Genomic DNA, 72,089 nt, shown 5'->3' on the forward strand with positions numbered 1-72,089 from the left:
TGAAGAAGCAAATACAAACATATTTATCATTGACTCTAATAAGGGCATGATTTTTTTTTGTTGAAACAAATCATTTGAGAGAAGAAGAGTTAATAAGAATATGAAGAGTAAAATTTAGACAGAATTGGAGATAGAGGTGGGATAAAAGTGATCCCATGGAAAGAGAGATAGAGTGGCTTGGGAGATGGCTACCATCCATGAAAGGCTGTTAGGTTAGAAAAAAAAAATTCAACAAGTGGATAGGAAAAATTGGCTCATGGTTGAATAAATAGATGATAATGTGGATAGCATGATAAGTAGAATGGTATGGCAAATGGCATAAGGTAGATCAAGAAAAGGGAGTTCTGTGTTTAAGGACTTGGAGAAATGCCTATCTTCCAGCCTATAGTAAGATTGACTCAATGGAAGAATGAAAACAATCAAGTAGGATCGGCTCATTTATTGGTGGCGCGATGGGGGTCCTCAATTCACTCAACTCTCTAGCATATTGAACCATAGTGCTTCAATCCTTTGATTTTCCTATCCCCTACACACCCACTAGATAACCTAGACATTTGGAAATCAACTCTCATATCATCCAAAATCAAAGTTTGTCCCATCTTTGCATGATCATGATCCGCTATATAAAGCCAAACTTCCCTACACATGTAATTCGAATTCATGGATGAAGAATATCTCCTAAAGGTGGGTTTCATTTATACATGGAATTTATATGACATAAAGAAAAGTAAAGGTTTGCATTATGCAATGTAAACACATGAAATGTTCTCTCCCCCCCACTAAATTATGCAATGTCCTCAATGCATGGGAAAAAAATCAAAATTGAAATTCAGAAGTTCAGAATTGTAAACCTGCTTGGCGTGATCTTTGAAGGACTTACTAATGATGAGTCGACATCTCGTGTTGTTTCTGAATTGTACTTGATCATCTTCTTTATTCTGGAAAAGCTATAAACTGAAAACAAAATCAAAGAAAAATTAGGAGCTAGGGAATTAGGTTAATTCCCCTTTATTTGCAAAATCAAAATTCAATAATAAAAAGAGAAAAGTAGTGAAATCAAAATCCTAGATTTATGCTTCCTGTATGGTGGTTTCGATCGGATTTAGCGTTATTGTTGCCGTAGGTTGCGATATATCTTCTGCTTCCACATATGGCTTAAGTCGCATACCATTAACTGTGAACTCCTTCCCTTTCTTAGGATCAAAAATCAAAACAGCTCCATTATCATATATGTCAGAAATTGTAAATGGCCCATCCCATCTTGATTTTAATTTTCCTGGAAAAATTTTCAACCTTGAATTATAAAGCCAAATCTTTTGTTGTTTCTGAAAATGCTTACGGTTAATATTCTTGTCGTGGAAGTGCTTCATCCTGGCTTTATAGATTCTTGAATTTTCGTAAGCTTCCTTAGCTCCTGGAGTTCATGCATCTGCAATAAACGCTGTTTTCCCGCTGCATCTAAAGAGAGATTAAGTTTCTTAATAGCCCAATAAGCTCTATGTTCTATTTCAACCGGAAGATGACATGCTTTACCAAAAACAACCCTGTAAGGAGACATCCCTAAGGTGTTTTGTAAGCAGTTCTATAAGCCCATAGAGCATCATATAATCTGCTAGACCAATCTTTTCCATCATGCCTAATGATCTTCTTTATAATCTTTTTAATCTCCCTATTTGAATTCTCAATTTGACCATTTGCTTGTGGATGATATGGGGTAGTGATTCTATGTTGAACCCCATATTTTTTAAGCATGGTCCTAAATTGAGAATTATTAAAATGGCTTCCTCCATCACTTATGATTACTCTAGGCCAACCAATCCTGCAAAATATATGTTGTTGAATGAATTTAAGCACTACTTTATGATCATTTGACCTAGTGGGGATTGCCTCAACCCATCTGGAAAGATAATCCACTCCCATTAAGATGTACTCATGCCCATCTGAATTAGGAAATGGTCCCATAAAATCAATCCCCCATAGGTCAAATATTTCTACTTCAATGATAGGCTGTAGTGGCATTCTATCATTCTTTTTGATATTCAGCGCTGCTTGACATTTTAAACAACTAGAGCAAAACTTAAAAGCATCAGAAAATAGAGTTGGCCAGAAAAATCCACAGTTTAAAACTTTAAATGCAATCAATTTAGGAGCATAATGTCCAGCACATAAAGAAGAATGTCAAGCATCTAAAATGCTCCATTGTTCTTCCTCCGGTACACACCTTCTAAACACATGATCAACACCTAATTTAAAAAGCTCAGGTTCATCATAATAATAGTAATTAATATCTTTATAAAATTTCTTTCTATCATTCATATCCCAATCATTAGGTATTAATCCTTTTACTTTGACAAGAAAATTCACAATATGAGCGTACCATGGAAGCCTTTTACTTTGAATTTTTAAAATATATTCGTCGGGAAAACCATCATGAATAGGAATAGATAATTCTGTAGATAATCTAGAAAGATGATCTGCAATAGTATTATCTATCCCTCGTTTATCTTTTATTTCCAAATCAAATTCTTGCAAAAGTAAAATCCACCGAATTAATCTAGGTTTGGTTTCTTTTTTATTCAGTAAAAACTTTAAAGCTGCATGATCTGAAAACACAATTATTTTACTACCTAAAAGATAAGAACGAAATTTTTTTAGGGCAAAAATAATAGCAAGCAATTCTTTTTCAGTAGTTGAGTAATTTACTTGTGCTCCTCCTAGAGTCTTGCTTGCATAGTAGATGGCAACTGGCTTCTTATCCACTCTTTGTCCTAAAATTGCTCCCACTGCATTGTCAGAAGCATCACACATAATTTGAAAAAGCTTACCCCAATCTGGAGCTTGCAAAATAGGTGCTTGAATTAGAGCTTCTTTAATCTGCAAAAAGGATGCTTTAGCATTTTCATCAAAAACAAATAGTGTATCTTTAGAAAGTAAATTAGTTAAGGGTTTAGAAATTTTAGAAAAATCTTTTATAAATCTTCTGTAGAAGCCAGCATGCCCTAGAAATTCCCTAAGTTGCTTTAGGGTTGTGGGCAGGGGGAGGTTCTTGATAACCTCGACTTTGGCCCTGTCCACCCTTAGCCCATCCTTGCTGATATGGTGGCCTAGGACAATTCCCTCCTCCACCATAAAGTGGGATTTCTCCCAACTTAGAACCAGATTGTTCTGTACACATATCTGCAAAACCTTAGTTAAATTAGATAGACAAATATCGAATGAGGAACCAAACACTGAAAAATCATCCATAAAAATTTCCAAGCAATCCCCTACTAATTCAGAAAACATGGCAGTCATACACCTTTGAAAAGTAGCTGGAGCATTACATAACCCAAAAGGCATTCTTTTAAATGCAAAAGTACCTACTGGACATGCAAATGTTGTTTTCTCTTGATCACTTTTGTTAATTTCAATTTGATTATAACCTGAATATCCATCTAAAAAACAATAAAATTTTTGACCTGAAAGTCTTTCAAGAATCCGATCAATAAATGGTAATGGATAATGATCTTTCTTAGTCACAGAATTAAGCTTCCTATAATCAATGCATACTCTCCAACTAGAAGCTACTCGAGTTTGTACCTCATTACCATTTTCATCTTTAGTCACTGTTATTCCTGTTTTCTTAGGTACTATATGAATAGGACTTACCCATGGGCTATCTGAAATGGCATAAATAAAATCAGCTTTTAGCCATTTCATGATTTCCTTTTTAACAACCTCCAACATGTGCGGGTTAAGTCGCCTTTGGGGTTGCCTTGTTGCCCTAGAATTTTCTTCTAGAAAAATTCTGTGCTCACAAATATTTGGACTGATGCCTTTAATGTCATCAATTGTCCATCCTATAGCAGATTTAGAAGTAGATAAGACATTCAAAAGCTCTAATTCTTGTTCAGATGATAACAATGATGATATGATTACAGGAAAAGACTTGCATGGTCCTAAATAAGCATATTTCAGAGATGATGGTAAAGGCTTAAGTTCAATTTCAGAATGCAAAGAAATATTTGTTGGTATGGAAGATTTTTCATTCAAACATTCATTAGATTCACAAGAAAATAAATCATAAGAGCATGGATCAAAATCAAAATCATCTTCTTGTACCAACCCTAGAAAGCAAACATCCTCACTTGTGTCTTTAGGGTATTTCATTAATTTGGAGATAGATAGTTCAATTTTTTCATCTCCTACTTTAAGTTCCATTGTACCCTTATCCCAATCCGTTGTGGCTTTCGCCGTAGCTAGGAATGGTCGACCTAAAATGATAGGGGCATGGCTCAAATTTCCTGTTATTTTCATATCTGCAACTATGAAATCAACAGGAAATTTACAATTCTCCACTTTTACTATGACATCTTCTAATTTTCCATAAGGTTGCCTAATTGAACCATCGGCTAATTGTAATTCAAGAAAAATAGGTTCAAGCTCACCAAATTTAAATTTATCATACAAAGCTTTAGGCATTATGTTTACACTAGCTCCTGAATCAAGAAGTGATTTACTAAAAACCATGCCTCCTATTTCACATTTAATGAGAGGAGCACCCAGATCTCTTCTTTTCCTAGGAATATCATTCAATAAAATTGAACTGATATTTTCAGAAAGTTGTACCCTTTTCTGCTTTCTAGAAGGTGTACATAGTTCCTTCACATATTTTGCATAAGAAGGAATATTTTGTATTGCCTCAGTCAGTGGAATAGTGATGGTTGCATTTTTAAATATTTCAAGCAAATGAGAATTTTCAGGTTTTTGCTTGGATATATTTAAAGCACTAGGAAATGGAATGGGTGGTCTATAATCAAGTGGATTAGGGTCTGCCATTCGTGGATGCCTTTCCTCATCCTGGCCACCCTTATCTTGTTGATTATTTTCCATCTCTCCATTTTCTTTATCTTGATGCTCCGACAATCCTACATTTTTTTTATGAGTATCTAACAAAACCTTCCCACTTCGTAATTTTTAAATCACACTCACATGTTCATCATTAATCATATCTTCTTCAAAGCCATGTAAAAGATTATTTGTAAAATCATGACATGATGCAACATTATTATTTTCACCAATGCAAGATTCATTTAAAATTTCGGAAGACACACAACATGATGATTCTAAATTTCTATCTACACACAACATGATATTTCTAGGATTTATATTAGGTTGGGTAGGGAGTTGACCTGGATGTCCTTCTCTTAGAAGGATTTCTTCTGATTTACCTTTCATCCTGAGAGCAGGTTGTTGTGCTTGAATCCCTTGTCCTCGCTTGAGCATCTCAATTTCCTTCTTGTGCTCTTCTAAAGTTTGCATCAATATCTTCCTTTCCTCATGCATGCTTTTTCTCTCTTCCTGCATTTCCCTGATAAAATCCATTAAAGTAGAGTTAGTGTTGTCATTATTGTTGTGAGGACGAGAGTAAAAGGGCTTAGAAAAATTTTGAAAATTTTGCTGATATGGTTGCGGGGCGAATTGCTTTGAGGGAAAATTGTTGTTTCCTCCTTTGCTCCAATTTTGATTAGGTCGTGCATTCCATTGGTTTTGACCTGCATCTTGTCTCCCAAATGCATTAACCTGTTCAACCATAGGACAAGTCTCATCAGAATGTTCTTCACTAGAACAAAAACAACAAGGGTTGTTAGTGGAATTGTTGCCCTCGTTTGCATTCGCCTTTCCTTTAGACTCCTGCAAAAAAGATTTAATATCATTGCTCATATCTTTAACTGTTTTACCAATATTGCTCATTTCTCTTTCTAGCTTATCAATCCTGATCTCCGGTTCAACTGCCTTGACGTCAATGATTCCTCCACGCTTGGGACCTGCACTTCGGTTAGTGTACGAAAAACTTTGACGGTATGTCCAATCTTCTACTAATTTTTCCATCAATTTCATGGATTCATCTGCATGGGTATCAAGGAACATTCCTCCACTAGATATATCCACTAGATGCCTTTCCTGATCATTCAATCCACCATAAAAAATTTCAACCAATTCATGAGATGGTATGCCATGATGTGGGCACTTCCTAGTGAGTGACGTGAATTTCTCCCATGCTTCTCCTAGAGTGTCAGTTCCTTGACAAAAATCTCTTATATGTTTCTTAATTGAAGATGTCTTTCCATAAGAAAAGAATCTCTTTAAAAAGCAAGCTTGCATTTCACTCCAAGATTGAAATTCTTGACCTACCCCTTTAAACCAATCTTTTGCCCTATCTTTCAAAGCAAACTGAAATAACCTTAGTTTGAGAATTTCCTGAGGAACACCTGCATAACTATAAGCAGAACAAATCTGGTTATACTCTTCCAAAAACTCATAAGGCTCCTCATTAAATCTTCCATAAAATGTAGGCAATTGATTAATCATATTCGGGTCAATTCTAAAATTAACATTTTCTGGTAAAGGAGCAGATATTTTAGTGTAGGTTTCACTCTCTATAGGGTCAGAAAATTCTCTCAACCTCATTCTTCTAACACCCTGTTCAACCCCAAAATTTTGATTATTCTCCATTAAGTCACAAAAATGCTGATTTTCACCTTCGGAGCTTTCAAAAATACAATCAAAACTAGGAGTTCTACTAACTGTTTCAAGATTCACGAGATGAGGTTTTGAAGACCTCCTACCGAACATGCAATGTTAAACACATCAATATAAAAAATAATCAGTTTTGATGAACAAGAAAAATTAATTATGCAATGATGATTTTTTTACAATTTCACTATTTCATCAAAATTCACAAAATAATTGCAAAATTCAGCTCAATCCAAGACTTAATATAAAAAATAAAGAGTAATGAATCCACACAGAATAATTTAAAAATTCAAACCGTGCGTCCCCGGCAACGGCGCCAATTGATAAGCCGAAAAATCACGTAAAATTACGTGGTCGTTGCGCTTTTTAGACTTATGCAATAAATTTATAATTCCCTTAATTACTAAATAAGAATATAGAGCAAGCAAGGGGTCGATCCATGAGGCAACAATTCAGAATTTTCAAACAATTTTTATGAATCAAGTCAAGTAATTTTGAATTTTGCAATATTTAATTCAATTAATATTAAATAATATTCTTAAAATAATCAAAATTAAGTAAAACTTAATTTTGATTTCGGTCAGATAATTCCAGATAAGAATATTATTATTATTTTAAGCTCATAAAAATATAAATTATTAATTTCCCAATTTAATAAAATTTATAATAATTTTCAGAATTAAAATTGGGAAATTAATAATCAAGAAAGTGATTTTTGAATTGGAGTTCAAAATGGATGAATTTTCGGTTCAAATTTTATTTTTGGGTTTTTTATATATTAAATTAAATTCCTAAACAATAAGAACCGAAATCTAGAGAGAGAAACAAATCAAATTAACCTAGAGAGAGAAAGTGAAGAAATTGGGGAAAGCCCCAATTTCGACCCTAAATTAAAAATGTAATCAAGCAGAAATGTCCTTAAATGATTAAGAATTAATTATCAAAAGTCAGATCTCGAATCCAAATCAAAAAGAAGTGCTGATGCATTCAAAACATGAATCTAGGGCATGTACATTTCGCCCATGCCAAGGCGTTTTTGAATCGTTCTAGAAGATGATCAAATACAATTCAGAAACTTACAAATTTGATAAAGAGATCCAGATCTGACGACTTCCAGAATGCCTCCTGTGTCCTTCCTGGCCAATTGCTTGGGGAGAGCCTCCAAAAGTGAATTTCGCCTTTTTTTTCTGACCTCTATTTAAAGATCCAACCGTCCAGATTGTAGAGGAGGAAAAGACGAACCTGCCCTCAAAATTTCAGCCCAATCGGAGTTGTAGATCTCAAGATATCGCAGTTTTAGTGAGATCAAATGTGGGCCGTTGGATCTCTTTTATTTTCTCTAAAAAATCGGAATTTCCTATTGGCTGGGCTTGATTTTCTCGCTTTCCGTGTTTCAGGACACGTGCACCCTCGTTGTCCGCGTCGGCCGCACTTTTTCGCTGCTTTTTAAGAAAACAGTAAAGGACAAAATAGTGCTTTTTTCGCTTGGTTAGAAGAGAGAGAGAAAAAGAAAAAAATCATTGTTTTAAATAAACGCCAATGATCGGCGTCGATTTCCGCTTTTCTCTCTCTCTCTCTTTTAATCACTCTATTTGACTTTTCCTATCTCTCTCCTCTCTTCTCTCCTTTCTTATTTAATTACTATATCCCTTCATTCGCCCGAATTTCGGGCGAATGACGTGGATATTCATTTTAAATGCATTTAAAATGCAAAATAAATAATCAATATATTATCTAATTAAATAAAAATCATTTCTTGCCTAAATAATGGACAGAAAAATTCAGAAAAATTCATAAAAATATGGGAAAAATTCAGAAAAATCAGGAGATGATTTACTGACCTTAAACCAAGCAAATAAAATCATGTAAAAATATTTCTTCACTGAAACAATGTCAAATTCCATGTAAAAAATGATAAAAAATATGAAATAATAGAAAAACGACATGTTAACTGATTTCAATGTATTTTATCATGATAACATGCAAATATGACCATTAAAACACATAAATAGAATGTATAATTCAGTAATTAAGTATATTAATTTGCATGTTATCAACTACCTCTGGCCCTGGGACGATCTCCGGCCTCTCTAGCCTCCAGTCGATCGTCACAGGCCGCCCGACCACGATGCCACCGACCACATACGGCTACCTCGGCCATCTTCGACAGCCTCACCTTCATGTCCTCACATCCACATTACTCCGTGAGTCATCATCAATCGCCCCGTCGAGACCACTCCGGGATGATTCCAGAAGACTTGCAGTTCTTGGAGGTCGTCGTCACCAACATTTCTTCGTCGAGATCATTCCGAGGACTTGTTGACGACCCATCTCCGCTGATGCTCACGATCGTCCGTTCATAGTTAGTTAGAACCCTTATAGTCACAATCCCACTTAGTTAGAACTCTCTAGTTACAACCTTCGTAGTTAGTTACAGCTTTCTTAGTCCTTCGATAGGATGTAGATGCAGCCGCCTTATGCCGCTGCCTTCGTAGATAGTTCGTCGTCGCCACACGACCTCACGTCGAGACTTCACCGTGAGGCACCACTATACATTCTCACGTTGAGACTACTCCGTGAGTCCCACCTCACGACCTCGTCGAGACCACTCCGAGGCCGTTCTTAAAGATTCAAGCTTGGCAACTCTTCGGAATTGTCACCGCCTCCTCGTCGAGACTACTTCGAGGGCGCTTCTTGGAGATCCAAGATTTGCAGCTTGTGGGCGTTGTCGTCATCTCACTTCCTCCTCGAGACTACTCCGAGGACGTGTTGACATCACCACCACCATCAACCATTTCCTACCAGAAGCCGGGCCCACCGAATCACCGAAGCCTTCGCCCCGTGCTGCCGCTCTACTACTCTGCCCTCCACTCCTTGTGGTGTAAACACGAGCCGCTCGATCCCGGCAGGTCGTGTTACATCATCATTCTAAGATCGTAGAAATCATGGATGTGGTCCATGTTGAGGTGATTCATTTCACGATTTTGTTGATGTTGTTACCATTTCATTTTAAGTCTTCAAATGTGAATCATTCTATATGTTTTTCATCCAGATCTAGGCATTAAGAACCCAAAAAATACTACATAGTGTTATCTCTCAAAGGCAAACCTTACTACTTCATAATAGTTCCTCTCTATAGTAGCAAGCATGATTCGCAATTAGGAAGAGTGATCTAAAGCCTGTTCATATTAAAATTAATAATGAATTGGGATAATGAGTTAGTTAATAGCTAGAGGATAAGGTTTGTTTTATTTTAATGGGACTTTAACTTACAACACTACCATACTTTTTGTCCGCTTGATGATCTTTAGTACAATATTTTGTACTATTGATGACTCAATCATGCAAGCTCTAGATAGACTCTTTGGTATATCATATCTCAAAGATTCAACATGATCATCAAAAAGAATCATCACGTGAAGTGCTAGGGTCTTTGGCTTCGATATTCATGTTTCCTCTATAACTAGTTGCATGTTAAAAGCCAACATGTAGCACGAAGTAGTGGATAAATCATCCTTCTTCTATTACTTTAGTATCTCCCCTTCAAATGTATCTGATGTGGTCTCAATGACCATTAGTCTATGAAAAAAATACCATGTGCTTACACTTCAAAAGAATCTTTAAGTTTCTTTAAAAGTCCTTCAGGTTTATGTCTACACAAGTGATCATGTATATGATGTCTCATAATAGATCACTTGAAAATATCTTTACTCTGATGAGGTATTGATGTCGAACGTCGTCAATGGCATCGTCCGACAGATAATTCACTAAAGTAAATGTAACTACGTGATGTGAGTGTCCTAGGTGAAATGTACGTGCAGGGCCGACAAGTGGGTTTCGCCAAGTTTCGAGCTTTGGAGCAAGCGACGGACGACGATGATGGTGACCTTCTGAACCTCGTCCGAGTGGCGATGGTGACTATGGCGCCGAACGGAATGATTCGGTAGGGGCTCGCACGTAATGGATGGTCTCGATCCGTATCTAGAAAGATGCTCAGCTCGAAGTTTTTCTCAATGGTATCTCTCACCTATTCTATCACGAGAGCGGTGGAGCACAGTCGAAAGTACACTGTAAGAAGTAATATAACAGACGAGCAGAGGAATGGTGTACCTTGTTTGTGGCGGCATTCATCGTTGTTATCTTCGATGGAGCACGAGCTGGAGCGGGTAGGTAGGCAGAGGCGTGCTGTCACTGGACATGGCTTGGCTCGTTAGGCAGCGGAGTTGCAACACAGGAGCAAGGTGCTGGAGATGGTTGAAGACGAGGTCGAGATCAGGAGATGTCGGAGCGAGGAGCAGGGTTAGAGTCAGCTCAAGCGTACGACTCGGCTCGATGGGCGCGACCGAATAGGACGGGCGCAGGCAGAGTCAGACAAAATGTTGTGAGCAATATCAAGGCGCAAAGACGGTGCGCGACTCAAGGCTGCAGTTGGCGGTCTGAAAGACGACGCAAGAGGGCAAAGGGGCTGGCATCCAGTCACGCATCAGGTAGACAAAGGGGAATTGCCAGCACGAGTAGTGTGGTTGAGCTGTATGATTATATGGTCAAATCGTCAATCAGGTGGTGAGAATCTGGCACCCATAACAAGTGATCGATCACCGTTACTCAACACAACTGACGGCCGGCAAGTGTGCATTCAATGGTCGCTAGCGGGCACAGTGTTGACGAGCGCTTGATTCAGCATCTAGAAGCAATTGGCCATGGCGTTCTGGTCGACGGTGCAAAAGGCTGACGGGCCATTGCGAGAGATCGACACTGGCGACCAGTCTTTGGGGGAGGTCGACGTCTTGACTGTGCGTCGTGCAGATGCCTGGCCGCGTGACCACGTGGCGTCCTGGCTATTTACGGCGGACAGCGTCTTGAATTTGCGATTGCACAAGGGGTCGGACCGTGCAGTCGCAAATGCGGTTAGGCAGCACATGACCAGTCGAATGTGCAAATGCCGAGGGAGTATTGCGATGGCGTTGGAGCGTCGGCTTATGGCAGATCAGCTAACTGAGCGTCGCAGATGCACAGAGTGGCGTCCTTCACCTTGGCACATTGAACGTGACCGGAGCAGCGCCTTGAACTGGACAGCGTTGGTCAACAACCAGGCTGGGTGGCGTGGTCTAATGAGATTGCTCTGGAGCGCACTAGGAAGAACCAGTACCTGACGGCACCGGTTGGCGACCTAGCGTCATCGACCCACGCGATCAGACTCCGAGTTGCGCTAGCATGGACCGTGGGTTGGCAGTAGCGCGACCGCAGGTTACACCCAGTCGGAGGGCAAGGCGTCGTCTGGTGGATTTCACGTGGCGCAAGGCTTCGGCATCGAGGTTTGAATGCAGAAGGGTCAATCCTGCGAGGACCTCCAAGGGTGGTGGTAGAGGCCCTTCTTCATGTCTCCCTTGTAGCTCTCCTTCTTCCCCTCGCCTCTCTCTTCTTCTCCTCCTCCTCCTAACGTGAGATCTGTGAACACAAGAATAATAACTGCCACAAATGGAAATCCAGATCTAAAGAAAAACGCGGGGCCATCATGGCCTTATATAGGGCCATGATGGGCCCCTTACAAAGGATCCAATAAGGGGAGTCCAATAAGAGATCCCCCCTTTCAAAACACAATTAAAGAACATAGGAAATGAAATGACGTGAAAGACCAAGACGACGACGTAAACAAATACGGACGAAGACGAAAACACAATGATACGAACACACACATGCTCTACCCAGAGTATTTAAACCCGGGCATCTTCACGGACACTTTGGCGTGTCAGTCAGGCTGGACATGGACCGGCGGTGATGTTGATGTTGACGAAGATGGCTATGATGACATGTTGTCGATGACGCTTGGTTGCGCTCCATTAGGTATATAATGAACCCCTAATTCAATAACACTATTCATTATTCAAAAACAATTCCCCTCATTAAATGAATCATTCCATAAGACCCCCAAATGCATAAAATGGTGATATCTGACAAATCATTACTTATCAGGAGATGCCGAAGGCGGGGCTAGTGACTGGAGTGAAGTCGTAACAAGGTAGTCATATTGGAAGGTGCGGCTGGACCATACATCTAATCGAGACCATACTGTAAGGTGCGGCTGGACCTCTCGATTAGATCTGATCAGGCCTTAGGTGACCAGATATGATCTGGTCAACATGATACAGCTGAGTTAATGTAATCAACATGGTCATGTCAATAGAAAATGGGTTTGATCGAATCCACATTGCCCCAATGGACAATCATGAGTTAACTACTTTTTTTTAATGATCAGGGACATGTTGTGGAATGATTAAAGCCATGACTTGATTTCTAACAAAGGTGATGGCAATATCACAAATATGTTACTAGTAACAAAATACTTGATTAATATTTGATAATTGTAATGAGAAAGGAAGGCCATATTTCAACGTGCAATGTGAAATTTATAGTTATCATCTCATTAAATGCTTCCATCAAGCATCATTTGTACAAACACATGGCATTGTATGCTCAGTCAAAAAGTAATTGAAGCATATACCTAGGGACACATTTTGGAGAAAATAAGAATATGTAAATCAACATGAGGTAGTTGGAAATTTTGAGGATTTTGTGCCAATCTGGTGATCAAACGTGTGGAGAAACGAGGAGAGAAGAATCTAACTTCACAAAGTGTCATCCTCATCAATGATAACCGTTAGCTTAATCACTGACAATACTTGTTCTCGATGACAATTGTGGTCCTAACCAATGATAATTATCATCCTCGTCAATGACATAATCCTCATCAACGACAATTATGGCCATCGTGATCAATTATGGCCACCGTAAGTGACAGTCGTCATCCTGATCAATGATGCTCATGCCAATCATGTTTGTATTAGCAAAGCTTTTGTCAATGCTCTATTGATAGTGATATTCATAGTCACCATAAAACATATCTATTGTATACTGCAGAAGTTTGACGAATCAATACATCAAATTCAATAGAGAATATATATTTGACAACATTATTAATCCAATTATTTTATAATTTTTTCCATGCACTTGCATGACCCTAGCGTCATCCGCCATCCTCTGCATCCTAGTGTCACCTCAGGAGTACGACTGATGACCGATGACCGATGACGGAAATGATTCTCTCAGGTTAGCATCCCATCGTCCTGCGACAATGGATGACCAATGCAGATGACGGTATGTCATCCGTCCGACGAGCCTACATTGCAACAAAGAAAAAGAATTTAAAAAACTTGACGAATAAAAATAAAAATTAGGACGGATTACCAGGTTGGCCAGCCCGATCCTCTACGTGGGCCCCGCCGACCTCGACCTGGCGTTCTGGTTGGGTCAGCTGGTTCGGCCCGGCGGGCCCCACCGCCAGCGCTACCGGCGGCCTTCAACGCGTGGCGAAAAACAAAACCATTTTTTTTTTTTTCAGACGGGGTAAATTCCTTATTCCGTTTAAAGATCCATTTTTATTTTTATTTTTAGTTTTTACAGAGAATCAAATCCGCGGCGCTTCACGTGCGCCGACGACGACAGCTGACGGCGGCTTTGCCGGGCTGTCTCGGATATCCGACTCTTAGCGGGCCGGGTGGGGCCCGCTAAGAAAGCCCGGTAAGGACAGTGAGATATCTCCAGAGAAAGCGACGGCGGAGCGGGCCGGGCCGGGCTAATAAATACCTTAACGGGCCGGCGGAGACCGGCCACGTGGGCCCAATTACCGCCCCCCATTTCCCCGGTTTCCCTTCCATTTATCTCTCGATTTTCACCGCCGCGTCGCCGCGCGCGGCGACCGCGGGCGGCGATTTCACCGCCGGGTTGGCCGAAATTTCTCTCTTTCCCTTTGATTGATTACCTGGGCTTTCTCGTTCAGTCGTTGGGAGTTTCTCTTTGCTTGGGGATTTGTCTCTCTCGCGAGCCTTGACCTCCTGGCTCTTTGTTTTTATGTCCTTTCGTGTGGATTGCGGCTCCCCGCAAGCTGTGGCTTTCCTCGCCCGATCGTCGCCAACCCTCGACCCGCCAAGAGTAGATTCATCTGAAGAAAACCCTTCTTCTCGTTCATCATCATCATCATCTTCTTCTTCTTCTTCTTCCGTCGTTGTTTTTAGTGGAATTCGTCGTTGCTGTTCTTGCTGTTCTTCCGGGTGTGAATGGAGCGGAGGTGGCTGGGCCGGCGACGGTGGCGGATGGGGGTGCGCCGGCGGTGAGATCCGACGGCGGGGAGATGGCCGGCGGCGAATCCGACGGTTGCTTCCTCGAGAGGTTCCGCCTCTATGAGACGCGATCGGTAATCGTCGCTGTTCAATCTGTCGATGTAGGAGAGGCGCTGACTTTGTCGATTGCGCAGAACTTCTACTTGATCGGAACGGACAAGAGCGGGACGCTGTGGAAGGTGCTGAAGATCGACAGGCAGGAGCCTTCGGAGCTCAGCATCCGCGAGGACTCGACGACCTACTCCGATCGAGAGTGCAGAGACCTGCTGAAGAGAGTGCACGAAGGGAACAGGTCGACCGGCGGCCTGCGATTCCTCACCAACTGCTACGGCATCGTCGGTAATTTCGACCTCCGTTTGGTTTTTTCTCGATGGGGTTTATCGCCGTTAAATCTCGGCCTGAATTCGGTGAAAATCTCTAGGGTTCGTCAAGTTCTTGGGGCCCTACTACATGCTGATCATCACCAAAAGGAGGAAGATCGGGGCTATCTGCGGGCACACCGTCTACTCCATCGCCAAGAGCAACATGATCGCGCTCCCGGAACCTTCTCCCCCCCTCGACATGGCCACCTCCAAGATGGAAAACAGGCAAGATTTCATCATTTTTTCTCAAAAAAATTGCTTTTTTTCTTCTTCTTCTTATGCTTCTTCTAATGATTACGATTATATGTTTTTGGTGGTGGTGGTGTAGATACAAGAAGCTGCTGTGCAACGTGGACCTCACCAGGGACTTTTTCTTCAGCTACTCTTATCACATCATGCGCAGCCTACAGAAGAATCTATGCGATGAACAGCCCGGGCAGACCGTCTACGACACCATGTTCGTCTGGAACGAGTATCTGACGAGGGGAATTAGGAATCACGTCAAGAACACTCTCTGGACCGTTGCTCTGGTCTACGGCTTCTTCAAACAGGTATTTTCTTCCTCTTCTTCTTGAAGAAATTGTGATTCTTAAATCGTGATTCTTCATATTTTTTAATCATAATTACACCAGGATAAGCTGTCGGTGTCGGGGAAGGAGTTCAAGCTGACTCTCATTGCGCGGCGCTCGCGGCACTACGCTGGCACCAGGTCGGAATCTGTATAACCCGGTTCAATTATTTTACAGTTTTAAAGATTCTAATTTTTCTGGGTTTTGTGTTTTGATCAGGTATTTGAAACGGGGGGTTAATGAGAAGGGAAGAGTGGCCAATGACGTGGAGACTGAGCAGATTGTGTTTGAAGACACGCCGGGAGAGCATCCGAGCCAGATAAGCTCTGTTGTGCAGAACAGGGGCTCCATCCCCCTCTTCTGGTCGCAGGAGACGTCTCGGCTGAATATTAAGCCCGATATTATCCGTAAGTTTCTGGGATTTATGTATCATTGTTTGTTCTTAGCTTGAATTATCTCGAATCTAAAATTTTCTTGTTTTTTGGGCGAAAACTGCAGTGCACAGAAAAGATGAGAATTTTGAGGCCACGAGGCTCCATTTTCTGAACCTTAAGAGGAGATATGGAAACCCGATAATCATTCTGAACTTGATCAAGGTAATTTCAGTTCTCTTCTATGATAATTTTATATATATATCCCGGGCAGTTCTTCCAAAAAAAAAAATCCCGGGCAGTTCTTCAAAAAATATATATATATATCCCGGGCAGTATAATTGAACACTAAGTATGCAATCGATCATAAATCCCAGAAACAAAATAATGAAAAGTGGTTTCATATTTTGAAAACGCAGACGCAAGAGAAGAGACCTCGGGAGTCAATTTTACGCGCCGAATTCGCCAATGCGATTGATCACATCAATGAAGAACTGTCTGAAGAGAATCACTTAAGATTCTTGCACTGGGATCTCAACAAACACTCCAGGAGGTGGTGCCACGATGCCCTAGTAGAATTTTGAATCCTTTAATTACTATGATAGATTGTCGCGGTCTCTGATCATTTGGAATTCCTTTTTCTGTTTCAGCAAAGCATCAAATGTACTGGTGACGCTTGGGAGAGTGGCTTCCTATGCATTGAATCTAACGGGCTTCTTTTTCTGCCAAGTGAAGCCATCCCTGAGAATAGAAGGTGCCATGAGATGGCCGGTTCTTGAGTAAGTAGCTCATGATTTTTCTTAATCCTCATTACCCCTATTTATTAGTTTTTGCTGTCCCAGAAGAAACCTCCCATCTTCTGCCAGAAATCGTTATCATCACACGCTCGTGGGACCATGGCGATGATAGTTTTTTCATCGTCATCCTAACCGCAGAGTAGCGTTGATGACGATTGATCGATCAATCCTATTGTACGACCCACATTTGATCCAATCATCAAACATTTCTGTTGATTTAATCGCCATCTAGGGGATCAGACAAATCCGATCATCATTCTTGCCCTGCATACGATCGGATCAGGCTGGTGGGTCCAACCTTATCTATGGGACTTCAATGTTTGATTGGATCGATTGATCAATTGTCAATCGGCCCTCTTGATCGGATCCCAGGGGCTGGATTTACGAATCGATCGTGTCCGGCGACGATCTATTCTCGGTTAGATCAACGCGGACCCAACAATCTTTCAGCTTCCGGGCTCAATTTCTTACATCTGACAGGGATGAGAAACAGAATGGCCTAATTCTGCGATATATTTTGAATGTGTGCTTCAGAAAGGACGATGGAAGCCACCGTTCATCGGAGAATACAAACTGCAACGGCCGCGCCGAAAACTGCGAGGAAATCGCCGCCCTTGTGAAGGAGCCTTTGTTCCAAAACGGCGTGCTTCGCACCAATTGCATAGACTGCTTGGATCGAACAAACGTGGCCCAATACTCGTTCGGCCTGGCCGCTCTCGGCCGTCAGCTTCACGCCCTCGGATTCGCCGAAGAACCCAAGATAGAGCTTGACGAACCCCTCGCCGACGATCTGATGAGCTTTTACGAGACCATGGGCGATACTCTTGCTCTTCAATACGGCGGTTCCGCCGCTCACAACAAGGTCAATCATCCCTCCTCGTGAGAGTTTTTCCAAAGTTTTTTTTTTTTCTTAATCTTGACGTTGAGTTTTGTGGGTTTCAGATTTTCTGTGAAAGAAGAGGGCAGTGGAAGGCCGCCACGCAGTCCCAGGAGTTCTTCAGAACGCTCCAGCGATACTACAGCAACGCGTACATGGACGCCGAGAAGCAAGACGCGATCAACGTGTAAGATTTTGGCTCGTCCGTGGATTTTAATTCCGCTAAATTGGGTTTTTTTGATCGTGTGCAGGTTCCTCGGGCACTTTCAGCCTCAGCTGGGAAAACCTGCGCTCTGGGAGCTCGATTCCGACCAGTACTACGGTATCGGTCGGCGAGGGTTTTCCGAAGAAAACTCGCGGTAATGAATGATTAAACACCCAAAAAAGTTTAATTTCTCCCCGGAAATCTCAACTTTCCGGCCAATTCGATGTGTAGATCGTTCGTCAAGAGATCATTCTCGGACGGGAACATCTTGTGCGAGAGCCAAACGCCGATCACGAACGCCGATCGGGGAAAGAAGTCGATTCTGAGCTCGCTGATGCCGGAGCGCAATTCAACCCCGGCGATATCCTGCGCAACCGACGTGGGGTTCTCACGGTTAGTTCATCCCTTGAACGAACGCTGCCGATATCAGTACATGGGTTCGGCAGATTTGACAGATTTTCCTCGAATCAGTTTGAGACGAGTTAATCTGATGAGCCACGCACATCTTGAAGGCCGAAAAAGTTGACTTTTGATACAAAAATTTGCTTCAAGGATATTAGATCTCAGAGAGCTGATTGTGGTGTAAAAGAACATGCATTCAGTAGATTGAGTGAGATTTTGTGTGCAGGAAGCTGTTCAACTCGGCGGAGAATTATACGGACGCGTCGAACTGCTCCAACTTCCTGGACCTGGACTGCCTGTCCTCGTCGGGGAACTCGTGCGAGGAGGAACTCTGCGACAGGTGAGCGCTGAGAACCGCGGTAGTAGCTGGCCGAAGGGTGAAGGGGGGCTTTCTTTCTTTCGCCTGAGCTTGGGTGATGCTGCGGTGCAGATTCTCTCTCATCGGCTCTCCCGCTGAAAACAACTCCGACGAATACGCCGCCAGCGCCGCCTCCGGCGAGGAGGGGTCCGACGCAAAGGTGGAGCCCATGCTCTCTCTCTCTCTCTATCTCTACATTCCCTTTCTCTCTCTTCCTCTCTCTCTCTCTCTCTATATTCCCTATCTCTCTTTATATTCCCGTTCTCTCTCATCCTCTCTCTCTTTACATTCCCTTTCTCTCTCTTCCTCTCTCTCTCTCTCTCTATATATTCCCTTTCTCTCTTTATATTCCCGTTCTCTCTCATCCTCTCTCTCTCTTTACATTCCCTTTCTCTCTCTTCCTCTCTCTCTCTTTATATTCCCATTTCTCTCTCTTCCTCTCTCCCTTTCTCCCCCCCCTCTCCTCTCTCTTTCTATTCTTCTCTCTTCTCTCTTTCTCCCCCCTCCCGCAACCATTGTCTCTCTCTCTCTCTCTCTCTCTCTCTTTCTCCCTCATTCTCTCTCTTCTCTCCTTCTTCCCCTTGTCTCTCCTCTCCATTTCTTTCCCCCTTCTCTCCTCTCCTTCTGGCCTCTCTCTCTCCTCTCCCTTCTCTCTCCTCTCTCACTCCCCTTCTCTCTACTCTCTCTCTCTCCTCCCCTCATCTCTCTCTCTTATTTCTTTCTCATCTTTTCTCTCTCTCTCTAATGCAACCAGCTAGAAAGATGATTGAGAAGGTGGAATATTTGTACTATGCAGGCCTTGCAGGGTCCAAGCTCGGACGCCGTGCAGCTTCCCTTTGGCTCCGCCGGGAAGTTAGCCCAGGCCTCGGAATTCCCCGAGAGCTTCGTGAAATGGGTCTCCTCTGGAGAGGCTCTCTGCCACTGAGAGAGAGAGAGATAGAGATAGAGATAGAGAGAGAGAGAGAGAGAGAGAGAGAGAGAGAGAGAGAGAGAGAGAGAGAGAGAGAGACACCATTCTTTTTGATATACAGATAAATCAGGCCTGACCGCGGGTTGAATGGAGTCGCCGCCGCCGGCACTGCTCGGTTGGGTCTCGTTTCCAGATCCATTCATGCCTCAGGTGCGTGTAAATACTTCAAAGAGGTAGGAGACTGCCGTTTTCCTTGGTCTTTTTTTAGCTTCATCGCATTCTAAGAGAGGAATTCGCTCTCCGGGTTATTTTTATGCATTTCCTTGCCGTTAAAAATACAAAATTAAACAAGTCTACAGATTTCCTTTCCGCGAGGAAGGTTCCTATTGGGTGGTGGTGCTTTGCATGGGCGTTAAATTCATGTTTTGTATTTTTTAGGCAAGTTGTAGATTTTTGATACTTCAAAAAAAGAGAACTCGATAAATCCTAGATAGAAGATACTTGTACAATGTCGAGGTTGATCAGGTAAGCTTATAAAGCTTCTTTCATTGTGCTGGATCTTGGTGAACATGGTATTCTGGGCTACTACAACACCAGGGAAACACAATGAAAAAGAGGATTTCTGGACCTTGGTGATAGAACACATTTATAATAACGACGGAAAGGTGCTGGCAAGATCCCTACAACATTCAATAGGCTATTGATTTCAAATTGCTAATCCAAAGAAAGTAATCCAAGGTGAATTAATGATCCTTTTGTCATGGCTTTGCGCACTTGATAAGCGGAAGATATGAACGTAAGAGCCAAGAACCAAATTCATGAGATTGTGGACGAGAGAAATATCAAAGGCCAGAAAAGGAGAAAAGAGGCCTCTCCATTGGTAGACAAATGAGAGATGAGATCTGGGAAAACAGTGAATCCAGTTTGAAAAAACGTATCTCACTATTATTCTCACGTGATAAAGATTGATTGCACGAAAATCACGTGATAAAGAGATGTTGCGAAAGATATTCTGGATTCCCACTCTGTTTTAAATTTCGTAATGGAATAATAGTGGTATACATGTAGTATGGAATAATAGTGGTATCCGACAATATTCCTTTGAGTTTTTGTTTAAAATGATGCACTACAGGGATTCCTGATGGGAGTTCCAGTTTGATAAGGCTTTTAAAATTATTGACTCCCAAGAGGACTAACCCATCTATATCACCCTATATCTGCAACCTTTCAGCCAAATCCAAATGACATATTTGCTTTCCTATATCCTAAAGCCTGAATCTTCACCGCCAGCCTTTACCTCTTATGTTTTTTGTTGTAGTTGAGTCACATCAAGAAATGGTGAAGAAAGAAACCAAAACAATACGCATGTGAAGATGAATAATGACACTATTTTGATCAAGATCTCATATTGACATAGTCAGACAAATATTTTTTGGATGATCTTCAAATTGGAGATAGAATATTCCCAATCTAGTCCTAGTCGATGGGCTTGTGTACCTAAATAATAACCCTTTTGTGGTACACACGTCTATAAACCTCTCATAAATGACCCTCAACTAAATAAAAATGGAATTTGAGCATAAGCGACATAATTATGGACTTTCCTCCCTACCTCTCCTACAAGTCTATCTTCATGCTTTTTCTCTATGTTAATCAAGAAGTCATAGGGATGTTTCTATATTGGGTAGCCCAATAAAAACTATGGAAAGTACGCAAGTCCTCAAAATAGAGAATAAGAAAAAACATAAAATTCATGAAATATTAGAGGAAAATTTAAAAAAAATTCAAAAATTTTGAAAAATTTAAAATTCATGCATATCCATCACTCAGTCACCCATGTCTTCCATTTTTTACCAAATGGACATTATATCCTAAAGAATAAAAGGTTATTATAACCTATGTCTAAAACCTTATAGGCTCTAAGTAGCTATTTCTTGATGCAAAGGGGGAGGTTTCATAGGCAGCGTGACCGGAAAGTTATACATCTTCAGATAGAAGAGCACTATGAATCCCATTCGTAGGATGACTATTCATGATTCCATAGCCATAATTGTGGAGAAACGAAGGATAGATAGTGAATACTCCTTAGAGGAAAGAGTTCACTGAATTGATCCACATGAATTCATGGATGGTATTAAAACAAAACTTTTAATCTGGTTGATTCATGTCATCGTTAATTGGCCTTTAAACTAGAGACACAATAGTCACCTTATGGATGGGTGGTTCTACTTTGAGTTTGATCTACAGGTTCCTATTCATTGACTTCCAAATCATCTTAACTTTGGTGTAACATGAAGTTTACAATGACTATTGAGTAGTCAAGTTGGGATCATTCGCCCTTTGTATAAGAGGAGATAGCTCAAGGAAGACGATGTGATGAAGTCATTGGCTAAGATAGTGAAATATTAGATAAGGGTTTTCAATTGTTTTCAAATGCATCAGATGTTTTTTAAGTGAGTCAATATAGACCTTTGCATCTTCTAGAGTAAGAGTTTCAGCTTGGCACCCCCACATGCTGGAAACACAACCTATCTCTTAAATCAGTCCATTGTTAGTTAATTTTTATGATTATATATGATTATTTTGGAAGGCTCATAAAGGTTATTGAGCCACAAGAGTTGTTAACTATGTTGATACATGGGCCTAGACTGTCACGCACAAATGGTATTTTTGTTGGGTTATGGGGCTATGATTTTCTATGCACAAAACTAATTTTCAGCTGTGAAAGCATGAGATCATTTTATAAAATATCTGTGAACATGTATTGTATTGAGTACCTTTTGGGAAGCTTTTTCCACCCTTGGCTTGATTTTTGAGAGAGTTTCTTCAAGCCTATTACTTGCTCGGCTTCCAACAGTATCCACACAACTAGAAGGTTACTAGATCTTCTCTCCTTGTTAACCAATCCTTGAAGATCTTGTGATTCTTCTCACCATCAATAACTTGTGGAATGAGTAGGGAACACAGAGAAAGAAGAAAGGTGGCGCTCATATCTGGTTGGCATGTGCACCTAAAATGGGTGCCCCAATTTATTTTTACTCATTAATAATTTTTTTATTAAAACCATCAAATAAAGTATATCTTACAAAGCCCTTTTAGTCTTATGCATCTGACCCTCATGGCACATATAACATTCTAGTTAACAAATACAAGCTCTAATACCATTTATTGACCAACATTATTATTTAACTATATCAAAACTTATATTAATTAGTTAAGGATCGATTTAACCCAATCAATAGGTTAAGTTTTCAACAGGCGGAGTGTCAAGCTAATCCTCGTGCTATAGTAGACATAGAATAGTCTTTGAAGTCTCTAATGGAACCATGTTCATCATTAGTTTCCCTAAATTTATAATCCTTCATCCGCGCAAGATTCCTGAATGACTTAGGGTATTTGTTGATCATCAAACCCCAATCGGTCATTCAATTAGTACTAATGTGTAACTTGGATCATTCGAGAACACTTTATCTAATATCCTTACTACCCTGGCCAAGGATTTTGCAGCGTCATACTCGATCTCCTCGTATACTGACGGCGGATGATCTCGTCTTGACCACTCAATCATCTTTGTGGGCTTAGTAAAATATCCAAGCTACAAATTATTTGAATCCCATGGTTAGAGACTCGTAAGTCGTCATGAAAACATAATGTTCCATCCATGAAATGTCTTTGATGTCTCAGGCCAATATATCACTTATAAAATTGTGACATAAATGAACATGATTGAGGTTTAGATATCGCACCATTCAGGGATTCATATGGATCAATTCAGTGAACTCTTTCTCCAAAGAGCACCCACCATCTGTCCTTAGTGTCTCCAAATGAACAGCCACATCATCAAACATACTTATCAAATAAGTAGGAGCAAATGGTGTTTATTCTAGCCAGATAACTGAACGCTTGATAAACCAGAATTTCAGTTAAATAAGTTGTTTTAAGGCTTTGATTTATGCAAAAATATTTATTAAAATTTCTTACTTAGAATAGGGTAAGTAAGGATCGAATCCACAAGGCGCATGTATTGAGAGAGTAAATTTCATTTGAAATATGTTTTAGGTGATTTATATTTTTCTAGATTTGTAAATAGTTTCTAAAAAGGAAAATCGATGAAATAGATGAAAATTAGTCAAAATTATTTTCATTAAATGAAACACATGTATTTTAAGATGTTATAATAATAAAATAATATTTTTGGAGAATTTTTAGGGCAATAAATAAGATTTAATACTGAAAAAAGCCTTCGGCCATAATTTGCTAGCGTTAGTACTATGTTGGGCAGGTAGTAGACTGAAAACATTATAACTTTTGTTACAAGAGGCATTTTTTAGTGATATTTGATGCATTGGAAAGCTTGAAATTTGGATATCCTTTGGAATTTTTACCAAGCAAAAATGGTCAGAAAGTTCAAATAAAACATTTAGGAGATCACATGAATTTTGTTGTCACTTCTCCGAGGGCCAAGTGGTAATTTTTCTTCAAGAATCTCTATCACCTTGAACTCTATCTCCCAAATTCTTGTAGAATAAGAATGGATCAAATAAGTTTGATGCACTAGGCCTCCAACAACAAGTACAAAACAGAAATCCAAGATGAGATAAAAAGAGAGGGGAGAAGAAAATAAATAGAAGTGCACTAACTCTCTAATATATGGGATTTAATTTCAAGGGCTTGAAGGACTCAAATTTCTTGATTTCCAGCCTGGACCCATGTGCCCTCCTCAGATTTTAAAATAGTATTTTCAATTTCAAATTGTGGGTTAGTTCCATAATTCTTACATTTAGTTGACCCAGTCTTTAAGGAGGTTTGAGTGGGCTTTTAAAATGGGCTTCTTGTGTATTTTCCCTCCTCTTATTATCTATTAGATGGGTTAGGTTTCTACTTTCCTCACATTTGTATCTCAACCTCACCATTGTATTTACCTAAGTCCTGTCTTTCAAATAAAACTCCAAGAAGATGTGAGAAATCTACTCTACCCTAAAGATTCAAGTGGGGTTAGTCTAAAAAATCAATAAAATATATAAAAATAGAGCTTTTGAGAATAAATCATTATTTTCTGGTTTTATCCTTAAATGGTGAATAATGCTAGCGCAAATCTAAAAATATGCATTGAAAAAGAATTATAAAAGTATATTTTTATTGATCAGATTTGATGTTATCAACACTCATCTCGACTATTCATGAAGTGAAATATTTGGAATACATATTTAAAGACTAGGGATCATTGTATTGTGATATCGTCATAACTCACTAGGTCCATTTGCATGTATCCAATGACTTCATTAAAGACATCACAATAGAATAATAATGAAGTAATATTTCATTTAACGAACTTAAAAAATAATTAAAAATATGGTAGTTTTACTGGCTTGATAGCCATATAATACACATCACTTTTGGGAATTAGAAGATATACACAAGGTTTATGAGTTTTATGAAAAAAATTCACGTTGTATAAATAGGAGAAGGCTTTGGACTAAATTCACCTAGGCTAAAAAAATTTAGGTGCCTCGCCCTTTTTCTTCCTTCTCTAGTTAATTTCTCTCCACTCTCGATGTGATCAGATGACACAACTACGGTGTAGCAATAACATAACTAGTCAAGATGAAGGAGATTTAATGTCTAAGGGGTCATATGGATAGGTCTAGCATGAACAGGTCAAATGGTCTCACTAAAGTACCAATAAATCACGGGTCTGCTCTTCGAATTATGCTAGTGGTTCAATTTTAGGTTACGAAGTCAAGAGATTCCGCTTAAGTCTTCCCATTCATTCCAAGTTTTGAATCTCATTATAATTTCATTGATATCTTCATATACAATACTATATTTTCATCTCTATTGAATCTCTAGAGCCAAATAATCTATGCAATGTTTATATACTCCTTTTTAAGAGCTAATTTTTTTCTTTCATCTACTATATTCATGTATCTAGGTAGAATAAGGTAGACAAGGTCAGGTGAAACTTTTAAACCATAGTTAAGAACTAGGAATGAATTAGTTCGAGGTGTGCAAATTATTTTATGCAAGCCTGTGACTTCAAGTCTTTATATCACTAACCTATGATTTTAATACGTGAAATTTATGAATACTCCTAAATTTTTCATGGATTTATCCACAGTATGTGCATTTTTCGAGTATCCATGGATTTTCTCATGTTATTAATAGATTAATTTCATGAATTTCCTATGTTTATTTTGAATAAAATGATTATACGTGGAGGTTATCAATCTTGAAATGATTAAAATCTATTTTTATAAGGGCATTCCAATTTTTCTGGAGTTTTTACAATTTTTAAGGAATTATTAATGAATTGAATGAGTTTTGTTTTGGGTTTTCAAAATTTTCATGGCACACTGGCAGACTAGAGAGACAAATCAGAGGAAAAAGAAATCGGAGTTCTGATAAAGGTTCAACTTCAATTGTTGATATTTGACGATGTAAGACTTTCGTGGGGTGAAAGTTCAAGTATAGTTTTTTATTTCCCTCCTTTTCTAGCCACACAGTTATATCAATAAATAGACCACTTTATTCATGTAGTATTTATGCAGTTGGTAATACTCCTACTATAGTAGGCCGAGTGAAACAAAGTGATTTCATGATGCATCAAGTTATACTGGCATTCTTGATTGAGGTTATAAAGCACAAAAGAAGCAGGGGTTCTCTCCTGTTGTCTGGCATACTAACATGATCTTCATTTACTCTTCTTTTTCTTAATTTATTTCCTTATTCATGAAATCATTCATATCCATCTACATTTAGTCATCATATCTATCCATTTACATTCATCAACACCCATGCACATCCTTCTCATCTATAACATCCATACTTATCTAATTTATCTGTCATTTTTTGCATCCAATAGTTCCATTTATTTATTTTCAGATATAATTATTCCATATACCTATGTTTAATCATCATCAGCTTTCTCATCTCATCGTATTCTTCATCAATGAAGTATAATTTTTATCCCCTTTTCAGCTTATAAAAATGCAATACATGCCTTATATTCATTCCCCCTGCAAAATGACCATTGCTCTTCACTAACCAGCCAATATTTTTTTTTATCATCCAAGGTTTATAAAATTTAAATGATTAACTCAAATAACAATGAAAAATTATCACCACTAATTTGAGTTCACCATCTTGATGGAAGTGAAGCTATTTTACTACCGATAAAAGATCTTCTGAGTTTCATGTGTTCATTGTTTCATGAAAAAATTGGGATAAATGCATGTCGCAACACTTCATGGGAAGAAAGGAAGAATTTCTATTATGTTCTTCATAGTGCTATGTCTTGTATCCATCAACTAGACTCTTAATTTCACTCCCTATATAGGAGCACTCATATAAATGAAGAAAATCTTAACCAATAGGAAAGAGGAAGAAATTACAAGTAGATATATCAGGAAATGATGGAAGAGTATTTAATTAATTGCTAGAGGGATTTGATGTGTTTTGTTTCCTATAAATGAATCCATTTTTATTAAATAGTATGTACGCCTTTTAGCTATTTATGTTTATTAGGGGTTTTTTTAAAGCATTGGGAGTAAATTCCTCTCCATAGGGAGTGATGTTTAGAGTGGGTTTTTAGATGGATGAAAAAAGTGAGGTATGAGATTTAGGAGTATCAAGAAATTGGAATAGTTTGATCAGGGGTACATATCCTATGAATACCAAGAGACATCATCCCCTAATGGCATGCAGCGGCCAAAGCCCCCAGAAATGCCTTCGGAGACGCCAACATCATCACTAGTGCCACCACTGGTTTGCGTTCAACCCGTTCGGCACGCCAAGGCGACCGTGAAGGCGCCCGGGTTCAACTATCTGGGGTGAAAGCACGTTTGTATTTGTTAGAGTCTGCTTGGTTTCGTTCCGTTTCTTTGCCTTCGTTCTTCGATGACTTTCAGTTTACGTCAGTGTTTTCTCGTGTGTGTGCCCCTTCTAATTCCGTTTTGGGATGGGGATGAAGCCTTGGCACTTGGGCCCCTCCCCTACCCCTTCATTTCCCTTTTATTTTATTGTAATGGCGTCCCTCTATCAAGGGTCCACTTAGTGGATCATCCTTCCCCCACCCCTCTCTTTTGGCCTTCTTAGGGCCCACTTACCCCTCCTTTATAAGGGAAGAAGGGCGCCCTCAGAACGTGGGACTTGTTTTCTTTAAGGAATCATTTGTCAACAAGAAAGCAGGTCCCGACCCCCCTTTGAAGAAAGAAAGGAAGGGCAGAGAACCAGGGAGGCGATGCCCAAGGTTGGCGATCCTGAGTAGATCTCTCCCATCGTGAAGGTATGTTGACGGGAGATCAATCCTCCATCTCCTACTCCGAGCAGAATTCTGATGTGGACCAAGCTCGGTTCCTTCCAATCCAAGCCCCCTTGCCGCACTCAGCCGATGGACATCCTTCCAATCGTCAAATTTTAGTCGACGATTTTGATCGGATCCATTGATGGTATCGAGGTGAATCACACTTCTAAGCGATTTGCACGAAGGACTACGATACAGAAATTCCATTTTCTGACTCCGGGGCTCCGTCGTCCTTCTACTGGATGGCCCTCTACAGAGTTGGTGTCGACCGGTCTTGCACCAACCCTGGTCAACGATGCCTTGGGCCAAGCCATCACCACATGCTATACAAGACTAGGCTGTCATTTTTACCCCGAAGGCCCCATGTGGCCTCCCTAAATCAAATTGGATGCAGACGAGGACCCTAAGTATTCCTGAATGACGGTCCAAGTCCATCCCTACGGCGCTGCTGCTCGGCTCAGCATACTACGAGCCGAGCCTTGCCCCACACCACCGTGCCGTGTATTTCGTGTGAATACGACTTTGCCTGAGAATTCCCCCCGACCGTGTGGCCTCCTAGGTGTCTTTGTCATCAGGTGCTACCGCATAGCGATCGATCGAGCCCGCTGCCCGCAGCCAATCGACTGCCCTACAGGAGCTTGTTGGGTTCTAGAGGCCTTGACTTGGATGAACAAATCAAAACGATGCGCAGCGGAAGTCTTTTGCGAATCGAACGACATCAACGAAAACGTTAAACAAAGTACCTTTTCACGGATCGCATCCGTGATTTCTTCGATCCCGGAGCGAAACGAGTCGAGCTGCTCAAATGTGCAACCTCTAGACGTATCCACGCGGTCCTCGGCGCGTCGGATCTCCTCCTTCTAGTTGACGAGCCCCGTTCTTTCTCTATCGACGTCGTTACGTCGTCCCAATCACATCAGGGCTGGAGAGGGGATGTGGGGAGAGTGGAGAAGAAGGGGAAAGGCCCCTGAACAATTCTGGCCTGGGTGAATTTCATTCAGGGCCTTTCCCTATTTATACTAGGTGGGTATTTTTCATAAAAATCCCCAAAACTTAAGTATATCTTCCAACGTCCAAAAGACCATTTGCGTGTGACCCTCTAGGCCCATGTATCAGTCTAGTTAACGACTCTAGCGGCCCAATAACCTTTATTGGCCTTCCAAATTAATTAACTATATCATCATATATATTAATTAATGTCGGATCGATTTAACCCAATCGATAGGTCGAGACTCTGACACGTGGGGTGCCAAGCTACACCTCGTGTCCTAGAAGATACAAAGGAGTGTGTATCGACTCACTCATAGAATCTGTTCATCATCGGTTACCGTGTATGCATAATCCCTCATCCACTTGACGCTCCTTGGATGACTTAGGGTATGGTCAACTGTCAAACCCTGATCGGTCATCCGAGTTAGTACTGATGCATTCGGAAATCATCGGAGAACTCTTCTCCGATATTTCACTGCCTTGGCCAAGGACTTTGTTGCATCGTCTTCCTTGAGCTGTCACCTCTTATACCGAGGGTGGACGATCCCATCTTGACCACTCAATCGTCTTCGTGTACGTCTTGATGCACCCGAACTAAGACCGTTTAGAATCCCATGATTAGAGACTCGTTGGCCATAGCCAAAGTACAACCGTCCGTCCACAAGACGTCTTTGGTGTCTCAGGTCTAAGGACCACTTACACAACCGTGACGTGAATCAACCTGATTGACAGTTCAGTATAATACCATTCAGGGATTCGTACGGATCAATTCAGTGAACTCTTTCCACTAAAGATCACCCACTATTTATCCTTAGTGTCGCCACACTAATGGCTACGGGACCGGCCATACTCATCATATGAGTGAGGCTAGATAGTGTTATTCTATCCGGATACTTCGATGTCCTTCTCGCGTATCCTTTGAATAAGAATGTTTAGACACGTGCTTAAAGACTAGTGATCTCCGTATTATGATCTCATCATAATTCACTAAGTCTGATCATGTATTCATGGACTTCATTATACGCATCACACGTGCACTATAATGAATATGTTCTATTAATGAACATAGAACGAGATGTGGAATGTGTGATTGGCTTGCCGGCCACATATATTTCCATCAGAGCCATCACGACCCATCGGCCCTGCCTGGTCTCACCCCCAACTCCACTCCGCTCCTCCCTCGACTTTGTTGGGTTCAATGCCTTGGTGCATCCATGTCAATCGATTTACAATCGATCTTTAGAATCCATTTAAAGTACCTTTTGGGGAACTTTTTCCACCCTTGACTTTGCCTCTAGGAGATTGTTTTAAAGCTGTTCACACATCCGGATCTAGAAGTATCCATGCGATCACCGCACGCTTGGATCTCCGCGTCTTCTTCTTCAACTCTTCTTGAAAATCTTGAAGATCTTCTCACCATGAAGACACTCTTCCTTGGATGAGTGGAGAAGAGAGTGGAGAAGGGGAGAGACTCTTAAATTAGGCTTGCATGGGTGCTTAAAATGAGACCCATTTCCCTCTTTATATTTCACTTAAGGTTTTTTTCAAAAACCCTCGAAAGTAAAATATATCCACCAATGCCCTTAAGACCTTGTGCGTGTGACCCTCTTGGCCCATGTATCATTCCATGAGAGAGTTTGAGACTACTCGGTATCTTCTAGAGCACGAGGTGTAGCTTGGCACCCCACGCTACATATATGGTCGTGGGTTACCATATATGTATAATCCATCATCCGCACGGGACTCTCGAACGACTTAGGGTATGGTTTATCGTCAAACCCTAATCTATCATTCGATTAGTCTTGATGCGTAACGAGGATTATTGGAGAACACCTTCTCTAATATCCTCACTACCCTGGCCAGGGATTTTTCTGTATCGTCTTCCTTGAGTCAATCTCCTCTTATATTGAGGGCGGATGATCCCATCTTGACCACTCAACATCTCCGTAAGCTTATTACTACATCCGATCTATAACTTATTTGAATCCCATGATTAGAGGCTCGTAAGTCATAGTTATAATGTAGTTGTCGAATTACAAGATGTCCTTGGTGTCTCAGGTCAGTGGATCACTTATACAACTGTGTCTTAAATCTTGATTGATGTTTAGGTATAATATCATTCAGGGATTCGTGCGCATCAATTCAGTGAAGTCTTTCTCCAAAGAGCACCCACTATCTGTCCTAAGTGTCGCCACACTAATAGCTACATGATCATCTATATTTATCATATAAGTAGGATCAACTAGTGCTATTATATCCAGATAATTCAATGTCCGTCTCAACTATAAATCTAATAGGAATATTTAGAATACATGTTTAAAGACTAGTGAGCACTATATTATGATCTCATCATAATTCACTAAGTCATTCCACGTATTCATGGACTTCATTATAAACATCACACTGAATAATAATGAATGCAAGTATTTTATTCAATGGACTTAAATAAACATGGTAGTGTGATTGGCTTGATGACAACATAATATCCATCACTCCACCGCCGGCCCTTCACTTGTGCAGGCCACAATCGATGCAGAATTATCCCGACAAGCACGCTTCAACGAGGTACGTCGCTTCCTGCTTGCCTGTCATTTTATTTTTTGCAGTCTGCCTTCGATTGCCTCCACCGTGCTCGGGCTAGGTAGGTGAGAAGAAAGATTTGAGCATGAACTAAGAGAACTTGAGCACCTATTGGTACCGGTCGTGCCCGCCCGTCACGTGCGAGCCCATACAGATAGAGTTCCGTTCGGTGTCATAGTCCTCTTTGCCACCCCAGCGAGGCTCGAGGACCACCGTCACCGCCACCATCACCCGGCGACCCCCATTTGGAGCTCAGAGCTCGGCTTCCCTTGAGTTGGGGACTACAAGTACGACACGTAGTACGTTCATTCATTACATCGTAGTCACATAAACCCATTAGGGTTCATCCATCCATCGGAAGATGACGCTGTCGACGTCCGACACCCCTATCTAGGTACCAAGCCATTATCCTCGGTACCGACCTAACGACGTTCCCGACGACATATGACACCCCTCTCTAGGTACCAAGCCATCGTCCTTAGTACTGACCGGATGACGTCCCCGACGACGTCCGACATCAAATTGGTATCAGAGCATCGTCTCGATACCTGTCTGGACGACGACACCAACGTCGTCCGGCATCACCCCCAAATTTGTTCATCTCTCAATATCTTGAAATATATGTGTTGTCCAATTTCTGATTGAAATGCCAGATTATTTTGCCTCTACATGAATACCCCATCCCTTGTCATTTACCTAGTGGTAGACTCTTAATTTTTGGGTTAATAGCACAGTACATCCCAAACCATGTCCAAAGTCTGTGAGTTAACCTTAACTGTTTTTTTGGCACGGTATATCCCAAACTCACTAAGTCGTCTGCGATATATCTCGGTGATGACGTGGAGTCCATCGTGGCTGCCAAGTGGATCTCCGGCCAGATTTTTACCTGGCGAAACCCACCTGGCCGCCACGCTGGATTCCACGTCATCACCGTGATATGTCTACCTGCCAAGGGTTTAACTTAAAGAGAGAGAGAGGCATTCTCGAGAGAGGGAGAGAGAGAGAGGCGTGCTAGAGAGAGAGACAAGGAGAGAGAGTTTCTAGAGAGAGAAAGAGAGGTGTTCTAGAGAGAGAGGCATTGTTCTCTAGAACACCTCTCTTTCTCTCTCTAGAACCTGCCAAGGGTTTTCTGATAAGAGAGAGAGGCATTCTAGAGAGAGAGGGAGAGGCATGCTAGAGAGAGAGGAGGAGAGGGGGGGGCTAGAGAGAGAAAGAGAGGTGTTCTAGAGGGAGAGGCGCTGCTCTCTAGAACACCTCTCTTTCTCTCTCTAGAACCTCTCTCTCCTTCTCTCTCTCTTTCTAGAGAGAGAAAGAGAGGTGTTCTAGAGAACAATGCCTCTCTCTCTAGAACACCTCTCTTTCTCTCTCTAGAACCTCTCTCTCCTTCTCTCTCTCTAGTACGCCTCTCTCTCCCTCTCTCTCTCTCTAGAGTGCCTCTCTCTCTCTTTAAGTTAAACCCTTGGCAGGTAGACATATCACGATGATGACGTGGAATCCAGCGTGGCGGCCAGGTGGGTTCCGCCAGGTAAAAATCTGGTCGGAGATCCACCTGGCAGCCACGATGGACTCCACGTCATCACCGGGATATATCGCAGACGACTTAGTGAGTTTGGGATATACCGTGCCAAAAAAAGCTAAGGTTAACTCGCAGACTGTGGACATGGTTTGGGATGTACCGTGCTATTAACCCTAATTTTTTTGACCTTGTGAAATATCTAGGTTGTGTTTATTTGTATAGAGCTTCATGTTCATTCAAAAGAGGATACCTAAACATGTTTTGATTGTGATTGAAATTTATTGTTGCTCTAAGGGGAGAAAAAACTGAGTTTCAATCTAGGGCTTTTTGTAAGCCCCCAAAGTAGGTGGCATTCTTGCGCAGAGGCATGCATGCTAATTCTTGAGGACATGTCTGCGTACTTTGACTCAGACTTTTGAGATTGAGTTCATAGGCGTGGACACCACACACATTAGGGGTGGTGATGCCCAACCCTGATATTTAAAGCTAATGCCCTATAGGTGCCCGTGTTCATCGGCATGCAAGTGTGGGGGATTAGGGCAGGCTGCACATGCAGACAATAGGTGTTGCGTGCATGGGCCTTTGAGGAATCACGTACGCGTGGACTGCAAAAGCTGTGCATCAAACCACGTACACTACACGCATAGATTGGAGGGGCTGTGGGGGATGTGGGCGTTGGCCACAAGCGGTGCGCACGTGGGGCGCAAGGCGAGAGACATTCTGCCAAGAGACTGAGGCATGGTGCAAAGAGCGCTAAGACAGTTGCCGGGTACACAATGACCTTGCGAGTAGTGCTACAACAACGTGCACCAAGGCTTGGGGAGCCAACCATGGCGGCATCAATGTGGACCGGGCACAATTATATCAGCAGGGGTGCTGATGGTGCATGGAGTGTCAAGGCTGGGACTGAGTACATGGATGCAGCGGATGGGTGTTGGGGTCTTTGGTACGACCGATTAGTGGGTTGCCGAGAGCCATGATCCATGGGCGCATGCTTATAACTGCGGTGCACACAGGCACACACAAGGTGTGAGCCTCAAGGCATAGGAGCGCTGCTACCTAGCGGCGCGTGTTGCGCCCCCTCTCATTACTTTGGTAGCATCCCTGATCTTCCCGCATGTAATGGCTATGTCCTACGATGTAATCTTGTTCTGTATAATACAATGCCCTCTTGATGCTAGAGTGCGAGCCCTACCTTCTCTCCTTAACCTCCAAGCTATCTAAAGCTATCCAAAGAGACTTCCACTGCACAAGCAAGGGCTGCTCAAAGTTCCTACCCAAGCATTGAGGTCAGCTCACATTCGATCCGAGCATTATTCTTACCTCCAAATTTGACCGTGTGACACTCTTCCTTAGAGATAAATTAGTGGAAAGATGAGATTAAAAAAAATAAGTGTCAAGATTAGTTTTATTTGTCAGTTCAAATATCCTCTTTGACTCACTTGTGCATCTTTCCCCCCAAAAATAACATAAAATAGCGAAATAATACCAAAATCCTAGTGGACCACTAACTTATCATGATGGAAAATTCTGAATATTAAAGTGATTTCTATGGATAAAATTTAATGTATGAAATACTTTCAAAGTACGACAACATGCAATCAACTGCCATGTCCCGTTTCTCCTTTACATAGATGCAACTGATTGAAATTGGCTGGATCAAAATTGGTCAGAGAAAAAATTGTCGCGCGCTTAATCCGTGATCATATTGACCTGCTTGATCGGTTCAAAATCAGTTTTTTTTACTGTTGGTTCAGTAGGGACATTGATTATCTGATCAAGCTATAAAGTAGAATTAAAGTTCCTTTTGCTTAATCCAAAGTATGCTTGCATGTACGGTATACGATATGTTACATATATTAATTTAAAAACATCGATTGTTTATATTTGTGAAGAAACATATTCTAAAGCATAAAATAACATTATGACGGTCCGATTTAGTCCTTGGAATTTTTAAGTCTAATAAAAAACTAGAATATTTTAAGTCATCGCGATGAGTTTTATGATACTCACTTTTTGAATTGTTATGAGTTTATTATTTGTTTAATTTTCTAATAAATGTAAGAAGATTGGGATTAAATGATGCAAAAATTATTATTCTTTTATGTGATAATATGAAAAATGATATAGAACATTTCAGAAGCTATTCAATATATTTAACTTTATCGATTTGCATAATCTAATCTCAAATAACTTATCCTGAAACTAATGTAGTTTTATTTGATTATTATTCAAACAAGTATGGTGGATAAAATGAAGTTGAATTTATTCAAGACAGAAGGGTGTATCACGTTGGCCGTCATAATATTTTTTTATTTCCTTATCTGAATAAAGGTAGACAAGGAGATCCATAAAAAAAGGGATGCTAAAGATTATCAACCTTCTAGCTATACTTGGAAGCTTTCTCTCTCCTCTATCCTCTCTATGTGAATGATATAAAGCCCGTCTGACTGCAGTCTGTGTGCGTTCTCAGAGAACGAGAGAGAGAGATCGAGACAAAGAAGAGATAATCTGCGAGCTCCCAACCCAGAAAACCAGGTAGAAGAGGAAGAGCCATTGTTCAATCCAGCGGCGATCTTGAAGCCCGATCGTGCCCGTGTGCCGAAACCCTAGTTTGTGCCCGCGGGTTCCACGAGATGTGCGGAGGAGCGATCCTCTCCGATCTAATTCCCACGTCGAGGTCGCGCCGGGTGACGCCGGATCTGCTGTGGTCGGAATCGCCGCACATCGCGAAGCAGCGCAAGAGGAAGGTCGATTTCCCCCTCGACGACGGCGATGACGATTTCGAGGCCGATTTCCAGGATTTCAATGACGATTCCGAGGAGGAAGGCGAGATCTTCGACGGCACGCTCCACTCCTGGGGTGGCTCCAAGCCCTCCTCCTTCGCACTAGGCGAGTTTCTCCGTCAGAAAGCCTTTGAAATTTATCCTTCGGATCTCGGATTTTTCCATCTTCATTTCAATCTGATTTTGGGGATTTCCTTACTGTTCCTCGCCTTCTGGAATCTTCGTTCTTGTTCACCTAATTTGGGGGTTTTTCTTCCTGTTCCTGACGATCTAAAATCTTCCGGACTATCTTGAATCCCCGTGATCATCTAATTCTGGGGATTTCTCTCCTGTTCTTGGCGCCGAAAAATCGAGCCTTTCCAAGCCATCTTTGACGGACGAGCGGACTGCTGGGCATTGCAGGGGGGAAGAAGGCGGCCACGAAAGGCAGCGATGAACTAAGGGGGCAGTCGGCGAAGATGAAGAGGAAGAATCTGTACAGGGGGATCCGGCGGCGGCCGTGGGGCAAGTGGGCGGCGGAGATCAGAGATCCGCGCAAGGGCGCCCGCGTCTGGCTCGGCACCTTCAACACTCCCGAGGACGCCGCCATCGCCTACGACGCCGAAGCTCGCCGGATCCGCGGCAACAAGGCCAAGCTCAACTTCCCCGTCCCCGCCCCCTCCCCCGCCGAGACGCCCGACTTCTCCTCCGACTTCTCCGACGACCTGCCGGACTTGGAGTCCTACTTCAGTTTTCTCCAGACCCCCTTCGAGGCGGCGCCGCCGCCCGATCCGGCCGAGGCCTTCTTCTCCGCCACCGGCGACGGCGACGGCGACGGCGACGGCGACCTTCTCTGGAGCTTCGACGACGCGCCGCCTGAGCGGGCTGCCCTGCCACGTGGATTCCCTGCCAAGGGATAAGCTTGTTGGATTCAGAAGAACGCTAGAGGACAAGACTTTCCCATTTCCCAGACGTTAAAAATCTCAGGGGACTTTCTTTTACCGAGATTCCTCCCTATATTTCCTTTCCTTGCGTTTTTTTTAGAGTAGGCGTCCGGCGGTCACGTGATTGAATTTTCACTTCTTTTCGAACAAGGGGGTCTCATCACGAGGAAAGAAAGAAAGAAAAGAAAAGAAAAGAAAAAGAAAAGAAAAGTAGAGATGACTTACTCAACACAGGCAAAGTTAGAAGGTTGATCACGAGGGGGGGAGCGGGGCTTGCACGGTCACGACGATGGGGCTGGTGACGGTGTGGTGTCCGTCGGACCAGATTAGGCTCCCGCTCCGGACGACGGAGCTTCCCGGCGGCAGCGGCGGCCCCGACTCCGCCGCCAGCGTCACCCGCACCACGAAGCTCAGCTTCTGCCCCGCCCGCCGGAACACCAGACGCGCGGGCTCAACCGCGACGGTGGTCCCAAGCGGCGGCGCCACCGTGGCCCGGTAGTCGGCCCCGCCGGCGCCGACGTTGGTGACGGTCCGGATGACGTGGGTGGACTGCCGGGCGCCGCCGGCATCGGGGAAGACGACGGAGATGGACGGGTAGTTGAGGTTGGCGGCGTGGCCGGCCCGCGCGGCGCCGCCGCAGGCAGCGGTCCGGCGCGTGATGGCGCGGATGTTCTGCTCCGTGTAGTTGAGGTTGCAGAGGAAGGCGATGTAGTCGCTGGGCCCGGCGTCGTAGACCAGGCCCGGATCCATGGCCCGCTGCGGGTCCACGTGGCCCGCGCCCCGGTCGAGCACGGTGGACGCGTTGCCGGAGGACTCGTCGAGCATGGGCCGGCCGCGGTTGTCGGTGGCGTAGGCCGTGGTCATGAGCGCGGACTTGATGGCGGCGGGGCTCCAGCTCGGGTGCGCCGCCTTGAGAAGCGCGGCCACGCCGGACACGTGCGGGCAGGCCATGGACGTCCCCGACAGGATGTTGAACTCGGTCCGGCGGCGGTCCGCGGCGATGCCGGCCGGGCCCACGCCGTCGGGCCACGCCGCCAGGACGTTGAGCCCGGGCGCGATCACGTCGGGCTTGAGGACCTCCGGCGACTGCGGGTTGGGGCCGCGGGCCGAGAACGCGGCCACCATCGGCGCGGGCCGCACGCCCAGGCGCGTGCCGCGGAAGACGATGGTGGCGGTGGGCTGCCGGCCCGCCGCCGCGTCCGCCACGTAGCGGCGGATGAGGTCGCCGGCTCGGGCCCCGACGGCGGCGGCGGGGAGCACGTGGCAGTCGGCGACGAGCCCCTCGCCGTCGAAGGCGCCGTTGGCGATTATCATGGCGGCGCCGCCGGCCTTCTTCACGACCTGGCCCTTGGCGGCGCGGGAGCTGATCCCTCGGTCGCAGACCACGATCTTGCCCCGCACCAGGGCCCCGTCGAGGGAGCCGTCCAGGCAGAGCGAGGCCGAGTAGCCGTCGCCGCCCTCGGACCCGGCGTAGACCAGCGGGTACTGCTTCCCGGGGATCAGCCCCGGGCCGCCGTAGACGCTGACGCCCGCCACGGTCGCGCCATTGCCGAGCCGCACCTCGGCCGGGAAGTCGCGGTCCATGGAGCCCGCGCCGACGGTGGTCATCCAGGGGGCGACGTTGGTCACGGTGAGCGGGCCGGGGCCGCCGTTGCCGGCGGAGGCGGAGACGAAGACCCCCGCCTCGGCCGCGGAGAAGGCGCCGACGGCGATGGCGTCGAGGTAGTAGGGCACGACGACGCCGCCGACGCTGAGCGAGATGACGTCGACGCCGTCGGCCACGGCGGCGTCGAAGGCGGCGAGGATGTCGGAGTCGAAGCAGCCGGCGGCCCAGCAGACCTTGTAGACGGCGAGGCGAGCCTTGGGGGCCATGCCGGCGGCGATCCCGCGCGCATAGCCGAGGGCGGAGGCGGGGTAAACGTGGCGCCCGGCGGCGATGGAGGCGGTGTGCGTGCCGTGCCCGTCGGTGTCGCGCGGGGAGCGCGCCTCGGCCGACTCGTTCATGCGCCCGCTGCTCGCCTCGTAGCCGGCAGAGAAGTGGCGCGCCCCGATCAGCTTCCGGTTGCAGAGCGAGGCCGGGAACCCGCGCGCCGCCACGCAGCGGCCCTTCCACCGCGCCGGGACCGGGCCCAAGCCGTGGTCCGAGAAGCTCCGGCGCTCGGGCCAGATGCCGGTGTCGAGGACCCCCACGACCAGGTCCGACCCGAAGTCCGACTCGGCCAGCAGCTCGGCGCCCTCGGGGGACTTGAGGCCCAGGAACTGCGGCGACCGCGTCGTGGCCGGCTCACGGATCTGCTCCGGGAAGACGCCGACGACGCCGGGGTGGCAGCGGAGGGCCGCCGCGGCCTGGGGCGAGATCCGGGCGGAGAAGCCGGGGAAGACGGCGGCGTAGGTGTGGATGACGGTGGCGCGCCGGGGGTCGAGGTCGTCGCCGGCGGCGGAGACGGCGGCGGAGAGCGAGGCGTCGTACCAGTGGCGGTGGGTGGGGAAGGCGGCCGGCTTGGACTCGCCGTCGACGCGGACAATGTAGGTGGCGCGGCGCGAGCAGGAGCCGAGATCCGCGGCTCGGCCGGGGCAGCCTTGGGAGAGGAGGAAGAGAGCGAGGAAGAGGGCGAGGAAGAGGGGCGGAGGGCCGGCCATGGCTGGAGCGGCCGGAGGAAGAGGAAGGTGGTGGGGGTGCTCTACATGGCAGGGGGAGGCGGAAGAAAGGATGTGGTAGGGTTTTGGCGACGGAAGAAGATAGAACCGGGGGGGGGCCCAGCAGTCCAGCACGGGTGGGGTTGCCACGGAGGGGACCTTGGGATCGCGCCGCTCATTAAGAAGACCTGCCAGATGATCGAAGATTGCCGGCCAAAATCGAAAAAAGAGGAATGCTTTCTAGTAAATGCGCATCTGGGCCGTTGTTTAATGCCCCCACTGTGGCCATCTCTCGATCCTTCACCCCTCTCTCTCTCTCTCTCAATTTTCTCACAGTCACACACTGTCTCTCTCTCTCCTCTGATTTCTCTGGCTCCTTTCTCTCTTCACTCTCTAACACACTGTCTCTCCTCTTTCTCTGATTTCTCTGGCTCCTCGTTCTCGCTTCATTCTCTCTCCTCTTTCTCTGATTTGTGTCGCTCTTTTCTCTCTTCAATCTCTCTCTCTCTCTCTTCAATGTCTGATTCTCTCTCGCTCTTCTCTCTCTTCATTCTTTTTCTCTTTCTCTTTCTCTTCATTCGCTGATTCTCTCTTGCACTTCTCTCTCTTCACTTTCTCACTCGCTCTCTTCTCTCCTATTATCTTTCCCCCTTCTCTCACTTCATTCTCTCACTATTTCCCCCTCTCTCATCCTTTTCTCGCTCTCTATTCCTCTGTCTCAATCTTCGGCTCTTCGCACTCTTCTCTCTTCTTTCACTCACTCTCCCTGATCTCTCATTGTTCTCTCAATCTCCCTGATCTATCTTCATTCTCTCAATCTCTCTCTAATTCGCATCATTCTCTAAATCTCTCTTTATTCACTCAATCTCTCTCTAATTCGCATCATTCTCTAAATCTCTCTTTATTCTCTCAATCTCTCTCTAATTCGCATCATTCTCTAAATCTCTCTTTATTCTCTCAATCTCTCTCTAATTCGCATCATTCTCTAAATCTCTCTTTATTCTCTCAATCTCTCTCTAATTCGCATCATTCTCTAAATCTCTCTTTATTCTCTCAATCTCTCTCTAATTCGCATCATTCTCTAAATCTCTCTTTATTCTCTCAATCTCTCTCTAATTCGCATCATTCTCTAAATCTCTCTTTATTCTCTCAATCTCTCTCTAATCTCTCTTCATTCCCTCAGTCTCTCTCTTCCCTCACTTTATTCTCTCAATCTCTCTCTAATCTCTCTTCATTCTCTGTTTCTCACTGACTTTTCTCTCTTTCTTTGACTCTCCCTATCTTTCTCTTCCACTAATGCTCTCTCTCTCTTCTCTTTCTTACGTGCCGGCGGCGGGACGTGACGCAGAAATGGCTGACGTGGCCCACATAAATATTGCGAGGCCCACCAACCAGACCTCACGTCATCTGACCAAATTCCGGGGTTAATTTCGGATAGCAGTTATTGCTTAAAAAGCAGATAAAATTGGGGGCTTTACTTTATCCTAGATAATTAGAACCCAGAATCCTTTATTTTACTTTGCACATATTAAGATATAATTTTCTCATTTCCAAGAAAATACGTGCTTTTGTTTCCTTTGGTTCCATTCAAGGAGGCCTTCAAATATTTACCTAGCACCTGAAAGATGCATAAATCCATGAGGTAAAATATTTATTGCCTAATGCCAAGTGCACATGAGGTGAGAACGTAATGAAGGGGTGTAATAAATGCCAGGGAACCTTCGTATTTTGGTGATTTTGATGAATACTCAGTTGGGCTTTATTCAGTCGGAGAGCATTATACTGGTCAATCACCGGTTTGAACAAAGTTCAACCTTGGTAAGATGTTAGGAAGAAACAAGTACCTGTCTTGAGACGAAAATAATCCCTAAGAAGTTGAATGAATGAATTTAGCACTTGGTATCTCCATATTTATGAAAATACACTAAATTATCTGCATGAAAAGGATACATGAAGGGTATCCACCCAAATGCACTGAGGCCAAGTGAACAAATGACTATAAATGAGTATTAAGGTTTAATGAGTATTCATAAGTTTGACTTTAAATAATTATTTATACAACCTGACATCAGATATATTTGGAGACCTCAATTCTATTCAAAAGATGTAAACATATAATCAAATAATCTTTGGTACTTTACTATTGTTCATTTTTCTTTGTGATGTGAAGGTAGTGATAAAGATGTACGGGCATCACAATAAGGTACGGATCAATAAGGGCGCATAAGAAAAAAGCTAGTCATGAAAGTATGACAATATGGTCCCAAGTTTGTTTCCTAAAACAAAGCTTGTTTTTTTTATTGTAGAAATCCATCTACTTTGAATTTGTTTTTCACTGTACAACAGAAAAACTAAGACCATTTAATATAGTGAGACAGAAAATCTCTCTACCGCTGAATTATTTTCTTCACTCAAGATCGGGTATCTATGCCAGGAGTTATCCCTCAGGTGGTATTCATGTTCCGCACTACACTTAGGTGGCATAACTTTAAGACGCCCTTGGGGTAATGTACCTAGCACGGTCGCTAACCGTGTAGCTTAAGAAGCATGCGCCCAAGCCTATAACAAGACCTTTATATTGTGACAATATTCTTACCTTGAGGTCAACAATCACCATCTATTCATTAAAAAATTTACGAGGATCAATATTTATTATAATGTTTATATTGATACTTATATAGTTTGTTTTTTTTAGATTAACCTTCAAATATGTGTGATTTCAAGTGTCTTAAATAATGAAGATGAAGAAGCAGAAATAACAAGTTACTATTCAAAGAGAATATTGATATCAGTGTTTTAAAGTGACTTCTAGATCACATTGGGGATGTGATATTGAGATCTGAGTGCATATTAGTTAAGAAAACTAAATAAGATCACAATGATATACGAAATTATGACAGATAATTATGAAATCAGTTGATGTCAATAAAATTTTATACCTAGAAGGCTTACAAATTTTTTTTCGACATCAGTAAACCATTGACAACACCCGAAATATAAATTAGAAAATTAACTCTTTGTGAACTCATGTAGTGATGAAAGGTTGCTGAATACTTTAAGGTTGAGTATTCATGCCATTTATATTCAAGATTGAATTAAAGTTCCATTTACCATTCCAAAATTAGGAAAGGGATTACATTTCACACTTTGAATTGATTATAAGATTTTGTTCTTCATTGATCTATATTATCTGGGAAACTTAATTTCAACTAAAATTATTAAAAATCCAAAATAATACATAAAGAAATTAAAACCAATTCAAACTACTTGAAGCCCCAAATAAGATGGCCTGAATTCAGTTATAAAACTCCATACACGGTGAATAAGATGAGGTTGTTAGAAATATAAAAATAATCAAAAAATAGATTTCCAGTTGTTCTTTAGTCTATCCCGATTTTTTACATAATTTATCCATAATATTTTTTTGAAAATTACATGCAGGAGGATGAAACATCAAGAACTGATGTGACATGATCTCAAAAGAAGATTCTTGATTTTTGCGAGTTGTTAAATGGTGGTGAACTGGATTATGAGAAAAATTAAATCTGCATCAGTAGAGAAGAGGAGATAGAGGTTATATGAAATGAAGAAGGGAATAAAATAATTAGGAAATAGGTAAAACCAAGGTATATTGAACCATGTTGTTATAATTGATTTAGTATTTAAGGTATTTTCATTGAAATAATTTCAGTTATTATTTTTCATTGAATATCCTTGAATATTTATTTTCTTGAAGTAATTTGGATATCTTTGAGTATTAGGAATGTAGACTTTAATTTTTATCGTAGTAGACTTGGGTGGTCAATTAGTTGATCGATTTTGGAGATTGAAGAAAACAGGGCTTTGTGGGCTGAGTCAAATGAGGTTAAGCATATCACTCCGTGGAAGAATTTGGGAGTTCGAGGACAGCAAAACTTTGCCAACATTTTATGTTATCGGTATGATTGTAGAGCCTTATTACCGAGTTTTTTGCTTGGGGGGATTCACAAAAACTTGATAAGATACCCTCAGACAACATTAATGACTAGCCTAAGCTGTATAAAAAAATTTCCTGAGTTTGCCCTTTGCTCTACCTCATTACCTAGATAGGAAAAATATATTTCACATATTTATATAAATTAGAGTGAATAAATTTTAACAGACATAATTTACCCCCTCGTAGGTCATACATAAGGAACTTAAATTATTCATGATTTTCCAATGCATCATTCCTAACGAGGATGACAAATTAGGTTTTTTTAGTAGCCTTTCCCTATATACTTCTGGAGTATCACAGTGATGAGAGAATATCTGTTTATGGTAACGCATGGCTGAAAGGTTACAAAAAGGCGTGTACCTTTTAGAGTGTGTAGAGTGGCTTCTGGCTTCATGTGTTTGCAATTTGATATATGAATTGGGTTAAACAAATCCTTTATTCCTTGATATTTATGTTTGATATAGTTAATTAAGTGGGTTAGCAAAAAAATAGTTATTTGGATTATGGATTGATTAAATAGGCTGGTACATGGGCCTAGAACGCCACAAACATAGGGTTAATTTTGAAACCAAAATTCCTCCAAATTGCGTTAATGTAGTAAAAATTGGGAAACATTATATTGTATTTTGAAAGTTTGTTAGTTTTCAATTATCCATCTCATGAAAAGTGTTATAAAATATTTTAATTTACTTGTGATTCACTTCTATACTGATCTATTTATTATCAAAACCTCATTTATCACTCCTTAAGTCGTGCCTAAAGTCTCTTTTATGCTCGAAACCTAAAGTAGTGCCTTGAGATTCCCTTTGATTTCGTAAACCACATGCAATGCTTTTTATCTCTTTAAAAAGCATAAAACTCTCATCCACAAAAATAACTTAAATGTGAAGATGTAGCAAATTTATCTCTTTAAATTTCAACTCCACGACTCAACTGAACTCTAGGAGAGAGTCATGAACACTTCTCCAAGAGATATAGTTTGATATGGTGCATCCAAGTTCTTTCTTGGTTAGGAAAAGCAACACCTGCTTGGAAAAAATCTCTCTATGATTTTATCTTTGGCAGAAGAACACACGCAAAATGAACAAATCCAATGAATTAAATAATCTGACCATTAGCACCAAATCTGACTCATCAAAAGCCACAGCTTTAGTGTTTCCTACCTCCCATAAAATCTCCAGTGCAGGCACCACTTATCTTGTTAAGTCTGATTGTTGGTCTGAAAATTAATTTTTCTAACTATAGCGACTATAATTTATCTCATTTTATTTATTTTTATCAAAGCTCACACTAAGTAGATTAGTCCATCTTACTTAATTTGTGCTGTTTTATGTACTTAGTGGCCTTAACCAAATATTTAGCCTCACATTAAAAAGGGGGCATGAATGTGATATGAAAGTAGAACAACCAAAAGGACAAAGGCTAGGGCTACTTCCCGTTGTGTCCTTTGTGTGTTGGAGATACAAAGTGAGTGCACTAGAGAAGAAGGGGAAGTAGGTCATTCGTAGTGAAGCCTCTGAAAGATATAGAATTATTTTCAGAGAGATGGAAGCATCCAGGGGAAACAGTGAACCACACATGCTTCGTGACAAATTTGTTGGATAGAGGGCTCATGGCACCTTATGCCTACCCTTCCTCCACTTTGATAACTGTGTGAATCAACTTGCAGAGTAAAAGGGAAAGAAATCCTCATATGGAGTTGCCCACTTGGGGTGTGCTGGAGTATTGAGAACAGGTAGAGTAAACTCCCCTGGACTGATAAAAAGGTAATTTTTTTGGTATTATGACCATTGGAAAGGTTATAAAGTAACAAAGTCGAAGGCATGACATATAAATGTTTTGTTCTAAAATATAGAATGAATGCACAATGTTAGGAGAGGGAGTAGATCAAAGAAGTGATGAAAAAATGCCAAATAAGTGAAGTGCAATATTGGGAACAAAATGGCGAAGTGTAAATAAAAATCCTCTAATCCATTTGTTTCTACAGGAAGACAAGATCCATAACAAAGGCCCCTTACTATCACGCAAGGCCAGGTGGCCTCCATTTTCCTTCTTATTTTCTTGTTCCATCATACTTAAAGTCACACCATCACTTTCCTCATGAGTTCTCCTCCACTCATAAACTCACACATCTGGTTTTCCAAAGTAGCATAAAAACTGTAAATAAAAAACAATAACTTTCACGTCACTCATAAAATGCCCAATGGGAATGATCATTTCTGGGTTTATTATTTATTCATTCTCATATGTTGAATTGACTCTAATGTGGAAAATAACACAAGTGTCTTCTGATGATCCTGAATATTCTATATCTCTGACTCCAGTCCAAAAGTCATGGCTGAGTCTTCATTGACTTCATAGCATGAATTTTCATCTTTTTTGACTTCATAACAAAAATATTGCTTGAAACGTAAAGAACCTCTTGCCTTATTCATCGTAATGTTCACGTCACTCATAAAATGCACGTAAACTCTTGCCTCATTCATCATAACTGCTACATGCATTGTCAGGACACAAAGCTATCAATTTTCCTCTCCCCTCTCCTCCTAATGGAGTTTCAAGCGATATTTTTTTGTTCTGATTAAAATAAGAACCTCCCACGACACAGTTTTTGATAATAATAAAAAGTCAAACTGAAATTTCATTTTCCCAATAAATAACACGTAATAGCATAGCCTGGGATAAGGTAATTCAACTGGGAGAGCTGTGTTATGTGAGACTTTATTGCACGGTTCAAAGCTCACTTGTGTATGTGATGCAAGTGAAAAAATACAAAAAATCTGTCATCAATATTGGTTATTCATTCTGTCATTGATCATATCTATATTTCCATGATGGCCCAAGAACACACTCATTCGTCAACCGTAGAGGGACTTTTGAGTTGAGAGGAATCATTACGAGCTCAATGTATATGGATGTTATTATGTGAAATAACTCCAAATTTTAAATCATTCACTTGGTTAAACTAATCAAGCTATGGATGTGAGAGCATCAATTATGTTCCTTTGTGATTTTGAGGAGAATCGATTATGTTCCTTAGCATCAATTATGTTTCTATGGATGTGAGAGCATCAACGACAGTCGAGAGGCAATGGCGACACATTTCGTACTGAATGGCAATGACATATGGCAGGGCATGTCTCGAGTTGAGCTCCTAGCAGCGTTTGTACATCAGGAGCATGTCTCAAGTTGTTTGACTGACTATCCATCAGTGTATTAACGATCACTGCATTAACATGCCCCTACAAAACCAAGGTCGGAAGCACATTGAGTTTTGAACGCAACCAGAGAAACCGTTTTTTGGGTACTTATTAATTGAGCAGGTCTGTAAGTTGATCGTTAGTGGAAATAAAGGAACCCTGAAGGAGACTTGCAGACACCCGCTCACATACAAAATGAAATGCAATTTCAATATGTTTTGTTCATGAGTGAAAAACTGGGTTTTTAGTGAGATAGGTGGTACCCAAATTGTCAAACCTCTAAGTGGGATGCTTACCTGGATGAAGTTGAAGTTTATTGAGCAAAGATTCACTCAACATAATCTCTGTGGTTGTGTGTGCCACTGATTTTTATTCAGCTTTGGTGTTGGAGAGGGACACCAAAGATTGCTTTTTGGATGACCAACTTACCAGGTTTTGACCAAGGAAGACAAGATATCCCTGGGTTGACCGTCGGTCACTAGAATCCCCAGCCTAGTCGGAGTCACTAAGGACATTAAGATGCATAAGGGAAGAGCGAGAAAATGTTATCGCAATAAGTGTTTCACAGCAGTCCAATGGGTGTTTTGGGGAACATGCATATTTTGGCATGCCCGATTCACTGTGAAAGCCATATCAGGCCATAAGGGTGAGGTACTATAGACCCCCAACTATCTTGCAATAAAAGGTGGGGTCAGGCCTGTCTTTACATTTGTAGGTTGCAGAGGAAGAGAGACTACAGAGAGTATCAGTGGGTTTACGTTCTCCCATTTTGGCAGTATGAAGAATCTGTGACATATATTTAGACTGAGAGAGAAATACCTCGGGATGTGAGAATTATTTCAATTCCAAGAAAGTATTTGGCATTACCAAGGTCGCAAACGGGAAATGTATTTTGAAGTGAGGCAATAGTTCCTGTAACATCATGATCATCAGATCCAATAACTAAAATATCGTTAATGTAAACAAGAAGAAAGAGTTTAGAGGAAGATACATTTTTAAAAATGAGAGAAGTATCCATCTTAGAACTTTGAAACCTAATTGGAACAAGAAATCAGATAATTTATTATGACACATATGGGGAGCTTGTTTAAGACCATAGAGAGATCTTTTGAGTAAACATACCTAATGAGGACGAGGACGAGGATGAGCGAGTTCTTGGTAGTCAACCCTAGGGACTTGAGTAAAACCCTGAGTAACCAGCTTTGCCTTACATCAATCTAGTGTACCATCAACATTTAATTTTTGTTTTAAAAACACATTTAGAACCTATGATATTAGCTCCAGATGGAGGGTTTACAAGAACCCATATTTTATTTTGAGTAAGTGTGGAAATTTTGTCCTCCATGGCTTGCCTCGTGACGAAGGCAAATTGCGTAGTTAATTTTAAATGTCGTTGTAATTTAATTTGCCTACTATCACATAAATTTGATAAAATATATGAAGCTTACTCAAATGTATAGTGGAGTAAGGTCGTCTCCACAAGGACTGGCCTTTAGAGAGATATTCTATATATGGGTTACTAATTAAAGGATAATGATAGTAAAACTACTAATGAGATAATGAGGGAAGTGGAATAACTAGTAAGTGACATAGTGTCATTTTGTTTATTTATACTTAGAGATACTAGTAATAATAAAGAAATACGAGATGCAGTAAGAGTTATGAGAAATATTAGTTAGAATGACTGGAATTTTAATAAGATATAACAAAATTCTATGAATAAAAGCAAATGTTTAGCTACTTAACTACTAGTAAGCTCTATGAGAATATGAGTAGAATCTAAGGACAGTGGGATTAATAGTTGAGAAAAGGAAAAGAAATTATAGTGATAAGAGATAAGAAGAAAGTTAGGAGGAAGTAAAGATATTAATAAGATTGTGAAAGATGAATATTATTATTACTAGGTTAGTAATAAGAGTGGAATTCGATTTATATGAGTGTAGTAGTTACTATGTAGTTATATATATGTGTTCATATATTATAGGGTCTACTTTTAGAGTTAAATGGTTGACTTAGTTGAAATCAGATAGATGTATAATCTATTTTAATTTCTTTTTATGTTTTATAGATTCTATAGAAGAGAATCGAGGTAGAAGAGACGTTCTGTCGAACGCACGTGGGGTGTTCGACAGAATGCCCGAGAGTGGGTCGTTTAAGAGAGATATAAGTTTTTATTAATATGTATTCAGACTTGAAAATAGGAAATAAAAGAGGTAATTATGTCGAACCTGAGAGGTATTCGACAAAATGCCTTTGAGAGGTCGATGTAAATGTATATACCTCAGTTCTATAAGATAAGTAAGGAGAAATGGGTTTATATATATTGATAATTGCTCAAACATGCAAGGTGTTTGACGGAATGTCAGAATGAATTCTGCGAATATATTTTATCAAACGAACTGTGATTCCTATGAAATTCTAAGTAAATTTTCTGCTTTTAGTAACAAGATGCGTTGGGGGATCTATCTATGAAGATTAAACCTCACCAAATGCCCTGATTTGAAGAGCACGAGTGGCGGCGCCGGACGCGGCCGTCGAGCCTCAGTTTAGTGGATCCCTTGCACCCCCCTTACATCCGGGTTTGACTTGATGACGCTCTGATTTACATGATCTTCTTGAGAGTCATTTAAGAAGTCGATGCATGTCATGGCACCTCCACCAGCTCCTGGTCCACCTTCAAGAGTCCTCCGCCGTCACCCTTCTTTCTTGCGACGAGAGATGAGAAATCAGATGCCAAAACTCCCCTTTAAAGGGCCGAGAGAGTTTCTCTCGACCCTTTAGAGGGAAAGGCTTGATCCAATGACCCCTAGAGGGCCGTTGGATCGGCCATTGGTCCCCTCATCGGTAGCCTCTGCCAGCCAGCCGATGAGGAGGATGGCCAGGTGTGAAGAAAGTGAAGATTACACCCCCCCGGCTGTCAGATCTTTCCTTCATATGGATCAACAGCTGCGATCAAATCGCAGCCATGGACCCATACCGATCGGTGTACCCCTCTTGCCACATTGCGAGCTTTGTCAGCTGCCCTATCATCTTCCCCCTTTGCAATTTGACCATTTGGGTGGTCCCCTATCTGCGTCAGCATCCACCAGCCAATCAAAAGACCTGAAACAATTTAAAACAATTTATAAAGATCGAATAGATATCACCGTTCGATTTTTTTAAGAAGATCGGACGAACAAGATAATATCCTTATACTTAAAATGGCCTGAAAGGATACAGGCTTCGGACGGGGTCAGCTCGAAGCTCGATCATATTTTGTTTGTGTTTTGGTCAGATCGTGGCCCATTGGCCCGCGATCCTTTTGTTGATCATCGGCCCCGCCCAGATGTGAGTAAAATAGATATGGGATATGAATCCCATACTGAAAAATAAAGAAATCTTCAACGCTTTATAAGTGTCCACCTTTCTCTATTAATGAATCAAAACACTAGGGCGCGACCTTGACATCTGTGGGCCTCTCATGGTCTTGTTATGGGCGTACTCTTTGGGCTCCTTGTGCAACGGACATCGCTGGCAGCTAGGCCGGTGATAACATGCATTTTTAGTACCTTATATGATCACATTTACATGTTTATTTGCATTACATCCATCACTCATATTTGCATGTTATCAAGCTTAAATTGATTAAATCTATTTTTATAATGATTTTCTAAATTTTCTATATTTATGGGATTTTTCTAAAAATATATTCTAAAAGAATATAATTGATGAAATAGAATATGATTTTTATGGAATTTTTTGACATTAAATTTGAAAAGATATGATTTTTTTGAGTCAAAATATATATTTATATGTATTTTTGGGCTTTTATTTTAATACATATGACTTTTAAAATAATTTTCAAGCACCTTTATTTTGCGCCATCATGTGTCTCCGTTCAATACGTCGAACGGTGATGAATCATATCTCTTATCGATGATTGGTGCCAGCCTATCATTAGCCTAGTTAATGATTGGCGGTGGCCAATCATTGACCAGACAATCATCACATCGCAATTGGTGAAGCAATGATTGTATTTATAACTAACGAAAATGTTTTTTTTTTCTGCGCAGGGTGAGGTGGACGCACCAAAAAAGTTGTCATTTTTTTGCAATAAATGCGCACGTGGCGTGAGAGAGAAAAGTCAAAAATAGCAGCTATGCCGTAACTGTTTTTTATCCTTTCTTGTAGGTCAGTGAGGCGACGTGGCGCGCACGTAGCTTTCGATAAGAGGAAGAAGAAAGGGCTTCGCACGGAAGTGGCGCGCGCTGATGTGGCACCACATTAGCTGTGAGGAATCTCTCTTATGTCTTTCTCTCTCTCCCTTTTTATTCCGATGATGATGATGTGGCGCATGCATGTCAGCCGCGAATCTCCTCTGTATTTTCTTTATTTATACCTCATTTTGTCTTTTTCTTCTTTTGTCTTTTCATTTTTCTAGGTGCACATGGCGCGAAAAATAACACGCACATGCTGAATACAACGTGACACGGAATCTGAAACGATTGGAATCTTTAAACGGAAATGGAAAATGATGGCGATGATGAGGAGAGACAAAATATCAATGGCCATGATTTCTTCAATTTCAAACGGCCATAACTTTTGATCTACAACTCCGATTTAGCTGAAATTTTCAACGTCGCTTCATCTCCCCCTCCTTTTTCTTTCCATACCATCTGATCTATAAATAAAGGCCTGGATCATTGTAAAATTCATCTTGAACTTTGCTTCCTACTTTTGTGGGCTGATTGAAAGATTGAGTTTTGAGATCCATCAAGAGTGTTCTTGGTGTCCTGGGTGTGGGGAGAAGCATTGGAGAAGAGGGGGAGCTTACCGGCACTCGTAAATTGCCGTGATCCTGGCGAAACGTAAGGATCTAAGGTAAGTATCTTTACCTTACGTTGTCTCTTTCCTGACGCTATAGTTAACGTAATTAAGGTCTATCATCGTTCTTGCACTATCATTTTACTCTCGCTTCTCGTCCTGTTATCCTCGCCTCCGTACCACTACAAATTTTTTCACTATCCTTGTTCATATCATTGTCCGTCATCGTGTCCATCACATTCACTTAATCTTTTCTTTAAGTTAAATTAACACATAACATACATATTTTTAATCAATATCACTAGCTCATATCTTCGAATCTTGTCCTAATCTATCCTCTTGTTGATCATCAGTATCATAAGAATTAAATCCTTAATCATCGTTCTCTGTGGAGACGATCCGTACTCATCACAAACTAAGTATTTTTAAGTAAGATTAAATATACTTTTATTGAATAATCTCAATCACTAATGACAAATTTTAACCCTAAAATTGAGATTATCAGCTGACTAAAGCGCATTGTGCTCGTTGGCTTGGCAGCTGGCTTGAGGGCTGTTGCTTGGTCCCTTAGTCTGGAAACAACCCCCCCTTTTAAACGGTCATAAGTAATTTTTAAATGAAATAATAAACCCCTTTTTAACGGCCATAAGTATTTTTCAAATAAAATATGGAAATTTTCAGAATTTTTATGAAATAATGCATAGAGAGTAAAACTATAGTAGAATATGTTAGGAAAAGGATTTTGATGATTTAATATAATTGATATTAAATGAAATTAATTAAGTAGATGAATATAGTAGTAATATATAGACATTTATATATTAAGTAGATAAATATGTGATGGAGTATATTAGGGATAATAATTTTATAATTAAGGTATAAGCCCAATAAGACAAGGGAAATTGGGCTCAATAAGGGTTGACCGCTATAAATAGCCATTTGAATTGTTTTTTTCTTTCACTTTTTGGGGCGCCCACTCTCTCTCCTCTTTTGGAAAAGCTGTGATCGATCTCCTCAACTGATTAGCTCTTGAAAGTTGTGGCTGGCTGTGAAGAAATTCAAGGCTGGTGGATCTAATCATCTGCATGTTTGGGAATTCTGATTCTTCAAGAAATTCCTGGTTAGATTGTTCCATATTTTATTGATTCAACAAATCATTGATAAATTTTCAGACGCCTATTTCTGTTGAAATTGATTTGAAGGTTCTTGAAATTTTCAGAAGTTAGAATCTCAAATCGAAATTTAACCATTCATAATTTGAAAAATTGATTTTGATCTTGGATTTTCTGAAATCTAAATAACAAATTAATTTTGGTTTCTTGATTATGTGAAATCAAATCTAAAATCTAATTGAAATCTTGATTGATATAGATTAAATATTAAATCGCTTTTACTACATAATTAATTGATATAAAATTCAATTCGATTATGAAGTTTGCTATTATTTGAAGTCATATAACAAACTTTCTTTGACTTCTTGATTTTTGAATCTATTGACAGCTTTAAATCAATTTGAATTCATTGATTAATTCAAATCAGTTTTGAATTTGATTTCAAAATATTGGAATAATTTCAGGCGCCCTAATTCTGATTGATTTTAAATAACTTTCTTGAAATTCAGTGTTCTTCAGTTATAACAAATCCAATTCAAAATTTATCCATTCATCTTTTAAATTTGAATTTGAATTTTGGATTGTAAGAAATTTAAATAACTATCTAAATCGATTTCTTGAATATATTAATTTAGATCTTCAAATACTTTTGATATCTCCTATATATATTCGATCAGAATTAACATAATTGATTGATTTGATTTGATATTAGGTAATTACATTCGATCTGAATTAATATAAGTGATTTTTTAATTTGATTGATCAGATTATATATATAATCTAATTACATAATATCTTAATTAATTAAATCAGATAATTAGAATAGATTGATTTGATTTGACATTTACTAATCACATTCGACTGATTTGACATAATTGTCTGATTTGAATTGATATATCTTTATTACATTTGATAAGATTTGATACAAGTGTTTGATTTAAATTGATATCATCTAATTACATTGGATCAGAATTGATATAACTGTTTGTTTTGAATTGATATCTCCTAAATCACATTCGATCAGGATTTACACAGTTGAATTGTTTGATTAAGTTTGATATCTGCTAAATCACATTCAATCAGATTTACTATAATTGCTTTATTTGAATTGATATTTGTTAGTCACATTTTATTTGAGTTAAGACAATTGATCTTTTAATTTTGATTGATCTGATTCTACTTTGAATATTTCTGATATTAGTAAACATCGATTGGTCTCATCGGACTATCTTATCACAATTGAGCAGATTTATTACCAGTTGATATTATTTTAGATTTTGACTGCATTTGATTATATCTATTGGTAGTTGACATTGATTGACATTTGATACACTGTTTGTGACTTGAAAGTGGGAAAATAGAATTCAGAAGAAAACTAGGGTTAGGAGAAAAGTTGACCTTAGGTCAACAAAGATATTGTCATCATATTGCCTTTCAGGGAAGTGCACTAAAGGGAGGAAGATCACATCCACTTGGACACGGAAAGGTGGCCAGAGACGTGAGGACTTCATCAGCACAGAGTTGACTGAAGGGGAGGCTCAGAACGCAGCTGGAAGCTGAGAAGGCACTTGATTGAGGTCGAGGGAGATGTCGGCACCGAGCAAGTGTTTTACTGTGTGATTACTCGAGATTAGTGCGAGCGATTTTACATCGTGAACAACTTTTCTCACTTTGCATTTGCCAAAGTGATTAGTAGAGTCAGGGCTACTCCTCAGGCGAGGCGCGACTGCAGTAAGGGCACACTAGTGCCCCGAAGCAGGGTAAAAATTTATTGTCCTTTTAGTGAAGTAAGAGAGAGTTAAACAAGGAATCTATATATATAAAAAGAGGTGGAACTAATTCACCCCCTCTTAGTTCATCAGAATAGAGATAATTTAAGTAAAATGATGCATATAATGATGCTAAAATGTGTATGATTTTGCTACTACAAATCCATATCACACCCCCCTACTTAAAGATGGTTGTGGAGATGAAGACGATCGTGGAGGACGAGCCATTGAACCCTCATAAGTCGAGGCATAGGCTTGCGGTTGTGGAGAAAAGGCTTACGGAGGTTCATGTCCCATTGGTGCTGAGAGGGGATTGAAAGAGGTTAGTTGATGATGTGACGCAAACCTGCATTATGGATTTCTATCGTCATTGAATAAATAATTGTATAGAGTACCAGCTGATCATTCCTTTTCCTAGGCGTATTCTCATCATCACTGTCACATTCCTCAGGCTGGGGAGGGTGCGTGAGATGTAGTCCCAGCCCTTGGGCTTTGATGATACAAACTACTTGGATCTTCCAGATCAAGTAGTTCCCCTTGGTGAGCTTAATGCTCATCACCGGTGTTGTAGACACAATTGAGGCTCGATCAGTGTATGGAATGCAGCTGATGAAGACTTCAGCGGGCACCGACAATGACATTCCTTCGGTTGAGGTGCTGGTCGCTTCATGAAGCTCAGATACCATGATTGAAGAGGCAATATCGAGATAAGGAAGATGAGTAGATGTAGAAGCAATAGGGACTGGAGAAAAAAGTCCCACAAAATGAAACAACTGGATGTCCATCCTTTTATAGGCTACAAAGAGGATCATGGGATATCTAGTATTTATGGAAATGTAACCGCGTGAGCGCCATCATGACCAATGGCATGATGGTGTGTATGGGCTGGCGTGTCGTGCTCGAAGGTCCTTGAGGCTGGCCTCGGGACGACGCATTAGAGATGTCCATATGGTATGACAACGCCAGGTGAGGAGATGTTGAGGAAGGGCCGGTGGAGTCAGAACGATAGCCGAGAGGTGACGGCAACACATTTCGTACGGAATGACAGCAACATATAGCAGGGCATGTCTTGAGCTGAGCTCTTGGCTGCGTTTGTACTGCAGGAGTATGACTCGAGTCATCTGACTGACTTTACAAGACCAGGAGAGAGTGAGAGGAGAAGAGAGAATGAGAGAGACAGAGAGAGAGGAGAGAAAAAGAAATGAGAGAGACCGAGAGAGAGAGAAGAGAGAAAGAGAGAAAGAGAGAAAGAGAGAGACCAAGAGAGAGTATAGAAAAAGAGAATGAGAGATACCAAGAGAGAGAAGAGAAAAAGGGAGAACAAGAGAGAGGAGAGAAAGAGAGGCCGAGAGAGAGAGAAGAGAAAGAGAAACCATGAGAGGAGAGAAAGAGAGACAGAGAGAGAGAGGAAAAAAAGAGAGAACAAGAGAGGCCGAGAGGAAGAGAGAGGAGAGAAAGAGAGACTGAGGGAGAGAGGAAAGAAATAGATACTGAGAGAGAGAGGAAAGAAAGAGAGAATGAAAGAGAGAATGAGAGAGTGAAAGAAGCCAAGAGAGAAAAGAGGGAGAGAGAGCAGAGAAAGAGATAAATAGTAAGAAGAGAGAGAGAGAGAGAGAGAGAGAGAGAGAGAGAGAGAGAGAGAGAGAGAGAGAGAGAGAGAGAGAGAGAGAGGAGAAAAAGGGAGCTTGAGAGAGAGTAGGGAAAGAGAGACGGAGAGAGACAATAAGAGACTGACTGAGAGAGACAAACAGAAAGAGAGATCGAGAGAAAGAATGACCCCGAGACACCCTAAAAACATATATTATTTATATAATCTCTAGTCCCAATTGACAAGGATGCCTTGAGTGATGAGACGAAGATGGGACGTGAGGATCCATGATGTGTGACAGTCTTGTGATGGATTTTTTGAAAAAATAGGTGTGTGACGGGATGGGAGATGTTATGAAATTTTGGCTACCATTTTGTCCGTTTTGTCATGTCCCAAGCATATCATTTCCTACACATAGGCGCTGCCTTTGTCATTGAAGTGTTTGGTTTTGCATTAGGGTTTGCCATTTCCAACTGAGGATCGGTCGGACCAATCAGGACCATCAGTCCACCATAGGGTTAGCCAAGCGTCATCCGTCAGGTCACACGTCACTGTGATGAAAATGTGACGGATGAGGTGACGGTGACGGTGACGGTTTGAGGGGTACGTGACGGTGACAGTGACGGATGACGAGGAGGGCGTGACGGGAATGTGATGGTGACGGGGTGCCCTGGACGCGTGAAGTGACGGAATGTCCGCGACATTTTTTTAATACATTTTGAAAGTATTATTTCTAAATATTTTGATTTTCTGTCTTTTTGCACAGAAGTCCTTGAGTTTTTTTGCGCCTGCAAATTGACGCCGTCTATAAATAATTGGAGATAAATCCCTTAATTTTTCAGTCCTCTATGTTTTCAATAGTAAAAACCATATGAAATTTAAACTATTATTCCAATATCTCTATATATTAATGTAATATCCTATTTTCTTGACAAGTTGATCTATTTTGAACTTAATAATTAATTTATTTAACAAAAAACTTCCAAAAAATACAATTAATTTCCAGAAAAATTATGAAAAATTAATTGGAGATATAAGTGGCCCACATTGTCCTTTATTTAAGTCTCTAATTTTTTTTTTCTGAAAACAGAAGTCACCAAGTTGTACACTAATATTTAAACCAACTTAAGGAATTTCAATCCTTCTCTATCCAAACCCTAGCTCAACATCTGCCAGCACAGTGCCTGGATCATTGGAGATATAATTTATGATACGGAAACACCATGCGTAATTGTTAGAAATACAAACATTGGAGTGAGAAGAAAAGGATGAATCTCGAACACCACTTTTGAAGACTACATTTTCAGCTTTCAACTGCATTGCTCGACAAAATTACAGCAGGTATGCCAATATTCAGGTCTGTCTCATTCAGATTGCACGTCAACTTGTAGAGTTCAACAAAAAATATAACATGGATAATCAAGACAATGTGGAAACAAGATTTGTACTGATGAGAAAGAATACCATCCATAAGACAGACTATTGCCTTCATTCATTTTGACTTATTTCTCTAGCCTGGCTGAAAGAGTGTCAAATTATACCTAATGTTCTTTCTCATTCAGGTATGGGTGGGGCTTTCAACCTTATAAATTATCATTTCATCTTATAATTTATCTAGAATGGCTTTCAAACCTTCATACGTAGTGCCACAATCAACAATATCCAATCCCACCACTACACAAGATGCCCCTCTTTTAAATCTTCCCTTTATCTGCAAACCTGTACCAACAAAAGGCTATATGATTAGAAAAAAGAGTTGATCATCGAAACTGAACAAGGCACTCTGTCAAAGTCATAGACCCAAACTCTCTTCGGCTATCTTTTAGTTTCTCTAAAGATCTTGAAGAAATACTCATCAGTAGAAAAGGCAGCGCTCAATCTGGTTTGAATTACCTTACCTCACTTTAAGGGGATCAAAGCATGTCAATCAGGTGATGGGAAATCAAACCTGTAACTATTGGATGTAAGGCCCTGTCTTGGTTAAAAAATATGATTAGATCAAAAAATTTGATCGATCAAACAACCTTGATTTTGATCAGATATGGTAGATTGAGTTCAGTCAGAGTTGCCCATCTAATCCAGAAGATCATTCGATGATCGAATGGTCAGTAGGATCAAGAAAACCCCTCAAATTGATCTGATCAGTCCACTAAGGGGCCCACTCAAGCACTACAACTTGGGCTTGCGAATAAATCCCAAATAGACAGGCTATGACATACGTAGTATACATATATTAGAATGGATGATTAAGAGTGGAAAACAAAAGGGTCATTTTATGACACGCTTTGGCAGGCTGGCAGCAGCACATCTGCACAAGGGAGCCTGAACCACAAACCTATAAATACAAACTGTGTGGGAGCATTTGAAAGTATTGAAAAATTCAGGAAGAGGTTCCTTCATTGGGGAAGGTTGAAAAAGTTATTTAATGTGGTTGTTTTTCATTCAGTCTTCCTAGATTGGTTTCATCTATCATCCTCAATCAGATTGGTTAGCCATGGTTGACGATCAAAATCCCAACCATTGAATAATCTTTCAATCAAAGCGAGTGATATGTCACACGTGGAAGTTCAAATAAAAGCAGAGTCGGCCCAAGATCGAGCCTACAAATAGGAGCAATAAGCACACTTTTGAATTTCAAGATTCTAGCACTTTGACCTGGCATGGAGCTTAGAGATTCTCTTGCCTGGAAGGGGATAATCAATTTATTAACATGTTACTCCAGCGGACATAAAATATATATGTATATAATACGTTCACAAAGAAATTGTAATAAGAAGAAAATAAAATAATAGTTTAAAGTGATTAGGGAGAAACACCGGCATACCTGCAAGAAAATTGTGATTGTAGAGGAACACTGCCATAACTGTAAGAAAATTGAGGTTGCAGAGGAAGACTGTGATACCTGCCAATCTTGTCCAATACAGTTGCAATCGAGAGACCAACCTTAGAATATTGGAACGATAGGAATAAATAAAGATGCAAACACAGAAGAGTAATACCTTACACTAGTCGTCATCATTAGAAAAGTCATTCGCACTATCTCCATCACACAGTTGAGCATTCTCGGCATGTAACCAACACTTCACTGTGACAATAGCTCAATGCTTTTAGCACTAAGACGTGGCCTCTTGAAAGTGATGACTGCACATCCTACGGAGAATAAATGCTCTGTTGGGGCACTAGTCGCACATACTGAAAGAAACTCTTGCGCAAGGGTAGATAATTGAAGGTAAGTTTGTGTGCCTATATGTGCCCACCATCCTAATGCTGTCTCCGTGTCCTTCCTCTCTGTTGATTGGAGACAAATTTCAAATTCCTCCATTGGACTTGGTACCCGTCATTCCTTCTCCCTAGCTGGTGCTACGCCATCGATGAGTTCAATTAGCCAGTCATCATCCTCAGGGTCATTACCAATTATATATTGATCACCATGCAAGGGCATAAGTTTGCAACAAATTCCAATGCATCCTGTGTGACGCTAGGATCGAGTGATGATCCCTTGCTGAAAGGGTCAATAATGGCTGTTGTTGTCGTCGCACGGTTCTTTGAAATAATTGACTCATACTTCAATATCTTACACTTCATGCTCTAACAAGCTTGTCGAATAGATGTAATTTGACTAGTGTTCATCTTTCTTCTCGACGTGAAGATTGTAGAAATATCAAACTTATGCAAGACTGTATCAATATGTCGCATCAGCGCCTTCAAGATGTAGAGGACTTCCATGACTCTCACTGTCTTTGAGCCACTAACATAGTTTGTCGCCCTGTAAAATGGCCCTTGTATGTCGCAAAAGTCGGCCAACATTTCCCACTCGTGTCTTTATCTGTTACGGGCAAGATTTGTAAGGCCATAAAATTGATGACTTCTCGCTTCTCCAACATGACATGTAACATGTCATGCATATGGTTCCACCGTGTTGGGCAATCTAATGGGATTTGGTTGTGATTCTTCTGCATGTCTTTGTACATCTTCACATACTGTTGTTGTTGTTGAGTCGATGCTCAGATGCTTGTCGCTAAGTATCTAAGACGGGCAACCGCATCCCCCAAGACAAGGCTGCTTTCATGAATCACCATTTCTGCATGACTTGCCGTAGCCTCGCGCATGACATCCAAATCATCTATATCAGCGTCGTATGAAGTATCCTGTACTTTGTCCGCTGCGCAACTATCTGCAATCTTACGAGGAGGTGTATTCAGTGATGTACGCAACAATTTCAATGCAGCCTGAAGAATGATGTTCATCACGTGGATCATGAAGGGCAGGACCAAGCTCGGGAAACCATGCATCATGCAACCAGGATCATCTGTGCACTGTCGAGATGGAGCAACGCTGCATGGAGCTGACTCTCATGTGATGATACCCCAAGTCGCCGTAGGACCATCCTGGGGCCGTCGTATCTTTCCCCCACGAGCGAGAACAGTCTCGGCAACAGAACATTGGGTCACATCCCTCGCTTGTGCATCCCTTCGTTGCTGCAACCGCACATTGGGTCACTCGACCAATCTCCAGCCAATTGTCGTTGCCACTGCTCTATGCCGAAGCGATACACATTGATCACCTTGTCCGACAAATCCGCTAGTCGCCGCTCACGTTCGACGCTATACTCTGCTTGCGTCTACCTACCTTAGGGTTGCCCACCAGAATTGGGCGACCGCTTGAGCCCCTTCATTGCCAATCACCTCCGCCTCTCCTCCTCACCTCCAAGTTCTGGTACCACGCTCCTGTGCCGCGACACTATCGCCAGTCAAGCCAAGCTGTGCCCATCAACGGTACACCTCCGCTTGTCTACCCGCACCAGCCCGTGCATCGATGAACACATCGAAGATGAGTGCCACTACCAACGAGGTATGTCGTTCCCCATACTCGTCAGTTATATTACGTATTTCAGTATATTTTCGGCTGCACTCCACCGCGTTTGGGTTAGAATTAGGTGAGAGAAATATATATATATATATCAAAAAAATTACGCATCGAGTGATTTTCTTTGGTATGGGTCGAGCCCGTCTGTTATGTGCGAGCGTCAACGAAATTATTCCACTCGACGCTGTAGTTGCCAGCGTCACTCTGACGAGGGTCAAAAGATTACCGTCACCATCACTGGTTGCCCAACGCGGAGCTTGGAACTTGGTGAATTCCTATGAGTCAGACCTCCATGTACATTCCGCCTAGGTCACACGACATCACGTAATTACATTTTCCCATTATGGATATTATCGTCGGACGACATCATCGTTGACGTCTGACATCAGAGAGCGGAGATCATGGGTGGCGATTGTGGGTGACGATCATGGGCGGGGACCGTGGAAGGGAACTGTGCTAGCGGTCGTGAGGGCGGAAACTATGGGCATGGCCGTAGCTGCTCTTTTGGCGACGACACCTACTACATTGACCGTGCGGGTGATGGCGTTAATGACTTCTACTACGAACGAGGGATATGCAATGGCGGTGGGGGCCACGGCTGTCCTTCTAATGGCGGTATTGGCTTTGGGGTGGTGAACTGGCGGCGGCAGGTCATCCTCGAGAATACTCTAGAAAGCAGTAAGATCAATCTCCATGATGAAGAGAGCGGGAACCCTAGAGAAAAACAACTCAACTTCAATTTTCTCAAATGGAATTCCAAAATGAACATGAAGGCATATCCTCCCTTATATAGGTTAGGGGAGGTGGTTGCCCTAATGGGTCAAGTTAAGGTAACTGTCCAAAGTTAAGGGCATTCCCCTAATGGCCAAAACAAAACCAAAAATGCAGGACACAGAAATGGGAAGGGGAAGCCGAAACACAGGCCATTCGTAAAATCCATGAAATAAAATGAGCGCTACAAACCTGTCATCCAGCCTGATTAGGGAAAAACAACCATCATCCGTCACATCACACTTCACGATGATAGCAACATGACGGATGAGGTGATGACGATGGTGTTGGAAATAGGGGCCGTTGATGGTGACGGTGACGAATGATGAACTAGGTGATGGAGGTGACGGTGACGGTGATGTGACGTGACGTGATGGTGATGTGATGGTGATGGAGGGCCACCATGTTTTTCCCATCACACGTGACGGTGACGACGTCTGGTGACGAAGACATGATGGGACACCCAAAGAGGGATGCATGATGCAAACTTGATGGATTTTTCCAAAGTCTATGGACGTGTGACGGGATGGTGACCTGATGAAACTTTCATCACCTCCCATCCATCACGGATCAGCATCCAAGCCGTCACGGACGTGTCATTCCCTAAGCCTGATATCTGAAGCTCTGATTCTTCACGTCGGCTTGGACTCCGCAATGCAAATGCTGACGAGCTTGGGCTTGATCTTCAGATGGTCCTCCATCAGGATTTAGCTGTATTGTCTTCCTCAAATCAAGCTCCTCTTATCCCAAGTGCAGATGATGCCTTCTTCACCACTCATTCAGCACTATGTGCTTCTTACTTTTGGAGCTAAGACTCATTTGAATCCTATGGTTAATGACTAGTAAGCCATAGTCAAAACATAGTCATCCATCCACAATTTGTCCTTGGTGTATTAAGTCAAATAATCACTTATACAACTGTGACATGAATCAGACTATTTGACACTTAGTTCTAATACCATTCAGGGATTTATTAGGACCAATTCATTAACTCTTTATCAAAAGAGCACTCATTATTTGTCCTTATTATCTCCTCATTAGCGGTGACAAGATTAATCATAGTTATGGCATAAATGGGATGATATAGTGTTATTTTATCTGGATAATTTGATGTCCATCTCGGCTATCCTTCAAATGGAAATATTTAAAATGCATATTTAAAGACTAGTGATCACTATTTTATAATCTCGTCATATTTTAGTAGATCATCATGTGTATCGTGAAGTTCATTATAAACGTCACATGGGAATAATAATGAAGAAATATTTTATTCAAAAAATTTAAATAAAAACATGGTAATGTGATTAGCCTAACACTCACATAATATCCATCATTAAATTGATCCAAAAAATAATAACTTGATATGATGATATAGTTAATTAATTTGAAAGGTCAATAAAGGTTATTAGACTAACTTGATATGATGATACATGGGCCTAGAAGGTTATTATGAAAAATTACCATTTGATATACATAAGGGAAAGCCCCACACGAAATTTTTTTAGGCATGAATTAGGGTCCTATCCCTTCTTCTCCCCTCTTCCTTCCCCTTTGCATTCTCAATGTGGTCGGGAAAGTGCAATGATGATGGCAGAGCATGAACAGGCCACGTCAAGGTGAAGGAGGAGATGTACCTTATCAGGGACCATGTAGATATACATATATAATCCGGGTCAAGGTAATTTGATTAATTATTTGTAGTTGTCATTTTGATTATATTCCAAGTCTTTTACATTAGGAATCAGCTTTGTTATCCAGATAAAGGTCATATAACCTCACAAACGATAAACATGAAAAGGGTTGAATAAGGTACATATATATTGGTTTTAAAGATACTTTAGGTATCTGAAAGAAAGAGTGATTTTATGCATTAATACTTGAAGAATTAATCACCTATATCCCTAGGTAGGATTCCAACTAATGGGGATTCATAACAACCGAATAAGATCAACTAGTAGAAGGTGGTATGACGGGTAGTTCATTTAGCACTAAACCTAAAAAATAATGTTTCAACCCTTTGATTTTTAATGTATGTTTCTCCCCCTACCAAATATCCTAGCCTCTCGAGAGGAGACCAGTGACTCTAGATCATCAATCATCCATCAAGAGGTTCGCCCGATCTACCACAAGAGGTTATATTCTATACCCATGATTCTAGGACATGAAGTAAATAATATTTCCAAGGTGGGGTTAGATTAAATTCATGTAGATATTTTATCGAAAAGCCACTAATTTTTTTTGAATTACTTTACCCCAGATTGATATTTTCTCATTCCCCCCCCCCCCCCCCCCTCAACTTAAAATTTGTGAGGCGAAAAATTGGATGAGAAGAAATGATAAATCATGATTTCTCATGCTCAGTTAATTTTTATTACTTATCCTTATTGAATCCTTGTACTCATCAATCATGCTTACTCCCTAAAAATAATGGTAAAAGACAAAAAATAGAAAGAGAATTAATGAGTTCAAATATGTTATGTAAAATAGATCTTTATTCAATTGAAAATAGAAGGAAGCTATAAAATTAAAAATCAAATGGAACTTTGATAGAATAAAATCTTATAAGTAGAACCAATTAAACAATCTAGATCAAATTTCTGGTTCATTAAGAATGCCCACTGCTACTTCCATCAGTTGAGGTTCTAGTTTGACGCATGGATTCAATCTTTCTCCATTTACTTGAGACTATTGTCCTCTCTTTGGATCTGAAATCAAAACAGCTGCATAATTAAACAAAGTCCAGGTTTAGTGTTTTCCAGAGTTTATAGACCTGGAGTAAGTGTAAATAGCCCAATTTATACATAGACCCCATTCATCCATGCCCACAACAGAATGAATATATATATAATAGTCGTACCTCGGTACGTGACTGAGTAAGCCTTAGATATGCTAGAAGCAGGTTCTTGTCCCCTAGAAGCATTGGTGTGTGTATGTGAGGAGGCATGGTCATTACATCCTCAAATGTCATTGCATGAGTTCTGTGATGCAGACAACACCTATGCTGGTTGTTGTGCAAGCCCACCTCCAATACTCCACGATATGCACCACTCACAAGGTCTAATGAGTGCAATGATATGCCTTGTAATTTTCATCAATGCTTATAAAAAAATAAGAAACCCTCAAAATAGAAATTGAAATGATTGAGTTACCTAGTGACCAATGTCTTACTGAAGACTGGATAACATCCAATAACTTAATTTACTGTTGCATCTGAGGATTAAAATTCTATGCAACAAATGAGTATATAATTTCATGGTTTAATGCATAATGAGACGTGGACATTAGTCCATAGAAATCCTACTGGTAAAACTGACAAGTACAAAGCAAGATTCGTTGAAAACAAGTTAAACCAACAAGAGGGCTTTCAATTTACAGAAACCATCATTCTGATAATTAAAGACATGATTATAAGGTTATGTTTTCAAGGCCATAAGTAATAATTTAAAATACACCAGTTATATGTTTCTGATGCGTTTATTCATGGGGAGTTTTATGAAAAAATATACATGAAATTTCATTCAGATTTCAAAATTTCAAATTTCCCTGATCATCTTCCCTCTTGAAGAAGTCAATATATAGATTGAAATAGTCACCTAGGCCCCCCTTCAATAAATTATTATATCTGTCAAGCATGGAATACAGTAAACCATCCTCTACTCCATGCTCTCTATTGACTTCTGTTGTTAGAAATGATCAACTAGATGATGGTACACATTAAATGAAAACAGTAGGATTCCTTCAATTTTCACTCCCACAAGATGAGGTATTGCATTTTATTTTAATAAAGCATGTCAAAAAATACAATACTCAAATGTTAGCAACTGGCAAGCACTCAAACATTTACGACAATACCTAAGGTACTGTTTACTATGGTTTACCTGTTCGTGGAAAGCCAGAATTAACTAGAAATGCATTTAGGAATGCAGACTATGCAGGAGATCTTTGTGATAGGATGTCGACATGATCCTTTTTACTAAAAATTATAAAAATTAAGCCTCCTGGTCTGGTAAGAAACAACCTTGGGTAGCAAGATCTAGCCCAAAACTGGAATACAAGTTCCTGGCTAATGTGACTGAGAAGATTCTCTACATTCAATCATGTCCCAAATAAGTTAAAATTCAAGCTGACTCTCCACCAGTTCTTTGGTATGGGAATATCGGAGAAATTTATTTGGCTGCAAATCCAGTTTTTCATTCAAGGACAAAGCATATTAAAATTGACTTCCATTTTTTTCTAAAACAGGTTGCAGCCAAAATTATGAGGATGAGCTTCTTCAACAGTGAAGGTTAGCTCGCTGATGTTCCTGAAAGTCATTCTTGAATACCAATACGACACGACTTAAAGATCATACCATTAAGAAATAGACACATATCTGATACTCGTTAAGAAATCTTGAAGCCAAGATTCAATCTAGGATTAAAAATAGATAGACTAAAATATTGATACGACATGAGATAAATTACTAATATAAAATATTGAATGCGTAGATATAAGGGATAGGATTAGATTTTATCACCAAAATAACATTAGAATTATGATATTATAAACACAAATCAATTACCATAATATAAAGCGTGAAAAATTACTCTGAGGAATGATCTCATCCTTCATGTCTTCCTCTCTCTATCTCTCTATTTGTAACAATCTAATTGGTGGAAAATTACATTGAGGAATGATATCATCTTACAGCTCTTTCTCTCTCTGTCTCTCTCTTTCTCCTCATTCTCATGTTACTTCTCTTCTTGAATCTTTCTTGACTTTGCTCAGTAATTACTGCGAGCACATTCTTGTCCTGTATTTACCGTGTTAGATATTAATGATTAGACATAGATAGGATCCAATCTAATGGTTCTCTTTCATCTTGATATTGCAGTTATGTTTGTTATAACGGCTAGGATTAAGACGTAGATAACTAACTACTATATGGTAATATAAATACAAACACACGTATTTTTCAGATTACGGGTTAATGAAATGATTTTAGCTATATTTTCCTCTCTCTTCTCCCTATTTTTTTCCTTTTTCCCTCTTCTTGGTACAAAAATTCAGTTCATCTCCCTTGACATGCACAGGTCTTTTCTTGGTGTCGGATCCAAGGAGCTCAACATGACTGACGGAAGTTTGTTTGTCACCACATTGTCTTGTCTACTCAGATCTCCTTGTCAGATGTACATGGCACCGTCTGTGCAAATACCAATAGTTCTACCAAGGGGAGCAATGGTGAATGTGAAGCTCACTAATGAAAACTATCAGTCATAGAAAAGTGACATCCCTCCTCTGATTTCAATTTCAGATGGACAAGGGAACATAATTCTGAATGCAGAATTCAAGATACTGTGGAGGAGGAACCATTAGATTTTAGGTTTTGTTCACTCTACAGTATTGGAGGACATCATACCCTATATAAGCAAAGCTAAATCAATCAGTGAACCATGGAGATTACTTGATGGCACTTTTTTTATCCAGAATCAGATCTTAATAATGGGACTTCATCACCAATATCAAAAAATGAAGAAACATACAATATTTAAATTAATCAACACCTGAAGCATTTTATATATGTGGTTGAATCACTTCAGTCTACAGGGCTGACCAATTTAAAGGCTCATGTTGACTTTATGAAATTATCACACAAACATCAAGTTTTTTTTCCACCAGTAGCTAATAGTTTATGACACCACGTCCAAAGATCAAAATGTCTTTATGACATTTTAAGTTTCCAAGGAGATAATACTATAAAATGGAGGATACAATCAGAACCATTGTTGTGGAACGGGTCAAAATCAAAGATTCCATCCAAGGTATCAGTTATGTAATCAATTATGACACAAGGCTACAGAATGTCCTGACTTAAGAATAAATTCTCATTCCTGGAGGCATATGACACACAATCAGTTTCAAAATAAAACTGCCACACATGCGTATGTTGCAAATTCATCTGATCAGAATATTTGGTATCCAGATAGTGGCATGACTCATCATGTAGCCTCAGATCAAAATCAGATCATTTTGTGTCAAGGCTATCAAGGGAACGATTATCTTCAAAGAGGTAATGGGACAGGTTTGAAAATTTTATCTTGGTTATTCAAAAATTTCTACTTATGACAGAATTTTGCATTTAAACGATATTCTACATGTGCCAGAATTACTAAAAACTTGTTATCCGTTCAGAAACTTACAAATGATATTCTACATATTTTCTTGTGAAGGACAAAACAAATCATCAAGCCCTTCTCAGAGGAAAAATTAAGGATGATCTATATTGTTTGGAACCATATTCTTTAAATGTTGCATTGGTAGGAAAAAAAGCATTAGTTTCAAGCATTAACACGTTTGGTTTGCCTGTCACTCATTCAAAATCAACAACTCATATGTGACTCCTGTAGAATTTCAAAAGCCCATAGAATTCCTTTCTCCATTACTAATCATAATTTAAAGAAATATTTGGAATTGATTCACTCAGATCTCTGGGGTACGTCTTCGGTTATCTCCAATTCAGGTTATTATTATTATGTTTTGCTTTTTGATGATTTTAGTAAATAAACTTGGCTTTATCCAACTGAAAGGATAATCGATTTGTTACAAACCTTTATACAATTTCAGCGTCGAGTAAAAAACCAGTTTAATGACAAAGTCAGTATGTCCAATCTGACTGGGGTGGAGAGTATTAAGCTCTCCACAAACATCTTAAATATAAAAGAATTTTACTCTGAGTGTCATGTCCTCACAACCCTAAACAAAATGATATAGCTGAAAGTAAACACATGCATTTGATTGAATTAGCACTTTCTTTACTTAAATTAGTGTCTATGCGAAGAAGTTTGGGGTTAAGCAGTAACCACTGCCTCAATTATAGTTAACTGATTGGTTACTAATGTTATCAACAATATATCTCCGTTTGAAGTCTTGTTTAAGACACAACCAGATTATTTTCAACTTTACATTTTTGGCTGTTTATGTTATCCTTATTTAAGGCCTATGTAAGGAATAAGCTTGAATCAAGATCTGAAAAAATAAGTATTTCTGAGGTATAGTTCCATGCATAGTGGTTACAGATGTCTCTCTCCATGCACAGGTAAGTTATTTATTTCATGACATGTTTTTTTATGAAATTAGTTTACCTTTTGCATCCATATCTATGAAAATCATGGTTTACTCGGATCTCATCCTTGAAATCAATATAATGCTTCAGATTCCTTTGGTTCATTGTTTATTATTGTTCCAGAATATATTTCGGTTGCTGAAGTTGATATATGAAAAGTTGATCAAGAATATTTTATCGAACCTACTTCATGCCATGATCGGTCTATAGCTTTAAATGAGAATAATCGAGTTGACAAAAATATTTTTTTTTTAAAAGTTAAAAGTGATTCTCCAATGGAAAGTGATCAACATACTGTCCTAAATTTGGATCAAAATCCTGAACCTGGAACAAATTTTAAAAAATGGACACTTCAAGATGTCTATAAACAGGAAGGTGTCAATCCAAATAGTTATCATGATCCCATTAAAAAGTAAAAATCTGAATCATAATGTTTAAATAATTTCTTCTGTAAAATGTCACATGCCATTTTTCTTGTCAGCTAATGTAGTTGAAATTGATGAACCCATATCATTTACATCTGCATCCAAAAGCAAACATTGGATGCAAGTTATGATGACCAAACATCAAGTTTTAATGATACACAACACACGGATGTTAGTACATAGAGATACCAATTTGCATGTAATTGAACGCAAATGGGTTTATAAATTGCAATATACATCTACTGGATAAATTAACAAGTATAAAGCTCATCTTCTTGCAAAAGGATGCATTCAACAAGAGGGTTTTGATTTGACTGAAACCTTGAGTCCAGTTTTCTTCTCTCAGTAGCTGTTTCAAATAACTGGAAAAGTCATCAATTGGATGTATCTTACGTATTTTGCATGGACATTTACAGGGAATAGCCCCCCGGTGTCGAAAACAAAAAATTTCTAAATCATGTTTGTCATCTTAAAAAGTCAATTAATTGTTTAGAACAATGGCCTAGAGCTTGGTTCATGAAGTTAACTGCTCATCTTCTGAATCTTTGGTTCGTAGGATAAAAGCCTGATATGTCTTTTTTTTTAAATGTCCTCCTAACCCACTTTTTATCTTAATATATTCAGATGATATACTAATAATCTGCCCGACTAAAGCAGGCATTGAGAACCTCGTAAGTCATTTACTTTTGAAATTTGTGATTAAGGATATAGGTCTTGCACAATTTATTAGGAATTGAATTCATTAACCACGAAAAAGGTTTTGCTCTGTCTCAATCTAAATATAGAGCTCCATTTTAGGAAGAACAAACATAGAGAATTGTAAGCCCACTTTAACACCATGCATTTTAACTTCTAATTGATTATGTACTGACATTTTTTAAGATGCTATTGTTTATAGGCAAATTTTTGTGGTTCTCTTCGGTATCTAACCCTGACAAGACCAGACATTACCTCTGCCCCTACCATAAAAAAATCTTGTTAGAAAATGCATGCTCCATCCAGATATGATTGGAAAATGCCTAAAACATTTACTCTTATACATGAAAGGGAGCATCTTATGGGTCTACTTACTCATTAATATTCCAATATACAAGTTAATGTTTATAGTGATGCAGATTGGGCTGGCAAAAAAAGTGATACAAGATCGACTGGCATATCCCTTAATTATAGCAGAAATAATTGTGTGTCATAGAGCTCTTAAAAGCAACCTATTGTGGCCACATTGAGTACAGAAGCCAAATATAAAGCTCTAGCCAATTGTGGATCAGAAATTCTATGGATTCGACCTCTTCTGAAAGAAATCCATATTGATCTGAAAACATCACTGACTCTGTGGTGTGATAATATTGGAGCAACATATCTAGCTCCAAATCCAGTATTTCATGCAAGGACGAAGCATATAGAAACTGATTATGATTTTGTTAGAGAACAAGTCGCTGCCAGGAATATTCAAATACAATTTTTTCAAAGTGAAGGACAACTAGCCGATGCATTGACAAAACATATGAGCCTACCGCGCTTTGAGTTTTTATGATCCTAGCTCAATGCCTTCACCCTGTTGTAGCCGAGTCAAAAACTCGACAATCCGCCATCACCCAAGTCAGTAAGGAGCTCAATGTGGACCAATAGTATTTAAATTTTAAGATTAGTTAGTAAGAATTTAACACATACCCCTTATACTTGTTAATTATTATGAGATTAGACTGCTAGGATTCAATATAAGATTACACATAGATAGGATCAAATCTAGATGGTTAGGATTACACATAGATAGAATCAATTTAGATCTTACGAATAAAAAAGATTACGTAGGACGACTCCTGACAGCACGTAGTGTAGCTGACGGGACTTTCGACGCGCCGTTAAAAGTTCAATAAGCAGTCTCGCTAAGGCTACAAGTGCAATTTATAAAGATGGTCGTGTCAAATCCGAGCGAGTCACGAGTCTTCACCGGCGCGTTTCTCGACCCTTCTACTACAAAAAAAAGCCTAGACACGCCGATTCGCCGCGGCCGTTTCATTTGGAGCGGCGGCGAGTTTCTCATTCACTCGTTCATACGGTCCAGCCCAGAGAGACAGACAGAGAAAGACAAAGAGAGAGACACATAGAGAGGTACAGAGAGAGAGAGAGAGAGAGAGAGAGAGAGAGAGAGAGAGAGAGAGAGAGAGAGAGAGAGAGAGCAATGTCTAACGATAATGGGTTCAACCAGTGACGGAGAAGATAGCGTAAGAATGATACTGATGGGGAAAGAAGGAACGGCGCTACTTGGAGAGAAGAGTCTCTTGCAGGTCGGCCTCGGCCACGTCACCGAAGCGATTCTCTGGGATCCAGTTCCCCGTCTGAGGGTCTCTCATCCAGAAAATCTCCCTCTTTGCGGCCAGTGGTCTGGCTCCGGATGACTTGGCCGAGCCGGCGCCGCCGCCGCAGCTTGAGACCGCGCCGGACCTCGAGACCCCCGACGACGCTGCCGCCGCGAAGGACCTCTCCACGCCTCTGAAAGGAAAGAAGAAGGAGACGATAAGTGGCTGTTCAAATAACGAAGAAGATGAAGATGAGAAGGAGATGAGTTACCGGCGCGCGAGGAGAGATCCGACGGCAGGGATGCGATGCATGTTGCCCTGGAGAAGCCTGCGGTGGCCTCTCTCTGGCGACGACGAGCGGCTGCGGCTACGGCCTGCGGAGAACGACGATAGGTGCAAGCGGGGCTTGGGTATTTATAGAAAAGGAGATGACGTGAGGTCGTCGCGTACCCCGAATGTGGGCACCGCTTTCCTGTTCGCCCTGGGCGTTTATTACTACCGGGTGGTGCTCCGAGCACTTGATTCCTTGGTTGAGCTTCATTTTCGCTCTATTGTATTAAGGGATCAAAGCACTGTCTACGTGAGCACGTACGTACTGAAGAGATACAAAGAATTATGAGGATTAGAAGTTTTCAAGTTGTGTTGCAAATAGGGTTTCACGCTTTCCTGTTCCCAGATTTTAGCAATGACCGAAACCCTATCTTAAGTGGATCAGGTCGGGGCCCAGCAGTCTTGACTGGTCCATATCAATGTCAAAGAAGAAAACAAAAAAATGGCATGAAAAAAGAAGAATAAATAAGACCACAAGAAGAAGAAAAAAAGAAGGAAAGAAGAACAAAGTAAGAATAAAACAAGAAGAAGTTGAATGGAAGAAGACGAGAAAAAGAAGAAAAGAACAA

At 40.9% G+C, this 72,089-nt stretch overlaps 3 protein-coding genes across 3 annotated transcripts; 2 read left to right on the plus strand and 1 right to left on the minus strand.

Annotated features, from left to right (window-relative positions):
* Positions 1–14,267: 14,267 nt before the first annotated feature.
* LOC144713537 (phosphoinositide phosphatase SAC2-like) lies at positions 14,268–19,913 on the plus strand. Its single transcript, XM_078588129.1, has 17 exons — positions 14,268–14,505; positions 14,589–14,767; positions 14,828–15,032; positions 15,115–15,280; positions 15,384–15,606; positions 15,688–15,764; positions 15,844–16,031; positions 16,123–16,220; positions 16,415–16,548; positions 16,646–16,774; positions 17,327–17,654; positions 17,735–17,856; positions 17,921–18,028; positions 18,106–18,267; positions 18,503–18,616; positions 18,707–18,794; positions 19,431–19,913. Coding segments are annotated over exons 1-17 (2,451 nt in total). The 5' UTR covers positions 14,268–14,504; the 3' UTR covers positions 19,560–19,913.
* A 15,442-nt stretch (positions 19,914–35,355) lies between these two features.
* Positions 35,356–36,725, plus strand: LOC144713782 (ethylene-responsive transcription factor RAP2-2-like). The gene is made up of 2 exons (XM_078588465.1): positions 35,356–35,824; positions 36,121–36,725. Exons 1-2 carry the CDS (start codon positions 35,569–35,571, stop codon positions 36,615–36,617), a joined length of 753 nt encoding a protein of 250 aa, XP_078444591.1. The 5' UTR covers positions 35,356–35,568; the 3' UTR covers positions 36,618–36,725.
* LOC144713781 (Subtilase family protein) lies at positions 36,123–39,366 on the minus strand. Its single transcript, XM_078588464.1, has 2 exons — positions 36,867–39,366; positions 36,123–36,603 (listed from the first exon to the last, which is right to left on the minus strand). Exon 1 carries the CDS (start codon positions 39,279–39,281, stop codon positions 36,894–36,896), a length of 2,388 nt encoding a protein of 795 aa, XP_078444590.1. The 5' UTR covers positions 39,282–39,366; the 3' UTR covers positions 36,123–36,603; positions 36,867–36,893.
* Between the last annotated feature and the right edge of the window lie 32,723 nt (positions 39,367–72,089).

Source organism: Wolffia australiana, chromosome 16 (genome assembly GCF_029677425.1).
Source record: "Wolffia australiana isolate 7733 chromosome 16, ASM2967742v1".
Classification (NCBI taxonomy): Eukaryota; Viridiplantae; Streptophyta; class Magnoliopsida; order Alismatales; family Araceae; genus Wolffia; species Wolffia australiana.

What these genes read in the sequence shown, in the direction of transcription:
- LOC144713537 (XM_078588129.1), top strand. An exon ending in GCCTCTATGAGACGCGATCG is followed by an intron (nt 14,768 to 14,827) that starts GTAATCGTCGCT and finishes TCGATTGCGCAG; the next exon opens with AACTTCTACTTGATCGGAAC. An exon ending in TTTTCCGAAGAAAACTCGCG is followed by an intron (nt 18,029 to 18,105) that starts GTAATGAATGAT and finishes TTCGATGTGTAG; the next exon opens with ATCGTTCGTCAAGAGATCAT.
- LOC144713782 (XM_078588465.1), top strand. Translation starts at nt 35,569, where the DNA reads ATGTGCGGAGGAGCGATCCTCTCCGATCTAATTCCCACGTCGAGGTCG. An exon ending in GCCCTCCTCCTTCGCACTAG is followed by an intron (nt 35,825 to 36,120) that starts GCGAGTTTCTCC and finishes TGGGCATTGCAG; the next exon opens with GGGGGAAGAAGGCGGCCACG.
- LOC144713781 (XM_078588464.1), bottom strand. Translation starts at nt 39,281, where the DNA reads ATGGCCGGCCCTCCGCCCCTCTTCCTCGCCCTCTTCCTCGCTCTCTTC.